The 72,089-nt window shown below is 40.5% G+C and overlaps 2 protein-coding genes across 2 annotated transcripts; both read left to right on the top strand.

The window, feature by feature from the left end:
- The first annotated feature begins 36,607 nt into the window (after window positions 1-36,607).
- LOC308631981 (zinc finger protein 37A-like) lies at window positions 36,608-68,321 on the top strand. The gene is made up of 5 exons (XM_081263570.1): window positions 36,608-36,694; window positions 38,636-38,692; window positions 42,662-42,788; window positions 43,072-43,167; window positions 68,263-68,321. The coding sequence occupies exons 2-5, from the start codon at window positions 38,678-38,680 to the stop codon at window positions 68,301-68,303; spliced, it is 279 nt and encodes a 92-aa protein (XP_081119696.1). The 5' UTR covers window positions 36,608-36,694; window positions 38,636-38,677; the 3' UTR covers window positions 68,304-68,321.
- On the top strand, window positions 49,506-53,481 carry LOC308631970 (uncharacterized protein). The gene has a single exon (XM_081263540.1). It carries the CDS (start codon window positions 49,517-49,519, stop codon window positions 51,200-51,202), a length of 1,686 nt encoding a protein of 561 aa, XP_081119666.1. The 5' UTR covers window positions 49,506-49,516; the 3' UTR covers window positions 51,203-53,481.
- Window positions 68,322-72,089: the final 3,768 nt, after the last annotated feature.

Below are 72,089 nucleotides of genomic sequence, written 5' to 3'. Positions count from 1 at the left end.
ACACTTCAAAGAAAGAAAACTACAGACCAATATCTCTAATGAACCTAGATGCAAAAATCCTCAATAAAATTCTGGCGAATCGGATTCAAAAACATATCAAAAAAATTGTGCACCATGATCAAGTAGGATTCATCCCTGGGATGCAAGGCTGGTTCAATATACGGAAATCAATAAATGTTATTCACCACATCAATAGACTTAAAGATAAGAACCATATGATCATCTCCATAGACGCAGAGAAAGCATTCGACAAAGTACAGCATCCCTTTATGTTCAAAACATTAGAAAAACTAGGGATAACAGGAACATACCTCAACATTGTAAAAGCAATCTATGCTAAGCCACAGGCTAGCATCATTCTGAATGGAGGAAAATTGAAGGCATTCCCTCTAAAATCTGGAACAAGACAGGGATGCCCTCTCTCACCACTTCTGTTCAACATACTTCTCGAAACACTGGCCAGAGCAATTAGAAAGACGAAAGAAATTAAAGGCATAAAAATAGGAAAAGAAGAACTTAAATTATCACTATTTTCAGATGACATGATTCTATACCTAGCAGACCCAAAAGGGTCTACAAAGAAACTATTAGAGCTAATAAATGAATTTAGCAAAGTGGCAGGATATAAAATCAACATGCATAAATCAAAGGCATTCCTGTATATCAGCGGCAAATCCTCTGAAATGGAAATGAGGAAAAACACTCCATTCACAATATCCTCAAAAAAAATAAAATACTTGGGAATCAACCTAACAAAAGAGGTGAAAGATTTATACAATGAAAACTACAGAACCCTAAAGAGAGAAATTGAAGAAGATCTTAGGAGATGGAAAAATATACCCTGTTCATGGATAGGCAGAACTAACATCATCAAAATGGCGATATTACCAAAAGTTCTCTATAGGTTTAATGCAATGCCAATCAAAATCCCAAGGCATTTCTTGTAGAAATAGATAAAGCAATCATGAAATTCATATGGAAAAATAAAAGACCCAGAATAGCAAAAGCAATGCTAAGCAGGAAGTGTGAATCAGGCGGTATAGCAATACCAGATTTCAAACTATATTACAGAGCAATAGTGACAAAAACAGCATGGTTTTTGTTACTGGTACCAAAACAGGTGGGTGGACCAATGGTACAGAATAGAGGACACAAAAACCAATCCACAAAACTACAACTATCTTATATTTCATAAAGGGGCTAAAAGCATGCAATGGAGGAAGGATAGCATCTTCAACAAATGGTGTTGGGAAAACTGGAAATCCATATGCATCAAAATGAAACTGAATCCCTTTCTCTCGCCATGCACAAAAGTTAACTCAAAATGGGTTAAGGAGCTTGATATCAAATCAGAGACTCAGCGTCTGATAGAAGAAAAAGTTGGCTACGATCTACATACTGTGGGGTCGGGCTCCAAATTCCTCAATAGGACACCCATAGCACAAGAGTTAATAACTAGAATCAACAAATGGGACCTACTCAAACTAAAAAGTTTTTTCTCAGCAAAAGAAACAATAAGAGAGGTAGATAGGGAGCCTACATCCTGGGAACAAATCTTTACTCCTCACACTTCAGATAGAGCCCTAATATCCAGAGTATACAAAGAACTCAAAAAATTAGACAATAAGATAACAAATAACCCAATCAACAAATGGGCCAAGGACCTGAACAGACACTTCTCAGAGGAGGACATACAATCAATCAACAAGTACATGAAAAAATGCTCTCCATCTCTAGCAGTCAGAGAAATGCAAATCAAAACCACCCTAAGATACCAACTCACTCCAGTAAGATTGGCAGCCATTAGGAAGTCAAACAACAACAAGTGCTGGCGAGGATGTGGGGAAAAGGGTACACTTGTTCATTGTTGGTGCAACCAATTTGGAAAGCAGTATGGAGATTTCTTGGAAAGCTGGGAATGGAACCACCATTTGACCCAGCTATTCCCCTTCTCGGTCTATTCCCTAAAGACCTAAAAAAGAGCATGCTACAGGGACACTGCTACCTCGATGTTCATAGCAGCACAATTCACAATAGCAAGACTGTGGAACCAACCTAGATGCCCTTCAATAGATGAATGGATAAAAAATGTGGCATTTATACACAATGGAGTATTACTCTGCATTAAAAAATGACAAAATCATAGAATTTGGAGGGAAATGGATGGCATTAGAGCAGATTATGCTAAGTGAAGCCAGCCAATCCCTAAAAAACAAATGCCAAATGTCTTCTTTGATATAAGGAGAGTAACTAAGAACAGAGTAGGGACGAAGAGCATGAGAAGAAGATTAACATTAAACAGGGATGAGAGGTGGGAGGGAGAGCGAGAGAGAAGGGAAATTGCATGGAAATGGAAGGAGACCCTCAGGGTTATACAAAATTACATACAAGAGGAAGTGAGGGGAAAAGGAAAAATAATACAAGGGGGAGAAATGAATTACAGTAGAGAGGGTAGAGAGAGAATAGGGGAGGGGAGGGGAGGGGGGATAGTAGAGGATAGGAAAGGCAGCAGAATACAACAGACACTAGTATGTCAATATGTAAATCAATGGAAGTATAACTGATGTGATTCTGCAATCTGTATACGGGGTAAAAATGGGAGTTCATAACCCACTTGAATCAAAGTGTGAAATATGATATGTCAAGAACTATGTAATGTTTTGAACAACCAACAATAAAAAAAAGATGCCATTCCTGACTTATTTCTACTTGCAGCTATTGCAATGTGATGCAAAGCATTTCAACATTCTCACTTTCCTTGTGGGACCATTCAGATAATAAAGCTTTCATTTTCTGCACTATACCACAGAAAGTGGAAGTTCAATCTGTAAGTCATTATGTATGTTAGTGTTTTCAGGAACGTGTGAATTGTAATCAAGTCACTTAACCTCGGAGATGCACTGCTCATGCATGAGTATAATACACTTCTAGTTGTTCGCCATTTGCTTGGCTTCCACAATTGGATCACGGATGAGATGTTTTCCTTTGTGATTTATTCTTCCATTTGACAAATGGTTTTTGCTCCGAGTTCTCTGTAGGTACCGGTGTGACAGAAGCAAAGAAAATTCAACCCTTGGGGACCCTGATGTCTGACAGGGAAAAATGCATCAGGGATCACAAGGGAGTGCGGGGTTCTTAGAATCAAGAGACCCAATTTAGGCTCTCAGCAAAGTCATTTTTCAAGAAGTGACATTTAAGCTGGGGGGTCTAAATGATGCCTGGCAGTTTGCCAAAGAAAGAAATTCAGAGAGAAAGAGGGGAAACCTTGAGTCAGGAGAGAACGTTTTACAAGAGAAAGGTCCAGGGATGACCTGGGCAGTGAAGATGGTCAGGCAGGGGACTAAGTCCCTGTGGGCTGGACACTGGGCAGAAGTGAATGTTGTCTTTGGAGAAATGAAAAACTGTTCAAAATTTTTAAGCAGGGATGAGATAGAGTCAGATTTGCATTCTTTTAAAGTTCACGTTAGCATCTTTTAAAAGGTCATTTATAGAAATCCACTTAGGACTGCCCTGCATAGGCCACATTGATGGGTGGCAAGCTCAGCACTGTGTGCTAGGATGGGCGTCATGCAAGATGGCACAAGTGCGGGTGTGTGTAGAAGGACACTGGTCTTGAGGATGAGATCTCCCAGGAGCTTCAGAAAGGAAGTGGAACCTTTACTGAGATCTGGAAAATGAAGAAGAGCTAGGTGTCTGTTCTTCACAGGCAGGCGGTGAAGAAAGGACAGGTGGGTTGAGAGAGGACGCAGCAGGGGTCTGGGGTGAGGTGTGCCGAGCAGCCCCTGGTACTAGAAAAAGGATGCATGGTCACAGAGCCGAAATGGACTCAGTGTGTCTGAGTAGCTGAATGTTCAACTCCTTGATCTGCTGCACAGGTGAAATACAAGCTGAGGATGAAGGAGGAAATGTAAGATGAGAATACAGCACAAAGAATTTGGAATTCAGTCCAAAGGCAATGAGTTCTTGCAATATCTTAAGGGTACCTTCAAGTAAAAAAGAGATCATTGTCTAGAGCCTCTGATGCTCATTTTAGGAAGATACCCCTGACTGCAGTGTGATGCCAGCTCTGAGGGATTAGGACTTGAGGCAGGTGGCTAGGGTAGGATACAGGAACGCATGCCAAGGTCTGTGGTACCCCAAGAAAGATGGCAGCCTTAGGATAAAGAAACCTAGAGGGTGCATTCAAAATATACTTTATTTAATTTATTTACTGGTACCAGGGATTGAATCCAGGGGTGCTTAACCACTGACTCACTTCCCAGTCCTTTTTAAAAACGAACCAGTGAAACTCCACATCACATACCATCACAAGAATGGGACGTTATATTCCATATAGGTATGAGATGTCAAAATATATCCTACTGTCATGTATAACTAAAAAGAACAATAAAAAGATAAAATAGATGTGCACTGTTGGAACCACCTTTGATTTATTTTATTGCTTGGAGAATGAGAACGTATAGGGTGTCAGAGCAGAGAGGCAGAGTCTTGGGAAGCCCTGCTACTCACTACACCAGGTGGGCTGTCAGTAAAGTCCCTTAACCTACGTTTACCTCAGTTTCTACATCTGTAAAACTACAGCAGCACCCAGACAGGCTGTGAGGAGTGGCACCCTGCACGTAGTAAGTGTGGGTGTTTTACTATCATTATCATTATTATTATTTGTAGATACATGAATGCATTGCTGTAACAATTTCAAAAAATATCTAAGTACATGTAGTAACGATGTAATTTCTTTCTTACCTACCTGCCCTCTCTTCTCTCCAGGATTAATTAGCTCATTGGATGTGCCTGGGATCCATGAATTTCATATTTGTACATATTTTATATTGATCCCAACATCTCTGTGTTGTCTGACTGCACTTTAGCTTAAATGGAATCCTGATTGACGCATCCTTCCCCCACTTCTCGCTTCCACCATCGATGTCTTGAGGATCCCTCCACGTTAGTGCACATGAAGGTCTCTCTCTTCTAACAGCTGCACCTCATATATACAAGGATTCGGAATGATTTACCTAGGCTTTATTGGTAAAGTTCAAGAGAGTTGTTATTATTCTCATCATCATTTCAAAGCATATTGCAGTAAACATTACACTATATATTGGGGGACAGTTTGTCCTTATATGAGTATTTCTGTAAGGAAAGTCCTGATGACAGAGTTCTTAACCCTCAGGGTTGCCCTGTGCCTCTCTCCTGCCTGTGGTGCTGAGCATCTGCTGAGGCAGTATTGGAGACTCTGGGCTGCAGAAGACCGTCAGGTTTATGTAATGATGAGTTCCGTTTCTGGAATCCAATGATTTTTACAATAATTAAAATATTTTCATCAGTTTTGGTATAACCCTAGACAGGGGATATATTTTCAAATTTCTGTGAAGTAGTGTGAATCACGATTATCGTTGGAGTTGCTGCTAATGTTTGTTGGGCACCTTCCAGGTATTTGTCCTGCACTCTGCATGGATGATGTCACGTCATTGCCATGATGATGGCCACTGTCACTTAAATCTGGGTTAAGTCAATGTGGTTGGGTGAAATGCAAGGTATTTTGTGGATGTTCCCCAACTTACAAACCAAACTGGCTCTCATTACTCCTCTACTGGATTATTTCACAGCCTTAGATCTACAGTCTAGAGTCGATTCTTTTTTTCACTACTGTCATGTATAAATAATCAGAACAAATTCTAAAATTAAAAGAAAAATTTAAAAAGAAAAAAAAAGCGTAAATTCTTGTTTTCCTATGGAAGGGTTGGTCTTCTCATTGTACAATAAAACTTGGTGATAGAAATTTCAGCAATGAAGATTGCATTTAATTATACTCTTTACAAATAAATCCCACACTAAAATGTAAATACCTTTTGCAGGGATTCTTATTGTTGGCTGCTGTTCCTCCATGGCTTCATTTCAACGTGTTCTTAGCCCCTAACAGTGTGTCAGGCTGGTACTGGGCTCTGGAAGTGAGAGAGGAGGGCAGCTGGCAGTAACCCTGTCTCTGGGGCACTTACATTTTAGCTTTTTTAAATATCTGATTGAGAACAGCTGCCATGGAGTTAGTTTTTTTAAATAAAGATCAGTAAGAAGGTGAGAAGGAAATGATAAAAATCGAATTTTGCCCACTTTGCTTTTTTTTTTTTTTTTGGCGTCTGGAACAGAATAATTATGCTGGAGAGAGGGGCCCATGGACTGAAGTACTGCTATGGTTTCATGATTTACTGACTTTTGTTGTTAAAAAGGGCATTCCAGGGGGAAACTTTGATCAAACACTTAAGGAAAGCAGTAAAAATTACCAGTGTGATAATATGGGTGCTTTGTCCATTTTTAATTACCCTCTTAACATCTCAGCTGTCACGCCTGATGGGCTGGGTTTGTCGGGAGTCAGCTACATTCAGGAATGTGTGTGATCTCTATTCTATTCCTGACTGGGACTATGTTTCTTAAAAATCAATGGCTCAACACTCATTTCTCAAAGATCCAGTTAAACAGCCAACATGCCCAGTAGCTTTGGCCCAGGGGTCCCCTTTTCTACCACCCACCTGCCTCCCGTCCTTGGGGTACACAGACCCTGGACAGCATGTTGTTTGTGGGTTCTGGCTTCAAATTCGGACCAACAAGGAGAGCCCAGGTGGCCGAATGACCTGCTCCACATGGGTCTTCTTGTCATCGCCCACGTGTCCTGGAACTTTCCAGGGCAGTGGAATTCTCTGCTCTTCTCTGTTCCACAGCCACTGCCTCTTGCTTCCTCCCCAGTGGCAGGGTGCCCTGGGATCCCTCCACTCACATGCCCAGCCCACACCGGGCTGCCACTTTGGAGGCAGGGAAGCGCAGCTCAGAATCTCTCTGCCTACACTTGACCAATCTTAGCCGAGGGAGACAGTGTGGCATTCCACAGAGGAAAAAAAAAATCAAGGTTTTGCAGATTCCAATCAATGTGGGTTTTAAGTTTCATTTCACTAAGCTGGATGAGCTACGGCAGGTCGCAGTGTCAGCTATTCAGCTGTGATGAACGCAGCTTAAATGCCAGTCTGCTCAAAGAGGATTATAGGCATCCCTAAGCCCTTGGCAACTCTAAAGATTTGCCTGTTTACAGATTTCATCACAGGGATAGCTCACGCTTAACTCTGCAGCCTCATAATGAATGTTTTGTGGTGAATAAAAATTAGTTTGCAAGAAGTAAGGAGTAGCGTGTGACTTTAGGTGTCGCCCTTTGAGGTTAGGTTCAGGCGATAATTCCTAGTTTAGAGCCAGGGACATCCTTCATCTCAGCTGCCACGTGCTCTGCTCACACTGATCTGCTCCTTTGAAGATTTCACCTGATAGGCAAATCCTTGTCCCCAGAGACAATCAGAGGGGTGGTGTGGGTGGGGTGGGTGGAGACTAGGAGGGGCAGCAGCTGATTTCTGTAGGTCAGAAATCAGGCCCAGGTCTTTTATTATTATTATTACTATTATTGATTCTTTTAGTCATACAGTAGAACCCATTTTTGATGTAATTATACAAGCATAAAATATATCTTATTCTAATTAGGACCCCAAATGCCTCTCCTTCTCCTTCCCTTTCCCCACCCTTGTTCCCTTCCCTCTATTGATCTTTCTGCCATTTATTCATAGTTATTTTTTTCTTTATTTTTAATTTTTTGGTGGTTGTACATGGACAGCATGACTTTATTTCATTTGTCTATTTTTATGTGGTGCTGAGTATCAAACCCAGTGCCTCACACATACAAGGCAAGTGCTCTGCCACTGAGCTGTGGCCCCAGCCCAGTTATTTTTATTTTTAAAATTAATTTCTTGTGGGTGTACATGATGGTGGGATTCACTGTGGTGCATTCATATACGTCCATGGGAAAGCTAGGGCAGAGTCGTTCACTGTCTTTTCTTTTGCTATCCCTCCTCCCTTTCCTTCACTCCCCATTTGTCTAATTCACTGAATTTCTGCCCCCCCATTCCCTTATTGTGATTTAGCTTCCACATATCAGAGGAAACATTTGACCTTTGGTTTTTTGGGACTGACTTATTTCACCCCGCATGGTAGTCTCCAGATGCATCCATTTACCAGCACCTGTCATAAAGTGGTTCTTCTTTATGGCTGAGTAGTACTCCATTGTGCACACATACCACATTTTCTTCAGACCTGGGTTTTATTGGGCTCAAGTCAATGTGTCAGCCAGATAAGAACCAGACCTTTGTTGTAGCCCATCATCATTTTCCCTCTCGAAACTCTGCCCCTCCACTGCTGAGTAAAGCACCACTGAGATCATGGGTGTCTCCCTCCCTCCCCCTTCCTTCCTTCCTTCCCTCCCTCCTTCTCTCTTTCATTTCCTTCCTTCCTTCCTTCCCTTCTTCCTTCCTTCCCTCCCTCCCTCCCTCCCTCCCTCCCTCCTTCCTTCCTTCCTTTCTTTCATTTGCTTTCAATGGCCAGTCTCCATTTTCAAAGCAATCACATCACTTTGACCTCTGCTTCTATCCTCATGTATCTATCTTTCTTTCTCTCCTCCTCCTCCTCCTCCTTCTCCTCTTCCCCTCCTCCTCTCCTCCCTTCCTCCACCTCCTCCTCCTCCTTTAGACAGGGTCTCATTGTTGCCTGGCTTGTTTCAAACTCTCAGACTCAAGTGATCTTCCTGCCTAGGCCTTCTAAAAGCCTGAATTTCACATGCCATCATGCGTGGCTTCTTTTCTACTTTTAAGAGCTCTTGTAATTACCGTGGGCCCACCAGAATAATTCTGGATAATCAGCCTCATGTAAAGTCAATTGATTAACCACATAAATTCTATCTGTACCCTTCATTTCCTTTTGCCATATGGGGTGACATATTCACAGTTTCTGGGGATTAGGACATGGACATCTTTGTGACAGGGGTGAGGGGCACTGTTCTGTCTACCATACCAGGCTCTGTGGCTTCTGACAGAGCATGCTGAGACTTGCTTTCTGTGAAGATGATCTGGATGGAGTATGGCTGGTGTTCTAGAATAGGCAAGGGTGCTAGCAGGAGGACAAGACAGGTTTTACTTTAAAAAAAAACAGCATAGGAACAAGTGTCCACAGGATCGCTCTGTTTTGTACCTTGTATATGAGATGAAGGTAGTTAATAAATAAAAACTGAATGGCTAAGAGAGTCCAATGCATTGAGAATCAGAGATTAATAATTCTCTCAAGATACTGAAGCTGCAAATTATTTTATCTCCTGGTACAAAACAAAGAGACCCCAAACCACACACACATACACACACACGCACACACACACACACACACACACACACTCCTTTTCTAAATAGCTATAATTAAATAAAAGCTGTGATAAATCTGTAGTAATAGTTTTCACATGTGTGAAGGGTTTAGATAACAAACGTTGATCTTATACAGACCAGATTCACCCAGGACTCACTGCAAACCAAACAAGAGAGTCCCAGAGAGCTAGACTCCATCTCTGAGCCCTCTCAGAACAGATTCCTCAAGACCTGATGCTTCCATTGCCCTGAGGTCAGAGTGTGTGGGGCTGTCCCTGGTTCCTCTGGAGCAAACTGTCCACTTGAGCAAGTCTCCTGCAGAGGATCTGGGCATAGGGGCCTGAGAGGCTGCCCTCACAACTCACTTCCAGTGGATGCTACAGAGAGCTTCTAAGGACCGTTGTGTTTATTTTATTTTGTTTTGTGGTGCTGGAGATTGAACCCAGTGCCTTGTGCATGGTAGGCAAGCGCTCTGCCATTGAGCTATGCCCCCACCCCTGATGGCTGGGTTTTGAATACCAAACCAAGCAGGGGTGATTCCTTTTGGGAAGGACATGAAGTGGCATCCAAAGCTCAGCATGAAGTATGTACTTGGGATCACTGGCAGTGTCTAGATGATCCTAAGGAAAGTCTTACAGGATGTACTTTGGATGACTGATGGAGAAACAGAAGAAAGGGAGACTCTGGGGCTGGGAAGCTGCAGAGCCAAGTGACAGAGTCACAGAGCAGAAATTATTCTATGATGAACCCTAATAAGGACATGAGCTTTCTAAGCTTCAATTCTTTTTTTTTTTTTTTTTTTTTTTTTTTGTGGCATGGGAGAAGTCTGCTTGGCGGTATTTACCAATATTGTGCAATGTTACACATGGTCTTTCTCCAAGCACCACCTACAGTAACACACCATTTACTGGTAGGAGAAAGCTGAGCTTTTATAGAACCATGGCCAATTATAAAAAAGCTAGTTAATGGACCACACTCCATCTCAAGGGCATCTCATGGTCATTTTGATAATTCTGCCTACTCCAGTTTCCACTAAGGCTCAGATTCATCCCATAAGATAAAAATTCCTGGAGGTTTCTTAATCATGATGCAGAAGGCAGACTTTCTGAATACTCATAAGGTATCCACTGTCTCTTCCAAACTAACACCCCATTTTTCTATCAAGTGATAGAAAACCAATTGGTTACCCATCTTATCCAGAAACGTGTCAGGTGGATTTTTAATTCTAATTCGTTTTCCTTGACTTTTGAGACCACACTAGTTAGAGAATTTTATTCATTGTCAAATCCCCACAGTGTGAGCCTCAAAAAGCCCATCATTACCCACAGCTTGCCCATGAATTTCTTTTAACTACACTTAAGCTACCAGAATCTTCTTCATATCATTAATCCAAATGGAGAATGGGAATCTAGAAAATTATGCATCTACCTAGTGGAAGCAGTCGATGAAGCTGAATCTGACAAGAGAAAGTTTCTTAGACTGACTACTGGGCTGAAGGAAAAAAAATAGTGGTTACATCTCAAGTCGCTTCTAATTAGACATTCTTGCAGTAGGGGTAGGAAATTTGTCTTCAATTGTACAAAGAAGCTGCAAATGAAAATGTTGATAATAAGGAAAATAAAAATGGAAAGAAAATTTTAATTTGCTTTGAATATGGCTGAAAACAAGGTAATCAGAAGCAGAAAATCAAACAAGTCCAAACCCTGAAGAAAAATTAAATGGGAACATAAATTTAAAAATTAATTGGCTCAGCAAATTATTTCAACTCCAGACATAGAATGAAAATAAGACAGAAGTATTCATGTTAATTTCAAGCCATTTTTGAATGGTAAACTGCTTTCTTCTCTTTCCTCTTTGAATCTTTAGATCTTGGTGTTTGTTAGGTTTGCAACTTGGATTGAGACTTCTTTCCACAGAATGAATGAATTTACCTTTAAGGTGGCCACTTGGCTTTCTCATGAAAGCCGTCCCCCCATTGTGAGGTGGCATCTGTCCCTCCACCCTAATTAATATGGATTTGCCTGCAGAATATGGTGGTGGTCCTTTGTGATTTCCAAGTCTGGGACATTAGGAGCCTTGAAGCTTTTTCTCATGAAATACAGGAATATCTTAGGAAATTTGGCTTCACACAAAAACCCTTGTCTAGCCTGAGACTGTCGTGCTATGAAAAGTCCCAAACTAGCCACGTGAAGAGGTTGTGTAGGGGGTCCAATCCATCCCATGCCAGGTGCCAGGCACAGACCTACAGGAGGGTTCCCACCTCTCCATCACCGGCTGCCGACGGAGGTCTGCAAGTGAGAACCGCTCCATGGAGCCAACCCCCATACCTCCCGCCACGCCACTGCGGCTTGTTAAGTCACTGAGTTATGAGGTCATTTTTGCATGCAGAGGTAGATGCCTGGAACAGAGATGCATATGGATTGGGTGATCTCACAGGTCACAAAACTGGGTTTCTGGGTTCATAAAAGGGAAACCTGATGCTCAAAGACGCTGCAAACTGCCCAAGGTCACCCAGCACATTAGGAGCACGAAAGCAAGAACCACATTTTCAACACAGAGGGTCCTTTCACTACATAAAAATGCCTCAGTTTCCTTAATTTAAGAAACATCAACTTCTGTCCACGAATCTGGGATACTAACTTTACAGGGAAACTGAACGCCTTGTCTGGCTTTCAAACTGGGGGAACAATGGCTGTACCACATCTACACTCCCACTCAGTAGACAGGCTCCCAGAAGCATAAAAATTCTGAAATTCATGTTTTCTGGAGGTAGCCAGAGTGAAGCTTTTGATAAGCATCCAGGAAGCAAGGGCATGGTCAGGGGCTGAGATTGTAACCACGTTTCTGCTGTGGTCCACTCAGAACCTCAGGGCCTGCAACTCCACCACTTCCCCACACCCCACACTTCTCATCTCTGCCATCTTTGGCACTTCCTTTAGTCCAAGAACATAGCTAGCTCCCCAGGCAACTCTGTCTTTCCCTCTGGCATGTATTTGAAGACAAACTTTCCCTGTGTTTATACTGATGCTCAGTGGATGCACCCAGCTCTGTATAATAGTCCTGCAGAATTGCAACTAGATTGTCTTCTTTGACCAAGAAGAAAATCATTGAGGAATGCTTTGCTTGAGCTGTGGTGGTATTCATGATTAGGTAGACACCAGGGACTTTCCATTTATTTATTTACTTTTTAATATTTATTTATTTTTAGTTGTATTTGGACGCAATACCTTTATTTTATTTTTTAAATTTTTATATGGTGCTGAGGATTGAACCCAGCACCTTGCACATGCTAGGTGAGTGCTCTACCACTGAACCACACCCACTAGCCCAGGTACCTTCCATTTAAACAATGCTGGCATCTCAGTACATCCTGGGCCATGCACAAGAACATCCCAATCAACGACCATGCTAACCTTCCAGGACTTGAGTTCTTCTCACTACAGCTCCAGGATCTCCCAGAGATAATAAAAAAAGGAGTAAAACAAACTTGCTAGATTGTTCTCTCATGGAGAATAATATACACACTACTCTGTACTTTGCCTTTTTATTACAAATTTGTATTAATAAAAGCTTGGCACAGTGGTGCCTGTAATCCCGGTGGTTTGGGAGGCTGAGGCAGGAGGATCGCAAGTTCAAAGCCAGTCTCAGCAATTTAGTAAGGCCCTAAGCAACTCAATGAGACCCTGTCTGTAAATAAAATATAAAAAAGGGCTGGGGATGTGGCTCAGTGGTTAAGCACCCAGGTTCAATCCCTGATACTAAAAAAGAAAAATCAGTAAATACTTCATTTTTATGTCTGGATATTATTATTTGTTTTTGCATAGAGGCTCTACTATTTGTTAAATCAGTCACCTATTGATAGAAGACTGTTAAGATATCAGTAGTTAATGTCCTCATTGGGTTGGATGTGAGTCTGGATACTCCTAGGAATCACCACTTAGAGAAAAGTGAATACAAAGCAGGACTTAGAGCCTCCCCCCAGCCTAACACTTGAAATTCATTTGTATGAGCATTGCCAATCATCCCTGCTATCATTTGGCTCTTGAACTTCCCCTAAGGCTCGTGTTTGGAGACTGTGGCATTTTTGGAAGGTGACAGACCCCTCAGTAGGTGGGACCTAGCAGGAGGTGGTTAGGTTATTGGTGGTGTACTCTTGAAGGGGCACTGGGATCCTGTCCCCTGCCTTCTCTCTTCTCACTCCCTGGCCTCCAAAAGGCAAATGGTTTCTTCTACTACAGGTCTCACTGCAGGGTACTGCCTGGCCCCAGGCCCAAAAGCAATGAGGCCAAGGGACCATGGATGGAAACCTCTGAAATAGTGAGACAAACTAAACCTTTCCTCTTTGCAAGCTGATGATCTCAGGTTGGTGATAGCAGCAGAGAGCTGACTAACACAATCTGTCTCTTGTTATTTTTTAAAATTCTCACCAGCAGTGTAAGTGACTTGTCGCCTCCTCCCTAGACCCTAAGGCAGCTATACCTGGTTTGGAACTGTCAGAATTCTACCTTCACAATGTCATCTGCAAACATGTAATGACACCTGTCTCCACACTGATGTAATTGTAAATGCAGCCTGGGTTTCAATCCCTGCTGCATCTTAATAGCAATGTGTTGTTGTGCATCTGTCAGCCTCTCAGTGACTCAGTTTCCTGATCGTAAACCAGGCACAATAACATGATCATATCATGTTAGAATCTCCAGAGGATTTTTCTGTAAACTAAATGAATATTTATGTGCAACATACGAAAACAAAATATGTATCAACAAAATGAAACACTGTTTAATTACATCTGTCAAACTTGCTTTAAGTAGTTTCTTCTTATTTTACTTCTAAAACATATTCCCACGATGTTTAGGAATCTGTTTCAGCAAAAATAAAATTCTTCCCCTAAAGAAACTGCATGATAGAAAAGAAAAAAAAATATCCTAAATTTTAACTTGTCAGTGAATTTGGCCATTTTCAACTTGAAATCCTAAGGCCACTAACCTTTGAATTTGAATTTGGATGAGTTTTCAAGTAACACATTCCCAACTATTATTACAGAAAGCAAAGATGGGGGAAATTATGGTCCTCAGAAACATAACTACATTTGGGGCTACATTGGGACTGGGGTTATGGCTCAGTGGTAGAGCACACACCTAGTACGTGTGAGGCCCTGGGTTCCATCCTCAGCACCACATAAAAATAAAAAAGTAAAATAAAGATATTGTGTCCAACAACAACTAAAAAAATATTTAAAAAACCATAACTACATCTAAACCTTAAGTGCCTGGAAATGATCGATTGGTAAAAGGAATCAAGAGAGAAACCTGGTGCTTTTTCCCACTGGGGTGATGGCTACCCAGGAGAAGCGCCTCCCTAGAGGAAAAGACCTCAGGAAGCAGCTGCCTGGACCAGCTCTTCAGGCCCATCCAACTGTGGAGAGGCTGTGGCTCAGGAGGGCACATGCACGTGGTGCAGCCGTTCTCAGCCAGGCTGGATGAGCATGCACAACCCCGGGAAACTGAACGGTGAATTAAAGGCCCAATGAAAAAACTCTATTCCATGGAAGGGACTTTCTTCTTGGTATCTGAGGGGTGTCCAAGAGGTACAAGGTTGAGAGAGAGTCACCATTTCCACTCTGCTTCTCCCCAAGTACCTAAGGTGCAGAGTTGTGATCATCTGCATTTCTTTGGTAGAAGGCAGGTGAGAAACTGAAGGAGAAGCCACCTGGCGGAGGGTGATATCGAGGCAAGCAAAGGGTCTGTTATTAGGGGTGGGAGAGAAGGCAGGAGACCTGCAGGCAGGCCTCTGGGGCCTTCTTAGATGGCCACTCTGCCCCATCCTGGACCACAGTGGGAGTTGCCTCCGGTTTACCAGACTCCAGGTACTGGTCACAGTACTGAACTGAGCTGAGCATCCCCTGTACTGAGTCCTGAAGGGGCTGCTTGTCCCAAATTAGACAAATCAGATGTTTTTCTTTTTTTTCCACCAGAAAAGAAAACAAGCAAACAAAAAGACTTTGGTAGTAGAATTATAATGTAAATAAACCTCAGGGGATGACAGTCAGCTTCACGCTGGACAAAGTTCCTCCCCTCTCATCCTCCTGGATGCTCCCAAGCAGGTCTCTGCCAACACTTCCCCTAGCCTCTCTCAGCAGCTCCCTCACATCAGCGCTGGTGGCCAGAAGGGCTCTGGGGACGAAGCCTCAGCTGATTGGACACCTCAGAGGACAAGGGAGTTTATGGGCCTGGCTCTCCTGGACCCAACGCTAACCCTGGCCATGTTCCTGAACAAGCAGATGTGGACAGCTAAACATTGATAGAGTGGTTGGCAGCTGAGGAGACTAAGTAGGGTCCACAGTGAGCGCTCAGTTTGCTCTGGAGTGTAACGAGGCACAGGTACACACCACCACATGGGTGTTGGAACACACCTAACAGCTTGTCTCGCAAAGACCGGGGACCTGGGCTAGGTAACCATCTCCCCAGCCTGGAGCAGAGGGCTCTGAAGCTGGAGGCGCTGGGCCCAGCTCTCACATTCCATTTTGAGTGTTAGAGTCGTAGGGATTTGGATCTGAAGTTTAGATTCTAGTAGGGCAGCCTCAAGAAAATCTTGCAACTATTCAGAAGTATAATATTTGCTTCTAAATTGTCAATTCTTTATTTTCATTGAAACAAGGAAAAAAAATAGATATCAGAAAGACTTTTTGTCAATCTCTCTCTCTCTCTCTCTCTCTCTCTCTCTCTCTTTCTTTTTAAGGTACTGGGGATTGAACCCAGAGGTACTTAACCACTGAACAACATCCCCAGCCCTTTTTTATTTTTTATTTTGAGACAGGGCCTCACTAAGTTGCTGAGGCTGGCCTTGAACTTCCTGCCTCAGCTCCACTGAGCCACTGGGATTACAGGCATGAGCCACTTTGTCATTTTTTAACAGGTGCAACCAGTATTCTTTCTCCTCTTTAGGCAAACAGAATGTCACTGCATAAACAACAGGACTCTGAGCTGCTGATACTCACCACCCCACTCACCTCTAACTCATCTCTCACCATGTGGACCTAACGCACAGGGTGGTTCAGAAAAATCACTGTTGCACAGAACTTATACTATCACCATGAATCCGCCTTGTTCTTTGCATTTTGAACAATGCTATCTTTTTCTAGCTGTTTCCAGTAAAGATAATTGCTATGTGTATCAAATAAAACTTGAATCCTGAAATATTGTTTCACTTGAAATACAGTATAAAAGAGCAAAATCTTTTCTGTCCTTCAGAAAACCATTCTATCACGAGGTCAAACTACCTTGTCTTTTTTTGAACAAAAATTTTATAACTTGTTTCTTATATAATTTTTTGTTTCTGAGCAAATCAAGGATAGCTCTCAAAAAAGTCACTCATTTAGAAAAAAAATCAATGAAACATATGGCTAAAACATGGATTTAATAATAACCAATTTAGATAGCCCAGTTTTGTTAAGTGATGTTAGTAGTAAATACAGTTATCATGGATTTTTAGATAACCCAATTTCAAGCAATATAAAAGTAATTTATAAAGTAGGGCAGGAGAAGGGCAGAGTACATGTATAAGAATAGAGAATGAATTTTTACAGTCACCCTTTTTTGATAGTAAAAGAAGGAGGCCTTCCTTAAAGAAAGACTATTTCTCCTGAGGGAGAGGTGGCTAAGGCTGTGGGATGAAAACTGGTGAAACTGTCAGTTTCAGTTTTCTTGTGAACGTAGGAGGCAGAATGAACCCACTTTTGTTATTGAAATGTGAACTATAATGTCACCTATAATGTCAACTATATATATACTAGTGAGCATCAACTACAGAGATGAGCTTCTGTCAAAGTCAAGTGATTTCTGTTGAGAAAATGTTGAACTACCTCGGTTGGAGAGAAGTAAGCTGATTTTCTGAGGTGTGTGTGTGTGTGTGTGTGCGCACTTCCTGCCATTTTATCATATGATTCTGAGATTTAAAAAAACCAACAGGGCTTCAGTCATGCTTCTGGTCATCTTTGCACACACCTACACACCTTGCTGTTGCATATCATATTCATTTATAAAATATATTCCATGGGAGGTTGCGGGTATAGCTCAGTTGGTAGAGTGCTTGCCTACCATGCACAAGGTCCAGGGTTCAATCTGGAAAAAATTCCATATTTCAGGTGCATTGGAAATGCATCTAAACCCTTCAATACTTTGATAATTGGTAATTTGAAAATAAGTGGGTTATAAATTTACATCAGTATTTTTGTATTGACATTAAATTTCAATAATATTGAAGATAAGAAAACAGATTTTTTTAAAAATCATATCTGATCTCCCTTTAAACTGTGTTCAAATGTCCCCAGGGACACCATATAATATTGTATGACAACTTTACATTATACCCATGGCAGTTGTTTCTTTACAGAGAAAAATGGAAGAATTCATTAAATTTGTGTGTATTACTCCTTTTTCCCTCATGAGCCCCAATTTGAAAGATACCTATAATAGAAAGGGATGATGTATATTGTAATCGGATCTGCATTGCTCATGTCTGTTCAATTCCAATTTTGCAAACGTAATTTTTGAAGTCTTACAACAGCCAAACTCAGTTTAATAACTCATATTAGATATAAATCATGAATTACCCTATAGGCCTCTGTATGATCAGTTATGCTTCAGGCCTGCATACAATCTGGACATGAAGTAAATATCTCATTGAAATTGAATGAGGAGGGCTGGGGGTGTAGCTCAGTGGTAGAGCACCTGACTGGCAAGCACAAGGCCCTGGGCTCAATCTCACAGTATCACAAAATAAATAAATAAATAAGAAGCAGAATAGGACATATGACTATTTTGACTTGTATATAGTATAAGGAGTAGAGTCATTCAGCATTGTGGGCCTGTCTACATTCGTGTGGGCATTACTATGTAGCTCTTATAGCCTTAAAGACAAATATATCCAATCACATAAAAATCTAATGAAAGAACTTTCTATGAAGCATTGGGAAAGGCATTACTATCAACTGAGGGGGCAAAAAAGAGGTCAAAAGCTATGTAATACCACCCCAAGGTGATCAGATGAGAATAAGTGCTTGTAACCAAGTACTAGAAACTGGGTAGCTTATAAACAACAGAAATTTGTTTCTCACAGTTATGGAGGCTAGGAGTCTGAGATGAGGGTGCCAGCCTAGTTTGGTTTTGGTGAGAGCCCTCTTCTGGTTGCAGACTACCTGCTTCCTGCTGTATCTTCATGTAGTGGGAAGAGAGCATGAGAGGTCGCTGGGTTCCTTTGATCAGGGCACTGATCTCATTCAAGAGGGTTCTACATTCACAACCTACTTACCTCCAACATCTCCTAATGACATCACCCTGGGAGTTAGGATTTCAACATAGGAATTTTAAGAGACACGAATGTTCCACTGCAGGTATTCTGTGGAAGAGACTTGAATAAGTGTTATGGAATCCACTGAAGAAAAGAAACATGTATTAATTTTTCATTGCATTAAACAGTATATATTGTAACAGAGGTGATAATCATATGTCATATAGGCACTGGAAAAATCTTACCGCATTGTTAAACATTTTTCTCATGGGCTGGGGATGTGGCTCAAGCGGTAGTGCGCTCGCCTGGCATGCGTGCAGCTCGGGTTCGATCCTCAGCACCACATACCAACAAAGATGTTGTGTCCGCCGAAAACTAGAAAATAAATATTAAAAAATTCTCTCTCTCTCTCTCTCTCTCTCTCTCTCTCTCTCTCTCTCTTTAAATAAATAAATAAATAAATAAATAAATAAATAAACCACCCAGTCTCTGGTGTTTTAAAAAAAAGAAAAAAAAAAAACATTTTTCTCATGTTTTTTTTTATTGGTGCATTATAGTTGTACACAATATAACAATACAATTTGGCCAATATCATTCCCTTTCTCTCTCCTCCTCCCTCCCCCTGGTCCCTTTCCTCTACTGTACTGACCTCAATGCCTTTCTTTTCCATTTTCCATTCTGGCTTTCACATATGGGAGAAGGTGTATGACCCTTCACCTTCTGAATTTGGCTTATTTTGCTTTTGATTTACTGCTTTCAAGTTCCATCCATTTTCCTACAAATGACATCATTTAATTCTTCTTTATGACTGAATAAACTCAATTGTGTACATATACACATTTTGTTTATCTATTGATCCATTAATGAATACTTAGGCTTCTTGATCCATTTATCCATTAATGAATACCTAAGCTGTTTCCATAGTTTGGGTATTATTAATTGTGCTACAGATATGGGTATAGTATGATAACTTTAATTTTTTTAGGATAAATACCAAAAAGTGGTATAGATGGGTCATATTGTGGTTCCATGCCTAGTCTTTTGAGGAAACTCCATGCTGATTTCCTTAGTGGTTGTACTAATTTCCAACCCACTAACAGTGTAAAAGTGTTCCTTTTTCTCAACATCCTCTCCAGTATTTGTTGTTTGTATTCTTGATGTCTGCCATTATGACTGGGGTGAGATGAAATCTCAACATAGTTTTGATTGTGTTTCCCTAATTGCTAATGATGTTGAACATTTTTTGTATTTTTTCCCCATTCAATTTCTCCTTTTGAGAAATGCCCATTTAGTTAATTTGCCCATTTATTAAGTGGGGGGGGGGGGTTGATGTTAAATTTTTTTTTTAGTTCTTTATATATTTCAGGTATTCATCTTCTGTCAGATGAGTAGTTAGCAAAGATATTTTCCCATTTTGTAGGCTCTTTCTTCACATTCGTGTTTCCTTTGCTATGCAGAGTTTTTTTTTTTAATTTGATGCCATCTGATTTATTAACGCTTGGCATTATTTTTTGAGCTTTGGGGTTAAATTGAGAAAGTCATTTCCTGTACCTATATTTTGGAGTGTTGACCATACATGTTCTTCTAGGAGTTGCATAGTTTCTGGACTAATTTTGAGGTCTTTGATGCATTTTGAGTTGATTTTGGGGCAGGGTGAGAGATAAAGGTCTAGTCTCATTCTTCTACCTACAGATGACCATTTTCCAGAACCATTTGTTAAAGAGGCTGTCTTTTCTTCCATGTATGTTTGTGGCACCTTTGTCAAGGATCACATGACTATAGATGTGTGGGTTTGCCTTCTATTCTGTACCATTGGTCTATGTGTCTGTTTTTATGCCAGTACCACGCAGTTTTTGGTACTATAACCTGCACTATAATTTAGAGAAAGGTATTGTGATGCCTCCAGCATTTCTTTTTTGGTTTTTTAGAATTGCTTTGGCTATTCTGGGTCTTTTCTCCTTCCAAATTAATTCTAGGACTGTTTTTTTTCCCCCAGATCTGTGAAGAGTACCATTGGTATTTTGACAGGGATTGGAGTGGATCTGCACATTGCTTTTGATAGGGTGACATTTTGACAATGTTAATTCTGCCTGTCCATAAATGTGGTAGTTCTTTACATCTTCTGAGGTCTTCAATTTCTTTTTTCAAGATTCTGAAGTTTTCATCATAGGGGTCTTTCACCTCCTTTGTTAGACTTATTCCTAGGTATTTTTTGAGGTTATTATGAATAGTATTATTTTCATGCTTTCTTTCTCAGCAGATCAATGATTGGTACATAGAAAAGTTATTGATTTTTGTGGTTTTTTTTTTTTGGTAACTTCCTATTTAGCTGAATTTGTTTACTACCTCTAACAGTCTTTTAGAAGAGTTTTTTGGATCTTCCAGTATAGGATCATATCATTTGCAAATGGTAATAATTAGAGTTCTTCCTTTCCTACTTTTTACACTTTTGTTTCTTTCTTTTGCCTAACTGCTCTGGCTAGAATTTCTAGTACTATATTGAATAGGAGTTATGAGAGTGGACAACCTTGTCTTGTTCCACATTTTAAAGAAAATGCTTTCAATTTTTCCCCGTTCACTATGATGTTGGCTTTGGTTTTATTTTTTTATGTAAGGCCTCCTTTATGATATTGATGTTGGTTCACTCTATTCCTAGTTCTGCCAAATAAACATTTTTAATGGTGCACATATATGATGAATGAAGAGTGGTATTAGACTTTCATAGTTAAGGCTGTTCCATTGTTTCTGCTACTTGTATTTTTAGGAAGAATTTCAGATGTTTTGAGTACAGTTGTAAAGATCAGTGTGAAAAGATCTCAGGAAACTCCCCAAAAGTTCATCTTCAAGTTAAATCATCAGATAGAAGCAGGTTTTCAAGCAGAAACTCTCTTCATTAACACTGACTTGAAGACCAAAGAGGAACCCACAGTTTACTGGACCCTTATGCTTTAACAAAGATAATCTACAATGTTAAGAAATAATTAAAAGCCATTGAAGAAATAGGTCATGGTGTATGCCCCAAAGACTCATAGTGTACTGTTGAGTTAATAACTTTTATGGTCTATTCATCTATTATTTATGACATAAATTTCTTTTAAAAAAATCATAGAAATCTAAATACAAACATTTTAGAACTTGGATTATACCTTGGAAAGGTGTTCATATACAAATTAGAAAGGCTCAAGGACAGAAGCAGCACACAAGTCATTTCACAGGGTGCCATGGGGGACCGTCCCCTAGAGAGTGAGAAAGAACCATCAAATGAGTGAAATCATGTTGTTAAATTAGTACTGCCTGTGACTCAATTGTGACAAATGTCTCACACACTCAATGTTGTACAGATTATGAACTCAGATTTGATGGGATAACACTTTGCAAATATTACATAAGTTTTTTTTTTAAATCCCTCTCCTTAGTAAATCATGTTCCCTAGCAATAACTTTACATCTATTGTCTTAAAGAAGCAGGGCATCACCAGGTTCGGTGGCACATGCCTGTAATCCCAGCAACTTAGGAGGCTGGGGCAGGAGGATCATGATTTCAAAGTCCCAGCAACTTAGCAGGGCCCTAAGCAACTTAGCAAAACCCTTATAAAACATAAAAATGGATGTGGCTGAGTGGCTAAATATCCCCTGGTTAAAATAAAATTAGAAGAATAAAAGAAGAAGGAAAGAAGAAGCAAGGCATTGCTAACACCAATTTAAAAATTAAAAAGAACAAGAGGCCTGGTAATTCCCCATCAGACTGGAAGAGGAAGCTCTTCTTGGTCATGGCAGATTATAAGAAAGAGCGTATGGAAGTAGAAAGGGTAGCTTCTCCATGAGAGCTGGAGTCCCAAAAGTCAAGGCATGTTAGATACACTACACAGAGGACAGGCCAAGAAGAGATGAGGACATCCATTTAGCCCCTACTTCAGTTTGTGCGGGAGATCCACACAATCGTTGTGTTTCTCCCTTCTCAGGTATGTGGTATGGATGTAATTCTTGTCCACTGGGGACAGAGTTATGTGATTTATTTTGCCTAATGTGTTGGGAGTAGAAGTGATTTAGTTACCAGTGGGAGCCCACCTAGAACTCACTCTTCTGTCTGGCACAGAATTTTTCCATATGCCTTACAAGAGAATTAGGGAAAGAATCAGTGAAAATATGTCAATATAATCTTCAAAACATTAAATACAAAGAAATAAAATAATTTTTAAAGAGGGAACAGGACACTCAAGAACTGTGGGGCAATTACAAACAATATAACATTCACATAATGGGAATACAAAAAAGAGAAGGAAAAAATTATATGAATTTTTCAAAATTAACAACAGGCACAAGCCTTCAGATCCACAAGACTAAAAAAACACCTATCAGGATAAATGACAGAGAATTTACACCTAAGCCTGTAGGGGGGAGAGAGAGAGAGAGAAAGAGAGAGAGAGAGAGAGAGAGAGAGAGAGAGAGAGAGAGAGAGAGAGAGAGAAGAATATGAATATGAATTTTGGAAAAAGCCAGTGGCACAGGGGTTACATACAGGAAACAGAATAAGAATTAGATCAAAATTGTTATTCAGAAATTGTGCAAAGAAGAAAAGAGTGGACTGTAAGATTTAAAATACTGGAAGAATAAAACACTATCCTAGAATTCTGCATCCAATGAACAAGTCTCTGCCCACAAATTTGATAACCTAGATGAAATAGCCCAATATATTGGAAGACACAATTTCTCAAAACTCACACTTATAAGAAATAGACTACCAGAGCAGTTAAAGAAATTGATTCAATAACTAATAACTTCCCTTTGAAAAGCTCTAAGTCCATAAAGTTTTGGTGGGAATTCTATCAAACATTTAAAATAGAAATATAGCACTTCACTATGATCTGTCCTATTAAACAGAGTGGAGAGGACAATTGATTTCTAAGTCATTCACAAGCCAGAAATTCACCAAGTCTAAAACTAGACACGGATATTATAGGGCAGAAAAACCATAGACCAATTCTTTTCATGACTGTGTGTTCAGAAACCTTCAACACAGTATTAGCAAGTAGAACCCAACAATATATGCATGGACTGAATTATACACTATCGTGCCGCAGTCTGGCTGGGCACAATTCAGGAGCCACTTGTCAAAAGAAACTAACTTTATTTTTAGAACTACAAAGGCCAAACAAAACAGCTCCTCAGGGAAAAACCCTCAGAGCCCAACTGCCACCACCGGCTTCCCACAAGCCTCTCACCCCCACACAAACCTCACCACCTCCCACAATCCTCCTGTTCTTGAGGCCGATTGGCTGGGTTGCGTGGGCGGAGCCAAAGAAGTCCCCCAATGAGCAGCTCCGTGGAGGAGCCAATCAGCTAGATGTTGCTGGGGCCGCTGTGAGCCAATCATCAGCCGGCAGTCTGAAGGGCAGGGAAACAGCCCAATGAACATCACCGCAGAGGAGCCAATCAGCTAGATGTTGCTGGGGCCGCTGTGAGCCAATCATCAGCTGGCAGCTGGTTGCTGGCAGCTGGAAGTTTGCTGGGGCCCCTTTGGCTGTGGCTCTCAACATCTCCCCCTCTCTGTTTAAACAACAAGCATGTGGCTTGGGGACCGTGCCTGCCTTAGGTTGTCCAATACTACATATGGTCCTTACCCGTCTTCGGATGAGCTGACCTCAGGGCGTCAGCCTCCTGTCTTAGGTTGGTACCATTGTAATTGGATCTTACCCGTCATTGACTACTGGTCCAGTATACAGCCACACCTGTGGAGAGGTCTTTGTCATGACAAGCAGAAGGGAGGAAGAAACACCAAGCCAATTGATGGCTCTTGTTGGAAAGATTGTACCACCGATGACATCATCAGTAAAAATACTCTAACATTACCACAAGTCGCTGCACCAACAGATAGTTCACAATGCATACAAGTGAGTTCACAATGCATACAAGTGACACATAGTTTAGGCAAGTTCTGCAAGCAGTTCAGTGATGGCTATTGCAGAAACTGTAGATTAGTTTTATCTTTGTCTTCACCGGCACTGGGATGAAGATAGGAATTCTGGCAATAATGGCTAAAGAAAAAATTATGTAACATTCCAGAAGGCACTAAAAGAAAACAATTTTCTTAACAATTTACATTATCTTCAAGAGAAAAGAAAACGATTTTCTTAACAATTTACATTATCTTGAAGAGAATTATTAAATATAATGAAAAGGAAAGGTGAAAGTAAACAAACAGATCTGTTGACCTTCTTTTTTGTTTACATATTAAAACAATTCTTAATAGTTATTTACCCAATTTAAATTAAACCATTTAAATCACGTGAATAAAAAAAAAAATATTTGGATCCATTTTTTCATGAGCGCTCATCATATATGATATATGGACATATGTACATTCAAACATATAACACAAAACACAAGTGTGCACACATAATATAATACATACAACACATAACATAATAGTAAAGGCCTTATAACTTTTTACAGGTGAAATCTCCATCGCAATGTTTAAAAACTCTATAGTCAAAAAAAAAAATAGAACTGATCAGCAAAACATTAATTTAGGTCTGTATGAGCTCAAAAACCAAAATAGAACTTCATGATATGGGAAAAGGCAATAATAAAATAGATATTGAAAAAAGCATCCTGGTTCTGTCGCAGATGTAAGGATAGCTAAATTGGAGTTTTGGATATCAGCTGTTATGGATTTGAGCCAAATCATCTTCTTTTTGGTCTGTAGAAATCGCTTTAGTTAATCTCTCTGGAATCCAAATCGGCTGCTGTTTTCCCTGTGGAAATACACAAATAGGCCCCCGACTCCAGACAATCACTGGGTCAGGACTTTAGTTAATCTCTCCGGAATCCAAATCGGCTGCTGTTCTTCCTGTGGAAACACACAAACAGACCCCCGACTCCAGACAATTACTGGGTCAGGACCTTTCCATTGTCCTGTTAGAATATCTTTCCAAAGTACCTTGGGCTTATGTACATTTTTTGGACACATATGCCTTTCTGCAGCACTAAGTCCTGATGAATCCAAATTTAAAAAGTTTAGAGTAAAAAGGGTTATTTTAAGTTTATCTTTGGGGAATATATACCCCTTCCCAATTCCGTCTTTTTGCTTTAATAAGTACATTTTAATAGTTTGATGAGCTCTTTCAACTATGCCTTGTCCCTGTGGATTGTATGGGATTCCTGTTATATGAGTAATGCCAAATGATGAGCAAAATTGTTTAAAAGAGGTAGAAGTATAACCAGGGGCATTATCTGTTTTTAACTGTTTTGGAATGCCCACAGTGGCAAAATTTTGTAAGCAATGAGCTATAACATCTTTAGTTTTTTCTCTGGCATGAAGGGAGCCCATCAAAAATCCAGAAGAAGTATCAACTGTAACATGCAAATATTTTAATTTTCCAAATTCTGGCAAATGTGTGACGTCCATCTGCCAAATATGGTTAGGTATCAATCCTCTAGGATTGACTCCAAGATTAACTTGTGGTAAAAAGGTTACACAATTTTGACATTGTTTTATTATTTGTCTAGCTTGTTCCTTAGTTATTTTAAAATGCTTTTGTGAAGTATTAGCATTGACATGGAACCTTTTATGAAAATTTATAGCTTCTTCTAGTGTAGAGAAAATATGTATGTCATGTGTAGTTTTATCTGCTAAATCATTGCCCAAACTAAGGGCTCCAGGCAATCCTGTATGTGCCCTGATATGTCCTATAAAGAATGGATCTTTTCTGTCCCAGATTAAACTTTGTATAGTGGAAAACAAAGAGAAAACAGTAGAAGAAGGGGAAATCCTACCAGCATCTTCAAGGGATATTATAGCATTAACTATATACTGACTATCAGAAAATAAATTAAATACAGAATTTTTAAACATCACAAAAGCTTGTAATACTGCATTAAGCTCTACCTTTTGAGCTGATTGTTTGGGTACTAAAAATGTAAAAGTTTGATCAGGTGTAACTATTGCTGCTGTACCATTATTTGACCCATCAGTGAATATATTTGGAGCATTCATGATAGGTGTTTTTCTTGTCGTTTTTGGAAAAATTACAGGATGCAATGACCAAAAAGATAATAAAGGATTAGATGGTAAGTGGTTATCAAATGAAACATTAGATTTGCACATGATTATTGCCCAAGTATTTAACTCATTAGCTAATTCATCAATTTGATTCATAGTATATGGAGTAATAATTTTATTGGGAGAAATTCCAAATACTCCCTTTGTTGTTTTTATTCCTTTGAGTATTAATTGTCCTACAGCCTCAGGATACCTAGTAAGAATAGTGTTAGGAGAATAAGATAAATGTATCCATAATAATGGACCTTCTTGCCAAAATACTCCTGTAGGAATATTTTTTGTTGGTAGTACAATAAATAATAAAGGCAAACTTATATCAATTCTATCCAAATGCATATTTTCCATATATGTCTCAATGATTTTTAATGCCTTTCTTGCTTCAGGCGTTAACATTCGGGGTGAATTTGGATCTGATGGACCTTTTAGGATATCAAATAAAGGTCCCAACTCTCCTGTTGGAATACCTAGATAAGGCCTTATCCAATTTATGTCTCCTAATAACTTTTGAAAGTCATTAAGTGATTTGAGTTGATCTACTCGTATTTGAATTTTTGGTGGACGGACCATGGTTGAGGATAATAGAACTCCTAAATAATTAATTGGAAAATTTAATTGTACTTTATCTATTGCTATCTCTAGATTATAATTTTTCAATAAATTTATAAGTGTGGCATAACATTCTAGCAATGTGTTTTTAGCTTTGTGTGCTAATAATACATCATCCATATAGTGAAATATTTGTAGTTCAGGATTTTGATTTCTAAGTGGCTGGATTACTTTGTTAACATAAATTTGACACATAGTTGGGCTGTTAGCCATCCCTTGAGGGAGTACTTTCCATTCATATCTCTGATCAGGACCTTCATGATTTAGTGCAGGGATAGTAAATGCAAAACGTGGACTATCTTCAGGATGAATTGGAATTGAAAAAAAACAATCTTTAATATCTATAACTAAAACATACCAAGTTTTTGGCAAAGCAGACAATTGAGGAATCCCCGATTGAGCAGGTCCCATAATGACCATTTCATTATTAATGGCTTTTAAGTCTTGCAATAATCTCCATTTACCAGATTTCTTTTTGATGACAAAAATGGGAGTATTATGGGGAGATACAGAAGGTTGTATATGTCCTTCTGCTAATTGTTGTTTGACCAGATCATGGGCTACTTGTATCTTTTCTTTAGTCAAGGGCCACTGAGGAACCCATACTGGTCTTTCTGATTTCCATGTAATTTTTATTGTCTCAGTGGCCCTTTGTGAAAATCCAACCCATGTCTGTCTGTTCCTTGATCTATTTGTATTGGTGCTGCTATACCTTGTTCTTGTTTTTCTAATCTTTTTCCTTTCCTAAAACCTTGTCTAGCCATAATAGTGGGTGCATTTTGATTGATGTTATTTGTTAATGTCAAACCTAATTGATCTAAGACATCTCGTCCCCATAAATTTACGGGAAGATGATCCAATACATATGGTTGTATAGTTCCTTCACATCCTTCAGGATCCTTCCAATCTAATACCATTGCGCTTCCATCAGGATTAGTCGCCACTCCTAGGCCTCGAAGCGTTTGAGTGGCTTGTTGTAATGGCCAATGTTTTGGCCATTCTTGACGAGAGATGATGCTAAGGTCTGCACCTGTATCCTGTAGCCCATTAAATTCATGTCCTTGAATATTTAGTTTTAGCATGGGGCGAGAATCTAAATTTAAAGAAAGCATAGCCCAATCTACACCTGTGGAGCCTAATCCCTTGGAACCTCTTTCTACAGCATGACTGGAAAATTTATCATGTAGGCTTGGTATTATTAGTAACTGTGCTATTCTATCTCCTGGTGAAATTACTGATATACCCTTTGGAGAACTGGCTATAATTTTTATTTCACCTTCATAATCGGGATCAATTACCCCAGGACTTATCAAAAGTCCTTTTAGAGTAGAAGAGCTGTGTCCCAATAATAAGCCTACTGTTCCTTTGGGAAGAGGTCCTTTTACCCCTGTGGGAATGATTTGAACTCCCATCTCTGGAGTTAGTACTGATCTGGCGGAGGCGCAGATGTCCAACCCTGCGCTCCCTCTGGTTTGTCTGATGAGGGATCTGATGGACAATGTGTCCTGGTCACTACCCTGATGGGGTTGCTGGGTTCCTCCAGTGCTCCGTATATTTGTGGTTTGGGGCCCCGGAGCATTGGGGCCCCCTGTCCATTTTTTGGCAACGGAGCCCGATGCCTTTGTCCACGATATTGTGGATAAACACCTTGTCCTTGTTCGTTTTTTAATGGAGTACCCTCTATGGTGGTTTGAGAACGGTATTCATTAGCCCAATGTAATGGAGTACCCTCTATGGTGGTTTGAGAACGGCATTCATTAGCCCAATGTCTCCCTCTACGGCATCATGGGCAAATACCCGGTATTCTACTCCTTTGATACCTAGTTTTGTTAAACCCTCCTCCTATGGGGCAATTCCTTTTAAAATGTCCTGTTTGTTGACAATTGTAACATGTTCTTGGCCTGGTATATAAAGCCTGTTTTACTGCAGCTGCCACAATTTGCCCTTGTTCATTAATGTCTCTGGCATCTAAAGCCTGTTTTACTGCAGCTGCCATGACTTGCTCTTGTTCATTAATGTCTCTACATAATTTAATATATGTGTTTAAATCTTCCTGTTTCCATGGTCTAATGATATCTCTGCACCAACAATTCGCTTGGTCATAAGCCAGTTGTTTTATTGGTGGCATTGCTTGTTCTGTATTCCCAAAAATTCTGGTAGCTGTTTGAATAAGCCTATCTACAAATTCAGCGTAAGGTTCATTAGCTCCTTGTATTATCTTAGATAATTGACCTTGTAAACCTCCATGTCCTTGTAAAGTCTTCCATGCCTTAACTGCATCTACAGCAATTTGTGAGTATACGCCAGGATCATATGCAATTTGTTGCTGCGGATCCTCATAAGGTCCCTTTCCTAACAACATATCTAGATTTCTCTGAGAATAACCAGCTGCTGCATTTCGCCTAGCCGTCTCCTTGCAAAATTCCTCATTGGCAACCTTCCATAACAGGTATTGTCCTCCATTTAGCACAGCTTTACACATATTAGCCCAATCTGCTGGCGTCATGTTCAAGTTGTTAATGGATTCGACCAAGCTTACAGTGAAGGGTGCTTGAGGACCATAGGTTGTTACAGCCTCTTTTAGCTCCTTCACTGTTTTGAAATTTAAACCCTGGTAAATTCGCTGCCCTCCTACCTCAAATACAGGGCATACTTGAGATCCTGTCTCAGGATCCCAACTATCAACTGCGGGGGTTGGGAGTCTCCTAGCATATGGAGGTGGTGCTGTTGATTGGACACTTATGTCCTCTGGTGATAGAATGCTGTTAGTAGCAGTCTCCTGTAGAGGTGGTGCTGATGGTTGGACACTTACACTCTCTGATAGAAAGGTGTTATTAGCAGTCTCCTGTTGTAACTTTTCCCCTGATGGCTTTTTCTGCTCTAAACTTCCTTCCTCTGTCTCACTAGCTCGAAAGACCTTCTCTTTTACTTGAATCTTTTCCTCTTTCTGACTAACTTGAGAGACCTTCTCTTTTACTTGAATCAATATGTCTTCTCCTTCCTCTACCTTTGTCTGAATTGAAGGCTTTGGACTAAGCAAACCAGATACCAACGCCCACAATGTCAATGTGCCAACTGGCAGAGTCCCTGGGTTGTTCTTTTCTATTCTTTTTAAATCTTCACCATGATGGTTCCATTGTGATATATCTAACAACTCCTCCTTAAAAAGCCATGGGCTACATTGTTGTATTGTATCAACGTATGCCCTGACTGTTCTTGATTTTACTGAGATGCCTCCTTCCTCTAACAATTTACTTAAAAGTCTTTTGGTTTGTTTTTTACTAATTTCTGATCCCGTATTTCTACTATAATACAACCCAACAAGATGATGCCAAACAAAACTGAGACAGAATGCAATAAAAATGGAACCACACAAAATCATTATATCAGCCTTTCTATCTTCCTGACATGTGCATCCGTCCTTTCTCCCTGTCTGTTCCTCAGACGCAAATAGTTTTTTCTCAGATGTGAGCGGTTTTTCTTCCGTCTCACTCATCTCCAGGGACAGGCAACTTAAAACAAAAATGAAGCAAAACAAAAAAGGAAACTTAGAATGGCTACCCATCCTCTCGCCCTGCCCTCAGGGGCGAGCAGTTACTTACCCTCAGTCGCTCCCCGTACGGGCCACCAAATGCCGCAGTCTGGCTGGGCACAATTCAGGAGCCACTTGTCAAAAGAAACTAACTTTATTTTTAGAACTACAAAGGCCAAACAAAACAGCTCCTCAGGAAAAAACCCTCAGAGCCCAACTGCCACCACCGGCTTCCCACAAGCCTCTCACCCCCACACAAACCTCACCACCTCCCACAATCCTCCTGTTCTTGAGGCCGATTGGCTGGGTTGCGTGGGCGGAGCCAAAGAAGTCCCCCAATGAGCAGCTCCGTGGAGGAGCCAATCAGCTAGATGTTGCTGGGGCCGCTGTGAGCCAATCATCAGCCGGCAGTCTGAAGGGCAGGGAAACAGCCCAATGAACATCACCGCAGAGGAGCCAATCAGCTAGATGTTGCTGGGGCTGCTGTGAGCCAATCATCAGCCGGCAGTCTGAAGGGCAGGGAAACAGCCCAATGAACATCACCGCAGAGGAGCCAATCAGCTAGATGTTGCTGGGGCCGCTGTGAGCCGATCATCAGCTGGCAGCTGGTTGCTGGCAGCTGGAAGTTTGCTGGGGCCCCTTTGGCTGTGGCTCTCAACACTATCGCCCAGTGGGTTTTGCAAATTGAGCATCCAAGACTATTTAAACATTGAAAATCAATCAGTATAATGTATTACATCTACTGGTCAAAGGAGAAAAATCAATGATCATATCAATAGATGCAGAAAATGAATTTGAAAAAATCCAAAATTCATTTAAAAACTTCTCAGCAAAAGGAATAAAGGGGGCTTCTTCAACTTGAGAAAGAGCATCTATAGAAAACTAATAACTAACATTATACTTGAATGCCGAAAAACAATATGTTTGTTCTAAGATAGAAAAACATCAAAGAGTATCCCCTCCCAACACTACTATTCAACATCATACTGAAAACCATAGCTAATGGAACAAATTAAGAAAATAAAATTAAAAAGTACAGATTAGGAGGGAAGAAATAAAACTACTTCTATTTGCAGATGACATGATTGTGTATGTGGAAAACTCCAAAGAATCTGTAACAGAGCTGGGGCCTTCCTGGAAACTGAGGCAACCTGAAGACCCCCTCTTCAAACCCTAATTCTTGCAATCAAATCAGAAAAATTTGTCACAGCAACAGGAATGAGTTTATTGAAAGGATAGGAAAAGGGAAGGGGGACACTCTCAAGGGAGAGAGAGAGTCCTCTCAAGAGGATAGGGACAATGTGACTCTCCTGCACTCCAGTTTCATTGGGGATCCCAGAGAAATTTCCAGATAGTCCCACCCAGGTCCACTTCCTGATTTTTGACTGACAGCAAGATGACATCATACTTTTTAAGTACCCATCGCCAAAGCAACTCTAGGTCTGCTTTGCCCATACTGACCAGTTCTAATTAACTTCTTTTTTAAAAATATTTTTTAGATGTTGATGGACTTTTATTTTATTCATTTATTTATATGTGGTGCTGAGAATCGAACCCAGGGCCTCACAAATGCGAGGCAAGTGCTCCACCACTGAGCCACAACTCCAGCCCTCTAATTAACTTCGTCACCACAAGTTCTTATAGATTTTATGGTTAGGAAAATTATTCTTATCTCTCTGAGTTTTGGAATCAGGTCACAAAAGTTTCCTTGGTTCCCCAGGAGAACATTGTCTTGGGTTTGTATTTCTCCTGCAGTTAACACATGGTTTATTGAGGGATGTGACATATCCTGTCCACCTAGGCCAGGCAGGGCTGCAAGTAAATTTCTTCTTGGAAAGAAAGCATGTGAGGATCAGCAAAGAGGACCCATTTCATAGAATTATTCTGATAACCTCATGTTACCACCATTCACATCTGTCTGTTCCCTAACAAATTGACAAAAACAAATAAAAAACACCCATAACTAATAAGTGACTGTAAGCCAAGTTGCAGGATGCAAAGTTATCTTGAAAAAGTCAATCACATTTCTACAAATCATCAATAAGTAATTGGAGGCTGAAATGAAACACACATACCATTTACAGTAGCACCCAAACCATGAAATACATAGGTATGGATCTAACAAAATACATACAAGATGTACTTGAGGAAAACTGAAAAACTCAGAAGGAATAATATTATCTAAACAAAGGAGACATATTTCATGTTAATGGATGGAAAGATTCAATATTGTGAAGATGTTAATTCCTACCAACTCCATTAATTGCAAACAAAATCTCATGAAGTTATTTTGCATGTACTGGCAACCTAATTCTAAAGTTTATGAGGAAATGCGTGTGTCCCAGAATAGCCATCTCAATATCAATGAAGAACAAGTCAGAAGATTGACACTACCTGGTTTTAAGAACTGCTGTAAAGCTACAGCGATGAAGACAACTGGTGTTAGTGAATGACCAATGGGGGAGAGCAGAGAGCCCCCAAAAGACCCATAGACCCATATAAATATCATTGACTGATTTTTGGCAAAGGAGCAATGTGAACATAAAGCTATAAAACATCTAGGTGATAAATGGGAGAAAACTTAGATGCCCCTAAGTCTAGTAATTAGTTTTTAGATAATACTACAAGCATGATCCAGAAAATAACAGGTTGATCAGTTGACTCCACTGCTGTGACAGCTGAACCAGAGGTACCAGTGAAGAGTGATGGGGGATTAAGAAAAACATACACATAGATATGAAGATTAAAGGCTGGGATAAGGTGGGACACTGCTGTCTGATGAAGAAATAGTGAAGAGTTGGCCCAGCAAGTTTATTTATATAGGGTCTCAGAATCAAGAAGTAAAGGACTACAGAGGCATTCTTCTTAGTGCACTAGAAAGTTACAGAGCTAGAAACATTTTTCTAGCTATTTTACTGTTGCAATGCTTGGAGCTTCCTGTAGCACTCAGGAAGCCCACTGTCTAAAGTTACTGTTAAGTGGGCAGGCTCAGAAGTAGCAGCACTGGTGAAACATTGTAGTTGTCTTGTTATGCTCAGAATTTCTCTCTCCCAGGGAGCTATGTGCCTGAGATCAAGGTGGAGATTGATAAGATTCTTGCCACAGAACCTCTTCTGGCAGGGTGCACCAGAGCAACTGGTCATTCTGTGCCCTTGCACAGAAACATTCCATGGCAGCAGGTGTGCCACAGCCATGAAGCAATGAACTGAAGCCATGAAGCAAGGAACTGCAGTCTCAGTCATTGCACTCCAAACCCCATGAAAATTTTAAAAATCTCTATGAAAGACTGTCAGGAGAATGAAAAGACAAGCTGCAGATCAAAAACACTTGCAAACCATACATATGACAAAATGATTTTATTTCTAATACAAAAATAACTCTTAAAATTCAATCATAGGACTATAAAAAGTGAGTGAAAAAGTTGAACAGACACCTTGCCCAAGAAGACATGCTTATGGCAAATAAGCATATTAAAAGAAGCCTGGAATCATGTTATGAGAGAATTGCAAACTATGAGTCTTACAGGAACACATCACTACATACCTATTAAAATGTCCAAAATCTGAAACACTGACAACATTAAATGCTGGTAAGGATGTAGAGCAATTGCTGGAGAGAATATAAAATGAAAGATACTTTTGAAGACAGCCTGGCAGATTTTTAAAAAATGAACTTAAATGTAGTTTCACTACGCAGTCTAGTAATTGTGTTCCTTAATAATTACCTAGAAGGTTTGAAAAACTAGGTCCACACAAAAGCCTGCTTACAAAAGTTTATAGCAGTTTTATTCATAACTGCAAACACTTGGAAGCATCAAAGATGTCTTTATATAGATAAGTGGATAAACTGTGGTATATCCATACTCTGGAATGTATTATTCAGAGATTTTTTTTAAAATGAGATATCAAGCTGTGGAAAGATATGGAAAATGATTATTCACATGTCTGTTTTAAGGAAGCCAGTATGAAAAGGCAACATACTGAGTGATTCCAACTGTCCAACTAAATAACATTCAGCCAAAGGAAAATATATGGGAGGGTGAATTGGTAGAGCATAGAGGATTTTTAGGGATGTGAAATAATTTTGGATGATTACTATAATGTCCCGAAGGCCCCATTGATTCTGAGACCCTATATAAATAACATTAATGAATGTTACATTATTGTATTGGTGGAAGTCATGCTCCACCCCATTTTGCATTTGAAAAAACCCAAAGAACTATACAAAATGAAGAGTGAAAGGTAACATAAGCTATGAACTTCACTAATCATACAAAACATCCTATTCTATACAAGATGTTAATAGTAGGGGAACCTGAGTGTAGGCTGATGAGAGTGAGTATGTGGGGACTTTGTGCTTTCTGCTTGATTTTTCTGTATATGGAAAGCTGCTCTAAAAAAAGCTTATTAATTAAAAAAACTATTATTGTATTACATGTCCCTAAGGTTTTTTTTTTTTAATGTCATAATGCACACGTTAAGTTTCAAGGAAGATTTCCTCATGGAAATGCAAGGTTGAGAAAATGATCATTTTCTTATTTTGGGTTGCATGTGCTTTCATGCATGACTGGGTAAGTTTGATCAGCTAGCTTCCCTCCGCCCACCTCCCAGATAAACACTGCTAGTAGGTGTACTATCTCATAGTTCTCTTTACAAGATATATTTGTATGTACCTTTATTTCTCTTGGCAGTTTTGAGTTTAAAGCCATACTTCCATACGGATAGGACGGTCTTCTCACTTCCCTACCCCCAATTTCCCCCTCTCCAGGTTTTTTTTTCTATGAACGTCATAAAGAGTCAAATACCAAGAACAGTAGAAAATGGTAAAAAAGAGAGACCAACTGTGTGTTAGTCAGCTTTCTGTTACTGTAGCAAATACTTGAGATAATGCACTTAGAAAGAGAAAAGGTTTATTTTGCTCATAGTGTTAGAGGTGTCAGTCCTGACTGATTCCTTGGTGCTGCTGCTTTGAGTCTGTGATGGCATCTTGTGATGGGAGCATGAGGTAAAAACCAGTGAACATAGACAAATTATCTTAAAGATATATATATATATATATATATATATATATATATATATATATATATATATATATATATAGTTTCTGGACATACGTAGAAGAAAAATAATGTTATGACACTGGAAACGAATCAGACTGTGGTTGGAAAGAGTTTTTATTTTTCATTTTACATCTTCCTACAAGGTATTTATTACCAAGCATGCATAATATTCTAACAACAAAACAAAAAGTACCCCCCAAAATCAAGAGTTTTCTAGAAAGTGGGATTATGTGCCATTTTTAATTTTTCTTAATCTCTTGCATTCAAAATCTAATAAATAATAAAAAATGTTCAACATTTAAAAAAAAAGAAAATGGTAAAAAAGCATTGCACATACAGATTTAACAATTCTGAATCTTTAACAATTTAACAATTAACATACAGCATTTAACAATTCTGCCGTAATTGCTTTCTGTTTCGCTGCATCATTTTAAAGTAGTACCTTAATCCTCAAACACACAACTGTACAATTTCTCAATATCATCACACCAAGTAACGGTACTTTTTCTTAGTACTTTTAATGTCCAGCCATATTCATGCCCCCGGCTGTTAACATCTGTTTGCAGCTGTTTTTTTCCTCCCAAAGAGCATCCAATCGGGAACCACGCATCGCAGCTGGTTAGGCCCATATTCTCTGGGGCGTCGGGAAACAGCCGGGCTGCAAACCTCAGGCCAAACTCTCCCTCCGTCTAAGGCAGCAGAGTGAAATCGCGCCCGGGGCGCAGAGACTCACGGGAAGTGTAGTTTCTGACGGCACGCTTCCCGCGCTGCACTCTGGGAACGGCGGTCGGAGCCCCGTCTGCGCACGCGCAGGCCCCGCCCTGCACGGGATGCTGCCTCCGCCGCTGGGCTGCTGTGCGAGAGCAGACGCTGTGCCCCCCGGTGAGAGCGCCGGCGACGGCTCCGCGCGGCGTGGGGCCCTCGGGACAGGTGGGCGTGTGCGGGGGACCGAGCTCGCAGGTCCTCGCGCGGCCCGGGGTCTGCGGTGCGGAGAGGGGGAGGCGCGGTGGTAGCCTTGGTGACCGGAGGGAGGCTGTGACCGCCAGCTCCACCCCCCTTAGCTGCCTGTAGGACGTTTTGTCAAATGCAGGTCACAAGCACCGAGCAAGTGTAGTCCTGAGTAGGAGACGCTTGTTTTCTTGGTTTGGCATTTATTGCACCTTCGGGACGTGTTTATGAAACATGCCATTTTAAAACATGGACGGTATTCATGGGGGTGGGTGCCCCAGGACACATCAAGTAGGTGAGAGAGGACCCACCCATCCCTCCAACACAGTTTGACCCCCGGTCACTGGCTCTTCTTTACATCCTACCTGCCTGAAACCTTCAGAGGACTTAGGTGGAGCGGCTGTTCCCAAGTCTCCAAGGATGATGACTGTGACAGATGGTGGACAGAATCTCACCATGTGCGAAACAGATCCTGGGATTTGTGGGATCTCCACAGAGCGCTTAGGTCAGAAGGATCTCAGCTCCTGAACCTCTCTGTACGTTTCAGGCTATCTCTGCCCCCAAAGGCACAGATCCATGTTGCCGTGCAGTGCTGTCCAGTAGAAAGATAATGCAAAACATGCATGTGATTTGGAAGTTTTCAGTGACTACAGGGGGAAAAAAAAAAGTCATCAGACAAAGCCAATTTCACTTAACTCAGTACATCCGATATATTATTTTGGCTTGGGACATGAGCCAAATTTAAGGTGTTCAGTAGTTGCATGTGGTTAAGGCTACAGTAAAGGATAGCATACTTCTAGTGAATTCCAGAAGAATCAGGTTTAGGGTGTTAGGTGAGGGTTCAAATTTGCTCCTCAGGGTCTGGTCCTGGAACCATGGAGCAAAGCAGCTTTTATAAGCAGGGAAGAGGGAGTCCCAGTGACTACTGCCACTAGCAAACACAGAAGATTCTAGAAAGAAGAAGGTACTGCTTTGCTCTGTTAGAGGCGGTTCTTGATTCCATTACACAGCATGAGTCAGACTTGGTGAAGCCACCACTTCCAGTGGCATCACAGGCTTTGTGATCATGGATGCTGTGAACTAATTTTCAACTTGGTGTTGAAAGGAATGGATGGCCACCAGGCTGCAAAGCAAAAGGCACTTCCTGGAGGGCTGGTGAGGGCTTGATATCTGGGGAGGACAACCAACTGTCAAAATCTTCAACATCCCATTTCCTTCATTCTCCCCTCAGCCTTTCCAGATCCTGAGCTGTCTCATACCATGCCTGTCATCTCATGTGGCATGTAGAGTTATGTGATGCTCCCTCTTTCCTGAACATAGAGAATAACAAAATGATAGTAGAGGAAGTTTTCTATATTGGAAGCTCAAAAATACTGAGTCTTAAAGTTATCCAGGGCAGAACCAGGAGCCAAGCAGAGTGCTGTTCACTTACACAGATGAGTGCCATAGCAACTTATCAAAAGGTCTTTCTTTAAAAAAAAATCAACAACCAATTTAGAATCGAAAGTTTAAAAATATGTTGCATAAAACATCCCGTCTTTATTTTGGAGTTTTCTGTGTGTATTCTAACTTTGGAAAGACAGTAAGAATTTAATAAGCCAGCCCGTACAGTTTTTGTGACACTAGTTTTAATGAAGGTAGAGTTTCATTTCTTATGTGGTTGAGCTTTGTTAGCCAATCCTGTTCTTTTATTTCAACTTTTTTTGATACATCAACAAAAAACGATTTTTACCTTGGTGACATGTAATCATATCAAGATGCACCTGTTCTGTTCTTGCTGCCTTTATTTAGTCTTTCTTGTCCCTTTTAAGAGTCAAAGGGGTATTCCTCTTCAGGAACCTTTTTATACAGCTGATATGATGAGATTTTTACAGTTTTAAGGCAAACTAGGTCTCTGATGACCCCCGTTTCTCTTATCCCCAGCTGAATCTTCAGTTTCCTCTACTCTTCCAGGAACTGCAGAAAATGAACACATATCCGGTGAGTTTGGTTTGTAATAACTAGTTTGTTTTACAGTTGATTTTATAAAGGTTTCTGTGTCTGTACATTAACGTGGAAAAAGTAGAAATACTTTCATAGAAGGTACGGAAATATTGATCAACAGTAGAGTCAAAAGTAGATACAGGTCCTTAAATATCGTAAATTTACCAAGCCAAGTTACAGTTTATTTCTGAGGTGTTTTTTTTTTTTTTTTTGGTGGGGGGCCTTCCGGCAATAGCCAGAAAACCTGCTAGACAAATTCTAAAAGAGCTGCAATACTTCTCTGAGGTTTCTGATAGTCATGGCAGAGTGTTAGACAGATAATACTTAAAGATTTACATTGATGAGAAATCTAAAGCAGACTGCTTCCTCGTGGAAGGTTCAAGTTGGTGATTTAGTTAACAACTTGCTAAAAACATAGAAGATTGCCTGTGATCTCAGGGCCCTGTGGGTTGTAATCACACCCAGTGGCCGTCCTCCTTTCCTTAACTTTTCTGCAGCACTTGCCTCTACTTCTCACTCTGTCCTGGAAAGTTTCTCTCCACTGTCCTGTCCTTTCCCTGCCGGTGCTTCAGGGAGTCATCATCTTTTGTCCTTTCACGTGGCTCATCTCTGTACTCCATCCCTGACCCTTTGGTCTTCTTTGTGGTCTCTGATGACTTCATCCTCTCTTATTTTTCAGCTTTGTTGAGATTTAGTTCATGTATTATACTGCTCACCCAATTAAATGCAGAATTCAGGAATTTTTCACTGTGTTCTCAGGTTCAGTTTTAGAACATTTTTATTGCCTTCAGACCCCTAACTCTCACTGTGTTCTTTCCAAGTCCCAAGCAACCTTAATCTACTTTCTGTCTGGACCACACCCTTTTTATTTCTCATAGGGCAGTTTTGCCTATGATGAATTCTCTTAGTTTTTGTTTCTCTGGGGAGGTTTTGGTTGCCTGTCAATGATTCTTGGTTGACAGTTTTTTTTTTTTTTTTTTTGAGTACTTTGAATATGTCATCCCATTTAACTTCTGTCTTCATGGTTTCTCATTAGAAATCAGCTTTAATATGACTAGTCATTTCTCTCTTTCTGACTTTAGAATTATCTCTTTGTTACTGCCTATAGTGACCTAGGCAGGTAATCCCAGCTACTCAGGAGGCTGAGGCAGGTTCAGTGCCAACCTGGGCAACTTAGTGAGAATTTATTTCAAAATAAAAATAAACAGGGTTGGGGATGGGCATGCTCAGTGGTAGAATGTCCCTGGTTCAGTCCCCAGTACCAAAAAAAAAAAAAAAAAAAAAAAGATTGTCTGTCTTTGGCTTTTTAACACTTTGATTATCAAGGGTCCAGCTGTGGCCTCTTACTCCAAGTTTATCCTATTTGAAGTTTTTTGAGCTGCTTCAGGGTATAGACTAATCATTTTCATGAATTTTGGGACTTCATTGCTATTGTTTTTTTTAATTTCTTTTCAGGCCCACTCTTCTCTCTGTCTGGCACTCTCATCCTGCCTGAGAACAAGCTTGATGCTGTCCCACAGCTCATTTTCTGGCATTATTTGTTTCCCTCATTGCATACTCTTAAGAGACATGTATGTCGTCCTTTGCTCCCCCCCCACACTTGCTCACATCTACTGTTGAACAAATTTTTATATGAATTTTTTTTCAGTTATTGTACTTTTCAACTCTAGAGTTTCTATTTGATTCCTTTTTATAACGTTTATCACTGTGTTCGTGTACTTTATTGGGTGAAATGTGATTTTCATGTTTTATTTTGGTCCTTAGACGTCATTTTTCACTGGGTCTTTGACCAGATTTAAAATAGCTGATTTGAAGTCATTGTCTGGTTAATCCAGTATCTGTTTCCTCAGGAGTTATTCCTATTTATTGCACTTTTCCCCTTCCACATGGATCTTACTTTCTTTTTAATTTTTATCTTTTGTAATTTTTTTGTTGAAAACTGGATATTTTAAATAAAACACTGTGGCAACTGTAGAAATCAAGAATTTCTCCCCTCCACAGGAGTGAGGGTTGAAATTTATTTATTCAGTGACTTTAACAACTAGTTCTGAAGAGCCTGTGTTTTTGTTGTGAGTGGCAGGCAGCTGAAGTCTCTGCAGAAATTTCTTTAATTCCTGAAATCAGTATGTCTTCCAGGTTTTGCCAAAGGGTTCTGCTTCTTTAGGAGCATCAGGCCATTTCCACCTCTGCACCAGCCTTCATGCTCTGCTTACTGTAGACTTCCAGGTCATGCAGAGGCGGTAGCCTCAGGCCTTCTCCTGTCTGTCCTAGCGTGCTCACAACCCTGACCCGCTGCTCAGCTCTATGTTGGCAGCCTTCTAGAGTCTCAGGAATATAAGGGAACTTTTTAAGACTTTTGTGCACATGTCATTCTTCTTTTTTTCTTTTTTAGTTTTTTGAAAACTGAAACTGACGTTCCCACTGTTTCTCACCATTCCAGGGCACTGCTAAGTTAAACAATTGCCTTTACATGCTTTTGACTAAGGCCTTTGAGGATAAGGCTTTTTTTTACTAGCTGAGCTTTGCAAGTGTGTTCTGCTGGGAACTATCAGACAGGTCAAATGATGAGTGAGTGTCTGGGAGTGAGGCTTTGAACGTGAACCCAGATCTGCCTCCTCCTAGTTGCCAGACTGCTATTTTTCACTGTATTTCAGACCATTGGTTCTCAGTTGAAGCTACTACAGAATTGAGGGGAAAGAGATGGAGATAGACAAGTTAAAATGTCCCAAGATCATAGTTCTTAATATGATGCTGCTGTTTTTCTTTTATAACAGCTCTTCAGATTGCTGTGAATCTTGGATTAGCTTACAGAGGTCTGAAAAAGTTGATTCTTCACTTTTTACTAGATTTTTATTGCTTTTGTGAAGAAAGAATATTCTTGGATCTTTACTATTTCACTCTTAACACTTGTTAGCTTGAATTTGAAGGTTTTTTTTTTTTGTGGGGAATTTCCCTTTTCTTGGCTTCTAAGATACCGTCTCCTAATTCTGTTATTAGTTTGCAGAAACTCTTCTGGCTTTGTGACCTGTACATTTTCTACCAGCCTTTTTAATAACCCTGGTTCTTCAGCTGTTATTTTTGTATTTTTTCTTCCTTAATCCCTATGTGCTCTGGGAGCTGATGATAGCACTTAAATTGTTAATAACTCCAAAAATACCATCTTCAAGTTAGCTATCTGTTCTCTGCCCTAAAATCAAGTGCATACTTATTTAAGAGACCTTTCTGTCTTTATGTTCTATGGACCCTTAGTAGCTGCATGTTTCACTACAACTTCTAATGCATTTTTTACTTTTGTTTCTCTAATACCAAGTTTTTTGCACCACTGTATCAATTTTTGGCACTATTTTTTAAAAAATAAAATAAAATAAAAAATTTTAAAAGCTGGGTAAGCATCTGGACTGGGTAGCTACATGAGAAGGTTGTTAACCACATGGTGATTTTTTTCCTCCTGTGTGATCTATCCCTATTATTACATTTGTTGCTGTTATTTTAGTATAGGTAGTGTTCCAACTCTGGTTCCAACTCCTTTGTAAACTGTTCTTTGCTCTTCGGGTGCTCTAGATTTGTACACCTTTCTACATGAGTTCTGTCAGGTGAAAGATCTACAGAGCATATATGGATCTCTTTGTTGGCTTCCATTAGTTATATGATGCTGTCCAAGTAGAATGTGAGCATCCTAGAGAATACCTAGGGTGACCCATTGGGATGTGAATGAATAATTGTATAATGTCTATCTACATTGGCTTTTTTTTTTCGTCATTTACGTATATAAATGACTTACAGTACACTAAAAGCTGATCTAACTAATTGAGCAACACCAAAGTTTAAAACAAAATTAGGTCCAGGGTAGGCCTTTTGTAAAACCATTCAGTTTTGAGCTTTAGAACAGATAGAAAAAGTAGTTCTCAAAGACATTTTTTTTTCTGTTATCTAATTCTGAGCCCTTGAACAAAATGTTTGACACAGGGATCAGTGTCATTCGAGGATGTGACTGTGGAACTCTCCCCGGAGGAGTGGCGGCACATGGGCCCTGCACAGAGGACTCTGTACAGAGAGGTGATGCTGGAGAACTACAGCCACCTGGTCTCCATGGGTGAGCAGACTTGACCATGTGACTCCCTCTAGAATATATTTCCTTTTTGTTTTCTAATTATCAAAACACGTGGACTCTTTATCGAGATGAACATTGTTAATCAAGCTTTGGATTAAGAGGTCTAAAGTAATTGAAACCTGTAGCAAAACAGAAATAGTACACTTCAGTCGAGCACATTTACTTGAGCACCTTTACTTGCCTGTTTTTTTTTTTTAACCCATTTTTGCAAACTCAAAAGACTGAGGATCTGGTACATAAGCACCCTCAATCATTCTATTTATAGGATATTGCGTTACCAAGCCCAAGGTGATATTCAAATTGGAGCAAGGAGAAGAACCGTGGTCTTTAGAGGACAGATTCCTAAGCCAAAAGTACCCAGGTGAGTGAGCACTATCAGAGAACTGGGGTCCTTAAACCTGGAGTGGGATACTAATCCAGCTGTCTGTCACTGTAAAAAATGTCTCAGAAAAATAACTTATAAAGAGACGACTGTAAACAAATAACATAAAGGTTGGCCTAATTTAGATGGAGCGTAAAAGAATGGTTGTTAAGTCAATCAGGATAAAATAATGTAGGTTTCATCTCCTGTTGTTATTCAGATTTGGCTTTAGCAAGTTAAAGTACATTGAATTAAAAGAAGCCCCTTGGGGTGAGGTATTTAGCTCAGTGGCAGACCCTTGCCTAGCACTTGCAAGGCTGTGAGTTTGGTCATGGGCCTTGAAAAAGAAAGGAAGCCCCTCTTGCTTAAAACATGGGTTAAAAAAAGTTTTAAGCATCTGAATGATTATACCAAATAAAATAATATCAGTATTCAAAAAAATCACCAAATAGTGGAGTCCTAAGAAACTAAAACTCATTAGAATTAGGACATCATAATATATGTCATCTGATTAAACAGTAGTACTACTGTAGGAGATATAAATAGCATTGTACTCAAGTGAACCATAAATTTATGGATGCTGAATGCAAAGATTATTCCCATGAAATAATCATAAGAAAATTAAAATGTAATATTATTCTAACTAATTAGAATCACCACAAATATTCTCTGAATATAGTGTGATAAATCTAGAAATTAATAAAATGAATAAACAAAAGTGCTACACAAAAGCTAAAAAAAATTATCTTTATTAATCAATGTATATAAAAGGAAATCCAAAGTTGCATACTTTTGAATAAATGTAGTTGTATATTAGGAACCTTCAACTATAGCTAAATTAGTTAACAGGAGTAAGTTTGTAGTGTCATTAATAAATTAAGCAAAAAGAGTAACAAAAATACACTAATGAAAGTAGAAGAATTTAAAAGTAAAATCATAAATTAATAAACTATAAAACCAGGGAATGGACAATTTCTTAGAATAAAAAACAACAGAATGGGTCAAACTTTAGGTAACCCTAATAAAGATAAAGAGAAGAAATACCTATCTGATAAACTCAAGTGGGGATTATATATGTATAAATTTAATGCCATACCAGACAAGATCCCATCCATAAAGAAGAATGATACAGGAGGGTTTGGTCTACCAGATATCGAGACTTAGGCAAAGCTCTGAGTAGTGGAGTACTTGGGTCAGGAGTTAGATGGTCTAATAAATTCGAGAAACAGGGTGGAAAGCTCAAGCAAACACATGCTTTAAGACAGTTGGTCTCAGGTGGCACTCTAGGACATTGGGGATAGGATCTTGAAATAACTTAAAAGTAACACAGAAAAATGGATCCAAATGACTTAAATAGCTGGTTATCAAAGTAAATTAGAAATATCCTACAAGACTATATACAATAGGTTCATGACTCTTCTTAGGAAAGGATTGAGGAAAAGTAGAGTAAGCATTTTCCTTCCTACTGTACTCCGAGTTCAGATGTATGTATTTATGTGAACACACTTACACACACACACACAAACACACACACACAGAAGTCCTGCAAAGTGGAGAGAAGGATGATGAACTAGGGGCCTTGGCACCTGATGAAATGGAAGACAGTGTCAGCAGATGCCTGTGGGGTGCCTGATCTCCCACCTCTGCCTGGTGTTAATGTGGAGGCTGTCTCCTAACCCAGGGTGCCAGTGGAGATCGGCCAGGAATCTGGATGTCTGTTCCCACTTGGCAGGTAATGATGTTGCCACCTGTTTCTCCTATTGGTATGGTTTCTAAAGTGGCTGGCTAAAACTGAGCATTAATCTTGATAAGGTCCAATTATTAATTTATCTTATGGATCATGGTTTGTTTTTTCTGTCTATAACCTTCAGAACTTAAAAGTAACACAGATTTATTCTTGTTCTCTTTTAGAAATTTTAAAGTTTAACTTTCTACACTTAGATTATGATCCATTGTATATTAACTTTCATAGAAAATATGAGTTGTATGTCACATTTTAAACTTTTAAAATAGGGAGTCCAGTTATTCTAGTTCTACTTATTGAAAAGGCTGTTTTTCCATCAAATTGTGTCTTTGCATTACTTAGAAATAAAAGTGGGCTGGGGATGTAGCTCAGTTGGTAGAGTGCTTGCCTTGCATGCACAAGGCCCTGGTTCAATCCCCACACCATAAGAAAACAACAGAAATATTAGTGAATGCATACTTCTGAGTGTGTTTCTGGAGTCTTTTTTTCTATTTTATTCATCTACATGTCTGTCCTATGCCAGCATTGTATTATCTTGATTACGTATAGAAGACCAGAGAAGCATTCAGTGGTAGAGTGTTTGCCTACCCTGGCTTAGACCCCAAGCACCACACACACACGAAGAAGTTTTTGAAGTCAGGTAGTTTTCTAACTTTCATCTTCTCTATGAATTTAAAATGATCTCCTTTCCTTATTAAAAGAAAAAGAGAGAAAGGAAGACAAGCATGCTGGCATTTCAACTGGAATTGTGTTGAATCTCTATATTTACTTGAAAAGAATTACCAATGTCTCTCCTCATTTATTTAGGATTTCCTTCGTCAGTGTTTTGTAGCTTTCACGTTATCAATATCAAGATTTTAAAAAATATTTTTGATGACATGGTAAATAATATTGTGCTGTAATTTCAAATTCCAACCCATTAATTATTGTTTGTTTATAGGCATAAGCTTGTATACAGGCCTTGTATTTTGGTTTCGCCAAAATGCTTATTAGTTCAAAGAACTTGTTTGTAGATTATTTTGTTTGTGTGGATTTTTTTAAATAGAACTACTCCACATTTTTTTGTTTTTATTCTTGTCATATTTCACTAGCTGATAATTCTAGTACAGTCTTGAGTAAAAGTGGTGAGTATGGATGCCACTCTTATTTTTCCCAATTTTAGAAATCATTCAATCTCTTACTCTCATCCTAATGTTATAGACTTTTTGTTTATTTCCTTTATTTATGTATCATGCTACATATATGTATTATGTAGTTTATTACATATGTGTATATATAGTATGATATTTAAACTGCATATTTTATATATATATATATATATATATATATATATATATATATATATATATTCTGCATTTGTGTGTGTTTAATTATTTAGGTTAGGTTATCTTTCTTCTTAAGTGAATTTAGAAGTTTGTTTTTTTCTAAGGAATTTGCCTATTATTTATGTGAATTGTCTGTGGGCATAGAGTTTGCAGTGGACTGAATATTTGTTCCCTTTCCTCCAATCATATGTTGAAACTCTGATCTGATGTGCTCCATTTAGAGGTGCAACTTTTGGAAGGTAGTTAAGTCATGCAGGTGGAGCTTCCATGAAGAGTTTAGAGTGCTCTTACAGGAAAAGTCCAGGCAACTAGTACCTCTTTGCACCGTGTGAATAAATAACAGGAAGTCAGCAGTCTGGTGCACGAGAGTACTGATAGAACACGACCAGGCTAGCACTCTTTTTGGACTTCCAGCTTCCAGCACTGTGATAAATATTTGTTGTTTAAGTCAGAGAGTTTATGGTGATTCGTAATGTCAACCTGAACTAATATAAGACTTTTTGCTAACCTTCCTTTATGATATCTTCAGTGTCTGTTGTGTCAGTAAGCACACCCCCCTCTTGTTTTTCTGATGTTGATAATTTGTATCTTTTGATTTTCCTATTAATTTTAATCAAAACTTTAAAATCTTTTCAAAGAACTAAGTTTGGTTTGATTAACCTTCTGTGTTGTTTTCTGTTTTCAATTGCAATATCTTCTCTAATCTTTGCTATTTTCTTCCTTCTTTGTTCTTTGGATTTAATTTCCTCTTTTTATTTAGTTTCTTAGAGGAGATGCTTAGGTAACTGACTGTAGATCTTTCTTTTCTAATGTGAAACATTTTAAGCCATGAGTTTACTCCTGAGCACTGCTTTAGCTGCAGCCCACAAATTCCTATGTTTTGTTTGTGTTTCTATTCACTTCAGAATATGTTTTCTGTAAGATTCCACTTTCACTCCTGAGTTATTCAAAAGTACCTAGTTTACAAATATTTTTATTTCTCTGTATACCTTTGTTTACTGATTCCTAGTATAATTTCTCTGGAGGTTGAAATCATCCTTGGTATAATTTCTGTTCTTTTATATTTGTGAAGGTTTGTCTTTTATCCTAGGATGTTTCATGTCATTTGAGAACAATGTGAATCCAGCTGTTATTGAACGTATTGTGTCATCAGGTCTTGAAGGTGTGGTTATCTAAGTGCAACCTCATCTTCCTACCTGTGGGGTCACGCCTACCATGTACTTCTTCCTATTGTTTCTGTGCTTTAAGTTTTCTTTGTTCTTTCTTTCCTCTATCTTTTGTGAATTGCCACTGGTGCCCTAAAACAAAATATTTGTTGTTCTTGAGATTCTTTGTTTTATAAATTAGTAAGAATATGGCTGCAGGTGGGGTTTGTCAGTGGCTGCTATCACCATCTCCCAGCATATTCCCAAAATGGAACTTTCTTTGTATCCTTCATCATCTTTCCTGTGAACTCGTCATGTGGCTCATGAAGGGAAATACAAAACTGCCTGTCTTCTGTATCTCTGGCCCTGGAAGATTCGCTTCCTGCTCAGCCTCTGTGGAACGGTAGGAGTGTTTCAGTTTTGTTTGGCTTGAGTAGGTGGAGTTTGTCAAAAAAAGTTTCTATTTCATTAGACCTTTTGAGACCATTGACTAGAATGAATAGACTTTTCTTAGAGCATATTTTTGTCTGTATCTTTGTTATCTTCATATCATTGGCTTCTTCAGTGTACAGTATAGTACATCTAGGAAGTAGGAAAAAAAGCCTTGGAATTCTCCATTTTGTCATTTTCTTAAGTTCTGAGGTCCACTTTCTTTACATTTTTTGAAGCATTTTCACATGTTGTTACTTTTCTTTTGCTGGATTTTCAGTGTCAGAAGGAAGAACCTTGGAGGAATGGTGCTATTCTGTTTTGGCTCTCACTGAAAGTAATTCGTGCTTTAAAAAAAACCCAACATCCATGGATGAGGGAGGAGAATGGCTGTCTCTGTGTGTGTGAATTGATCTTGGATACATGACCAGAAACAACAGAATAAAATATGTAACAAAAAATGGCTAAAGTTCCTTTACATAAGAAATGTAAGATTTATGTTTCCAATTTTTCTCATTTTAGGTTATTACAAAGTAGACGTCCACATCAAGGGAAATCAAGACAAACAAGGGAAGCCTCTGTGGCAAGTAATATTCATTGGTGATAAAACACTGAGTAAAGAAGGACAGAAAGTTCTAGAAAAACCATTTAATTTGGGCATAGCTTCAGGTTTTTCAGGAAAAATAACCTATAAACATGATTCAAGTCAAATGAATTTTCCAGTTATTTCTGAGTTAATTATTAGTGAAGGAGACTATTCAAGAGAAAAGGCTGATTACATGACTGTATGTGAAAAGTTGCAGCTTGCTATTAAACACAGGGACACTTATACTGGAGAGAAATCTCATGAATATAATAAAAATGTGAAAACTGTTAGTGTTAAGAAAGATCAGCATCGGAGATTTCAAACATTGGAGCAATTGTTTGAATGCAGTGAGTTTGGGAAAATTTTGTATGAAAAAACTATCTGCCTTACAGTTGAGAGTTCTCCAACAGAAGAGCAGTGCTGTCAGGATGATGAGCTTGGGGAAAACTGTGATAGGACAACTCTGTTTAGCCACACGAGAGCTGACCCAAGGGAGAAGTGCTCTGATGTTAGCGACTGTGGGGAATTCTGCTGCGAATCCACCATCGAGGAGTACAGTAAAGTTCACCTGGCTGTAACACACCAGGAATGTGATAAAAATGGTATTAATTTCTGTGGGAAGTTACCCCTAATTCAAGCTCAGAGACAAAGTGCTCTTGAAAGCAATCCATGTGAAGAAAACTTGAGCCAGAGTCCAGCCCACAGAGTACATCAGGAGAAGCCGATTGGAGATAACTTCTGTGAATGTCCTGGATGTACTAATACCTTCTTCCGGAAATTAGGCCTTATCACACATCAGCAAACTCAAGAGAAACCCTGCCAGTCAGGTCTGTACGGGAAACGCAGGGAATCCTTTTACCAGAAAGCACACCCCATTCAGCATCAGAGGACCCTCTCAGGGGAGAACCCTTACAAAGGTGAGGAATGTGGGAAATTCTTTTGTTCACATTCACACTCTAGTCAGCATCCTGGAACTCATATGGCATCCAAACTCTGTGAATGCAATAAATGTGGGAACACTTTCTGTGACAAGTCAAACCTCAGTGAACACCTGAGGCTTCACACAAAGGAGAAACCTTGTGGTAACAACGACTGCAGGAAATGTCACACACCACCCCCCATGGGACAGCAGAGAACAGACACAGAGATGAAGATCTGCCACAGCCGTGAGTATGCGAAAACCTCCATGATGGGACATCTCCAGGAATATCAGAAAGTTCACCCGGGTGGGAAACCCTATGAATGTGCTGACTGTGGGAAAACGTTCTCCAAAACGTCACATCTGACAGCACATCAGAGAACTCACAGGGGCGAAAGACCCTATGAATGCGTAGAATGCGGGAAGACTTTCTCTCACAAGACACATCTCAGTGCACATCAGAGAACTCACACTGGGGAAAAACCCTATGAATGCAGCCAGTGTGGGAAAGCTTTTGCTGACACTTCAACCCTCAGGGCACATCAGAGAATTCACACAGGCGAGAAGCCCTATGCGTGTCATGAGTGTGGGAGATCTTTTGCCCATGTTTCTGTTCTCAGAGCCCATGAGAGAATTCACACAGGGGAGAAGCCCTACGGGTGTAATGAATGTGGCAGATCCTTTACCTATAACTCAGCCTTTAGAGCCCACCAGAGAATTCACACGGGGGAGAAGCCCTATGAGTGTAATGACTGTGAGAAAACCTTTGCCCATAATTCAGCCCTCAGAGTGCATCAGAGGACTCACACAGGGGAGAAACCCTACGAATGCAGTGACTGTGAGAAAACTTTTGCCCACAATTCAGCCCTCAGAGCACATCAGAAAATCCACACAGGGGAGAAACTCTATGAATGTAATGAGTGTGGGAAAACCTTTTCCCAGAAAACACACCTCAGCACACATCAAAGAATTCACACGGGGGAGAAACCCTATGAGTGTAGTGAATGTGGAAAAACTTTCTCCCAGAAATCGTACCTCAGTGGACACGAGAGGACCCACACGGGGGAAAAGCCCTATGGGTGTAACATATGTGGGAAACGTTTTGTCTACAAAGCAGCCCTCATCGTGCACCAGAGGATTCACAGAGGGGAGAAGCCCTATGAGTGCAGTGAATGTGGGAAAACCTTCTCTCAAAGGACACACCTCTGCGCCCACCAGAGAACGCATACGGGGGAGAAGCCCTACGGGTGCAGTCAGTGTGGGAAAACGTTTGCTGATAGTTCAGCCCTCCGAGCGCATCACAGGACTCACACAGGGGAGAAGCCCTACGAGTGTACTGAGTGTGGGAAGGCTTTCTCCAAGACGTCACACCTCAGAGCGCACCTGAGGACGCGCACGGGGGAGAAGCCATATGAGTGTCACCAGTGTGGGAAAAGCTTTTCCGAGAAGTCGTACATTAATGCCCACCAGAGGGTGCACACGGGGGAGAAGCCCTACGAGTGCAGTGAATGTGGGAAGGCTTTTGCCCAGAACTCAACTCTCAGGGTGCACCAGAGGGTTCACACAGGTGTGAGACCCTATGAGTGTGACGAGTGTGGGAAAGCCTTCTCCCAGAAATCGCACCTTGGTGCCCACCAGAGAATTCACACAGGGGAGAAGCCCTACGAGTGCAATGAATGTGGGAAGGCTTTTGCCCAGAATTCAACTCTCAGGGTGCACCAGAGGATTCACACAGGGGACAAACCCTATGAATGTGATGAATGTGGAAAAACTTTTGTCCGTAAGGCAGCTCTTAGGGTCCATCACACCAGGATGCACACCAGAGCAAAAGCCCCAGTGTGGAGTGAGCTTGGAAAGCCCTCAGGGAACTCCTGTCTTACTGCATGATGCACAGTAAGGTATAGCTTGATGAGGTTTCCCTGCTGGTCCAGGTGGGGCTGGCCAGGGAATGTGACACCCAATATCACATTTAAGCCCAGTCCTTAAAAATCACCTTGCATTCTCCCTGGTCCATGGTGAGTGGGGTGGAGACGACTGCCACAGCAAACCTGAGTGCCGCGCTGGGACGTGGCAGACGGGGAAAGGACACGAGAGTGCCTGGGACAGCTCTCCACTTCCAGGTCTTCAGTACTTGACTTTTCTTTCTTTTTTTTTTTTTTTTTAGCAAAGATAAGTGTGTTATGTTGGGCTCTTACAGGTTTGGTCTGTTGTTAAATGCACATCGGTGGGCCTACTCCCTTGTTAGTGTGGAGTGAAACCCTATGAACACATTAAATATCAGAAGACCTATACAAATTCAACTTACTGCATATCAGAGCCATCTCAGGACAGTACTGTCATCAACATTCTAATAACCAGAAGCCTTTATTAAGAGTCAGAGAAATCTCAGGGGGGGAAAAAGCCTTTACCACAAAGAGAACTGCATTAAACATCAAATAACTTGTTAAAATTTTATATTTTGAGTAAATAGCATTTTTCAACAAATATTGAAAGTTTGTCTTCAGATAATTTATTCTGAGGAAATACATGAGTTTCAGAACTGAGGTTAACATCCTTACCTAGAACTGAGACATCAAAACCTGCGTTTTTTTGTGTAATATTAAAAATTTTATAGAAAATATATAAGATAGTATTTACCTTTAGACTAAGTCACTGTAGACTGTCGAGTTTTGAAAGTGTAAGGATAACTTGAATTCTGTGGACAGTACCAATAAATGTTTGAATTGTCTCTGAGCTATGGGAACACCCGTGAGTCGACGTGCAAACTGACGATTCATCAGTGCTGGTGAGTTCTGGTAGGAGCCAGCCACACTTGCTCTGCGCATGGCCACTTCCATTGTCAGAGTGACTGTCTGTTCTTCTCTTGGTTTCCTTAAACTTGGTGCTTTTGGTTTTTGGCCTTCCTGCCAATCTGGCCCTGCATTGCTAAGGCCCTTGACATTCTTGGGCATTTTTCTATGTATTTGTCTATCTCACATTGTGTATGTGTAGGTGGTGGCAGTACTTGTGTTGTTGTTACTCTTTTGAGTGATTTTAAGACAAATATCCTTAGCCCTCTTGTGCACATATAACCTGAGTATCCTCTTAATTTAATTTTTAATCATAATGGCTGCTCACACTGTACACTTCTGTAAATCAGAGCTATTTTGGACCAGCTAGGACAGCACGTTTTGGAATTGCAATGGAAAGGACTACTTCATGCCAGAAGCACAGCACTGGTACTGAGCAGCAGACTCATTTGGGGAAAAATATGTAATGTAATGTAGTCTTGGCCAATAAAAACATTTGGTTAATCTGTGATATTTCGGGCTTATGGTTTGTTTAGCATGAAGAAGAAAGTGGAATCATTTTGAAAACCTGGAAAAATAAAAAAATTCTCTTAACCCTGGGCAAGTTTCTTTTTGTAAGTTTGATCAGGTAGATTGAGCATGAGGACAGTAAGTCAGTTTCTCTTGGAAAAATTTCTCTGGTCCTTATTGCTTGTTTATGTTGGGTAAAGGGATAGTGTGAGGGAAAATGATGGTATATCTTTAACCTTGATTGGAAATAGGTATTTCTTTGATACTGGCTTGTTTTCAGTTAATTTAGTGGCATCACTGCCAAAGACAAGAGGCAGGAATAAAAGCCCACCATTGGATGAGACTTGTGTCATGGTACCATCATTGATGGCATACAACATTAACCCTGGCAGGAGGTGTCAGCAGCTGAGGGAATAGTTTTGTTCTTCCTTAGTCTCTGACACCTGGATGCAACTTGTGCTTATTGAGCAGTGCCAAGAAGGAAATGAGAGCCAAAAAGCATCTCTTTCTACATGTTTGATTTTTCAGAAAAGTACAGACGAAAAGAAAATTGTCCCAGAGCCCTTTTTAAAATACATTTTGGAATAGCTTAGATATACAGAATATCTAGTTATAGCCCAGATATGCTCCTCATCCAGTTTCCCCTGTTAACATCACATATTACTGTGGTATGTTTGTATAATAAAGTCACACTGATACATTTATATTAAGTAAACTTTTTTTCCGCTTTTCACTACTTTTTCCCTAATACCTTTTCTATCCCCTGATCCCTTCCACGATGCCATCCTGTATTTAACTGTTGTGTCTCTAATCTCTACTGCTCTGGGACAATTTCTCTGACCTCTCATATATTTTTGATTACCTTGGCAATTTTTAGGGAGTACTTGCCAGGTATTTTGTAGAATATCCCTCAATTTGGGTCTGAGATTTTCTTGTCATGGTTACACTGGTATCAGCAGGCTTTTGGTAAGAAGCCCACAGAGGTAAATGTCATTCTCAGCAAGACCATATGCTGTCAACATGAAGGGTCACGGTGCTAACCAACCTTGACCACCTGTTTGAGGTAGCGTGTGCCCAGTTTTTCTGTGTAAAGTTAACTTTTCCTTGCACTTAAAAGGCGTTGCTCACACAACAAGCTACTGTGTCTGCAAATGGGAGGTTGTATATATAAGCAGCTGTATCCACTTTACAAATGGATTGTGTGATATGACACTCATTCACTATTTAGAATTCTCTGATGGCCGTGGAAGTGGTGTTGCACAAAGAGCCTAACCTCATAGAAGCCTATTTTTGCCCATTTTGTTCCTTATTATCAGTACATAGCACTGATAAGCTGGCATCTAACCTTTCTCTTCACGGAGAAATGCAGCACTGGGTTAGGACTTCTGGAATCTGAGCATGTAACACCGGAATGTGAAGGATCCCTAGCAGGTCCATCCCCACAGGATAGTGGCCTCTTGGGCTTAGGACTCCACTAGTTGAAAACCTCTGGCAAAGCCTGTTTAGTACAATAAGGGACAGCTAGAAACCATATTAAGAGCTAGAGATGATATGGGTGCCTAAAGAAGGTAAGGATCACCAGGGCTACTTCTCAGTCCCAGACAGTACCCTCATCACTTCCTTAATGCCCCCCACAGGAGCTCCCCAGAGAAGCACATCAACTTCTCTTTCTGCTGCTGCTCTTGGCTCTATCTTTTGACTTGAGTTTACTAACCACAAAAATTCCCCTGCTTTAGCTCTCAGAAAGGATTTGTTGGCAAGCACGGTACTTGCTGCTTGGTATGAATACTTATAAATTGTTAGTCTAATAAATTTTCTGTAAAATAAGACGATATCCCTCTTACAAGTGTCTGATTTCAATTTTGGCAACAATATTAATGCAGATAGCTTAAAAAAATGTAGCACCCAAAATTTAGATAATTGCCTCAAGCTGACCCATTTTATTATCTATAGTTTTGCTTTTTTGGTGTTTATTGGAATATGAACGAATCCTCGCCTTTGTCTTTGCTCCCTGGGATTTATTTTATCTAGATAATTTTACTTAGTATTTTTGCTTTGTGAGAGGAAGACCCTCTTCTTCTATACCTCTTAATCCTTGTGCTCTTTGAGCAATGAAAGAAAGTTTGCATTTGCTGAGCCAATCAACTGAGAGGATTACATAACTCAAATAATAAAGGAGATGTATGTAATATGATCAACTATGATAATTAAAAATCTGTGACCATGGTAGAAGTACGTCAGACATGAAAGAAAGATGGGTATCAGAAACCAAATGCCTGTATAGGGATTTTCAAAATCCAATGAGTTTTATGTACTAATAAAAGCATTTAAAAGAAATATAATAGCACTAGACAGAATGTTAAATTTAGACTATATAGGCATAGGCAAATGATAGTCATGAAATACAAGGACAGAAGAGAAAATGGCCACCCCCCAAAAAAAAAAGTTTGATGACTATGGAAGAATTTAGAGATGTGAAAGAGATACTAGTAAAGCAAGAACACATGGATGCACATTACTGCACACACAGAATGCACATCATTGTTAGACAAAAATGTAGACCAAAGTTTAATATAAACTCTTAGAAAAGCAACATCTCCATGGGAGAGAACTATTCTGATGGGAGTACATGTGAGAAATTGTTGATTTAGCATATGCTCTCAAAACAGGAGGCACATAGATACTATAGAAGATAATAAATCATCAGTATGGGTAGAATATAATTACACCTTTATTAAAATTAACTGGAACAAGGCTTTACTGCTAGGCTACTCTGAAAACCAGAGGTCACTGGGAACCAAAGTGCAGGTGGACCCAAGAGAAATAGAAACCAAGAAGCACACAGAAGGCTATTAACTGAGAAAATAAGGGAAGGAGAAAAGACAACTGAATATGAAAAGTAACAAAATAATATGTGCCTTATGGACAGATAACTCAGGAGAAAGAAATAGGCTGCACATTGAGAAACGGCCACAGGCCCAAAGGTACAGAATGCCATGTTACAAAAGAAGGTGGTGCACTGTCTCACCCCAGTTAATCCAGGGTCAGTTGCTAAAGAAGACTCACAGGACCCAAAATGACGTGCTTACAAATCTACAATCTATTAGGGGAGGAAGGTACAGTACAGCAACACCATTAAAGTATTTGCATCACAGCCAAAAGCTGCCTCAAAGCAAGAGGTCTGAATAGAGTGTAAGCTCCAATTTTCCTTCTGTAAGACATAATTCCACTCTTAGATGAGGAATCAGTGTGAATAGAACACTTCAGAAACCCCACAGATGGATTTTCTGTTGGAGTTTCCTATGCCTTTTTGGATACAAAGGCACATTCTTGCAATATAACCAGCCTTAACCACAGAGGACTTTGAAGGTTTCAATGAGATAAAGATGTAAGTAATCAATCTAACTGTTATCAGTAAACACTAATGATAAGTTGTTAAAATCTTTCCCCAAACCTCTTGGAATCATACTTACAAAGCAGCAGCCCCCCCCCCCAACTCCCCCTACACACACATATTACTCTTTGTAATCCCAGTAACCTGCACTTAATGGTGTGGTATCTTTCTCTACAGAGGTTCTATTCTGTCCTTTGGATTGCAAAATTCCTGTCCATTTATCTTTTCTGATTCTTCTACCTGTTCAAATCTACTGTTGACTCTCAAGTGAATTTTTCATTCTGTATTTTTTCCGCTCCAGAATTTCCAGTTGTTTCTTTTTCTGATTTCTCTGTGTTGATATTCTCATGCAATACTGTCATTTTCCCCTCTATCTCTTTAAGCATGATTACCTCAAGTTTCCTAAGCACGTTTACAATAGCTGCTTTGAAGTCTTTGTCTGCTAAGCCCCCATCTTGGGTATGGGTAGCACTTCATTTTTTTTGTATGTCTTTCTTTTTGTCGTTATTGTTGGAAACTGGATGTTTTTGTCAGTTTAATTTTTTATTTGTTCTTTTTAGGTATACATGACAGTAGAGTGTATTTTGACATATTATACATACATGGAATATAACTTATTCTAATTAGTATCCCATTCTTGTGGTTATATATGATGTGGACTTACATGGTTGTATAATCATACATGAACACAGGAAAGTTATGTCCCATTCATTCCACTGTCTTTCCTATTTCTCTCCCTGCTCCCTTCCCTTCATTGGAAACTGGATATTTTAATGATATAATTTAGCAACTCTGCATACTGACTCCTCCACCCACGGGGGGGGGGGGGGCGGCTAGTTTTTTGTTCCCCTGATCTTAGAGATTATGTTGGTTAAGTCTATTAGCCCCACATTTGTCTCTGATGTCACTCCTTGGAGAGCATAGCTTTCGGCATATGCGAGTCACCCTGGGAAGGCAGTAATTGTAGCCTTAGGCTGTGTCTCTCCCTGATCTCTGTTATGCTTTCTACCTCTGTGGGTTATACCCAGCTACTAGCTTCCGCTGATTTCCTGCTGATTGCTCAACTGTGTTTGACATTGGCTCTGAGCATTAATTGCTCCATTCTGTAATCCTATTAAGTTTGGTGCATTTTTCTTGAGGCCAGTCTATCAAGTTTGTTCTGACTTTAGGAGAGCTCTTCCTAGTTGGCTCTGCTCTTGGTCTTCTTCAATAGACCTGATGGCCTATACTTTAGTGTTTTGCTTTCAGGAACCTACAAGGCTTTTCATAATTGCCTACCAACAAAAATCTCATTTTTTGTAGCAGAAATAGAACCCAAGAATGCTTAGACACTAAGCCACATCTCCAGCACTTTTTATATTTTACCTAGAGACGGGGTTTTGCTAAGTTGCTTAGGGCCTTGCTAAGTTGCTGACACTGGCTTTGAACTTGAAATTCTCCTTCCTCCACCTCCAAGCAGCTGGGATTATAGGTGAGTGCCACCATACCCAGCTGCATTTTTTTAAGAGTCTCTTGGGCTTGAATTTTCCTAAACTCTATTCAAAATAATGTCAAAATTCTTGGAGAAAACATCAGAACTCTCACTTTCTGTGGCCTCTGCTCTGGAGCTGGGGGGTGGAGGCAGTGGCTCACTTTTCTCAAACTGACCTTTCTGCTTTATGTGGAAGGTGTTGGGTAAAAGTCATAGCTTCTGGTCTTCTCCGCTTTGTACTGCCTATGAGCAAACTGGAGCAAGGTCCTAGGATCCTAAGCCTACCAGGTTTGGGGAGAGGCTTTGTCCTTTGAGTTGTGGATAGAGCAGAAGGAAGCCCCTGACCTCTTGGTTACACCTACCTGGACCTTCACTACTTCCATACCAAGGATATAGGATCGAATGCTCTGCTGGTGGTCTGGCCCTCCAAAGGAGATGCCATAGCTCTTAAGTGAAAGCTGAAGGTGACACTCCAAGTGTCAGAAACTTTCCCTGATCTTATTAACATTAGTAGATCGTGAAGAAATCCAAGAAATCTGTTTTCTTTATACACTTAAGACAATTTCTGGAGACTTTATAAAAAAGGTTTTATAAATAGGGTATGGCAATGCACACCTATACTCCCAGCTACTCAGGAGACTGAGGCAGGATGATCTCAAGTTCAAGGCTAACCTGGGCAACTTGGTGAGATTCTGTCTCAAAATAAAAAATAAAAAGGGCTGGGGATGTGGCTCAGTGATAGAGTACCCCTGAGTTCAATCCTCAGTAACAAAAATAAATTAATAAAAAGGGTTTTATAAAGCTATTTTAAACCAGTTACGACTGTTTCATTGAAGAATACTTAAAAATATCTAGATACCAAAATTCAAAATGTCTGATATCCAGTGAAAAATTACCAGGAATCCCAAGAAAGATAAAAATGTGATTCAGGAAGATAAGAGTCAATCACTATTGAAGGCTTATAAATAACACAGATGATAGTATACCAGGGCATTTAAAAATATTATAGGACTTTTTATTTTAGCTCCAGTATGTAAAGACTTTAGGAGTTGTCACTTCTGTCTTTCAATAAGAAAAGCTAGAATATTGAAAATTGAAGTTTAAAAAAATTTTTCCAAAGAACCGAGGTCACAGGCATACTGTCACTTCAAAACCTAGAGGGGTCAGGCACTTACAAAATACACTGCTGAGATCTGCTTGCCTGGAGCAGGGGCTACAAGAGCCATGAGCTGGTAGAGACACTGACTGGTAATCCTGGTGAATCACTGGAGGCTGAGTGTGGCTACTTAGAGCAGGAGAAACTTCTGACTTTCAAGGGCCCCAGTTTGGGGTGACCTTCATACTTTTATATGTTTCACTTCCAGGAACTCCAACAGGTTCCTATGGTGGATATTGAGAAGGATCCCTTAAGAATCTAGTAGGATAGGGGAAGAGGAACCATTATAGAAAAATCAGGTCAGAACTTTAACAAAATACATTGGGAATTCTATAGCCTGGAGGGGTGGAGACTAGGAAAAACTGTGTCCTTGGAGAAGGGTCAGAAATACTTGTAATACTCATGGTGTTGGGAAGTAGGCTCATTACAAGACTGAATTTCACTGGAAGATTGTAGAGCACCCACCTGTCCTAGATAATACTAGTACCCCAACAGGTTCCCATCTAATAATGAAATGAGAAAAGAGTAATAAGGAACAAACTCTGTGGAGGAGTAATTAAGAGAGCCAAAGTCAAGGGGAGACATAAATATGGACACCAGAGGAATTTGCAGGCTTTGGTACTTATAAAGCAAATATTAAACCCAGCTTCACTCCTAGCTGCAAATTCCCACATTACAAGCCTTTTAACCTTAGTTTCTACTACCCAAGACTTATCTGTCTTTCAACAAAATTATAAGGCATACCATATGTGTTAGTCCCCTTCCGATTGGGATAAATATTTAGAAAGACCAACTTAAAAGGAGGAAAGGTTTATCTTGACTCATGGATGTAGAGATTTCAGTCCATGGATAGTTGGCTCCCCCCTCAGACCTGCAGTGAGGCAGAACATCATGATAAGGAGTGCAAGGTGCTGTACAGTGGCTCACCTGGTAGCCAGGAAGCAGAGAGAGGAGGGGGCCGGAGCCCCATGTCCCCTTCAAGGACATGCCCCCACTAACCCAGCTCCCTTCCACGAGGCCCCACTCCCAAAGATTCCTCTTCCCTACAGTGCTGTAGGATGGGAACCAAGCCTTTAACACATGGACCTTTGGGAGCATTACCAGATCCCAACTACAGCTGCAAAAGAAAAGAAGAAAAAAAAAGTCTCAAGAGACTAAGGGATCATCAAAAGCTGACTTAGGTAAGACCAAGATATTGGAATGTCCAGACAGAAAATAACTGATAAGCATTCATACCAAGATACATAAAAATTCATACAATTCAACAACAAAACAACACAAATTATAAAATAGGCAAAGGATTTAAATAGACATACCAATAACCCATAAGAACATTTAGAAAGATATTCCACATCACCAATCATTAGTGAAATGCAAATCAAACTCACTGTGAGATACCACTTCAAACCCTCTAAGACAGCTATGATGAACAGGAAAGAATGTTAAGATCAGCAGAGCAGCTGCTGTGGATGATAGCATGTGGTTTCCCAAAAATTATACATAGAATACCATAATCCTGCAATTCTACCTTTAGGTAAATACCCCAAGAATTACAACTGGAGGCTCTGATGGGTATACACCAATACTCAAAGCAGCATTATTCACAGTATCCAATAATAGGAACAAGTACATGTCCATTAGTGGATGAATGAGTAAACAAAATGTGATGCGCGCGCACGCGCACACACACACACACACACACACACAGGAATATCATTCAACTATAAAAAATTATTTTCATGCTAGGGCTGTCATATTGACATACCAAAGACCAATTGGCTACAATAGAAATTTGTAAATAGACTGAGGCTAGAAGTTCAAACTCGTAAGTATTATCAGGGTTTATCAATGTCTGTCTTCTCCCTCTATCTTACATTGTCTTTCTTCTGTGTCTATGTCCTCATTTACTCTGATAAATACAATGCCTGTCTTTGGTATACAGCCCACTTTATAACTTTATTTTATCTTTTTACCTCTTTAAAGTCTCTTTCTCCAATATATGGTCACATTCTGAGGTGCAGAAGTCAGGACGTAAACTTAAGAATTTGAGGAAACATTCGTGTCCCTAACAATCTAACAAATGCCCCTCCCCAACTCTGAATCCTTAGTTCCTAGATGATTGGTGGCTGTCTTTTCCCTGTCCTCACTTGGTCCTTTTCTGTGTAAGTCTATGTCCTGATATCCTCTTCTTATAGGAACACCTGTCCTGTTGGCTTCAGGCCAGCCCATATGACCTTATTTTACTTTGATCATCTCTTTAATAGCTTTATCTCAAAATAAAGTTGCATTCTGAGGTAGGGGGGAGCAGGACTATATAACACATGAATTTAAAGAGTGTCCAATTCAGCCCACATTATGAATTTAAGTATGTTAAGTGTTGCCTTATGAAATAGGTCAGACATAAGAGGACACATGGTGTAGGATTCCACTTACATGAGCCACACCGAGACAGGAAGTTGGAAAGTGCAAAACACCGAAATCAAGATTTTTCATATCAGAGACTGGACTTTTATCTCTTATTAGCTTGATTTAGTGAGATTCTGTCTCAAAATAGAAAATAAAAAGGGCTCGGGATGTAGCTCAGTGGTAGAACACCCTGGGTTCAACTCTCAGTAGTGAAAAAACAAATTAATACCAATTCTTCAAAACACTTTCAGAAAAATAGAAGAAAACACTTCCCAATTCATTCCATAGGCTAGGATCATCGTCATATGAAAACTATACAAAAGCATCAAAAGGAAACCAGAACAAAATCCCCCTGGAATGTAGACAAAGAAATCTTCAACATCAAACCAGCAAATGGAATACAACAACATGTGAGTAGGGTCACACACCATGACAGATTGGGATTGTGCCACAAAACATGGCGAGACATCTCAAAACCCATTAAGTATCCACCATGTCCATACTTCCACATTTCACTCTGTGTGTTTCTGTGTGTTTTATGGTAAGAACACTTAATGGGGATATGCTTATTACTTTGTTGTGGTGTGGTACCATGGGTCTGTGCCCAAATTTATTAAACCAAAGATATTAAACATACAGTTTTCTGCCTGTCAATCATATCTCAAAAAGCAGTAAATTAGTATGTCATGCCATATGGAAAAAGTCAAGATGTGATAATTATATCAATACAGACAATAGCATTTGATGAAATCCATACTATGATAAAAACTCTAAGTGAACTAAAAATTGAGGAGGAGAATTCCCACAACTTGAGAGAGGACATCTACAGAAACCCTACTATAAACATCATGGTGGGGCAAGAATGTTTTCCCCTAAAGTTTAGGATCCACACAAAATATTCACTTTTACCACTTCAATTCCACATTGTACCAAAGTATTTTGCTAACAAAACCATGCAGAGAAAAATGAAGAAAAGACTTCAGATTGCAGAGGAAGGAAACAGCAAAATTGTCTTGTAATGCCCAACACGTAATCCTGTGTAATAAAGAAAATCTTGAGGAATCCACTAAATACCTACTCAAAGTAATAATAGACCTCAGTTAAATCACAGGATATAAAATTAAGATAAAAATATGAGTCTTATTTATGTTAGCATTCTAAAAACATATTTAAGAAAACAATACCATTCTAAAAAGCATCAAAGAGAAAAAATAAAGAAATTTAGAAAATAAGCTGTTCTAAATTTACACTGGAAATTACAAAATATAATAATAAAGAAGACAACACAGCTTAAAATGTGTTAATGATTTTAACTGACATTTTGTCATTGCCAAAACATGTACAAATTGCCAATTTGTAAAAATGTGTTTAATCTTAGTCCCAAGAAAAATGCGAGTCAAAACATTGAGATACCACTTCCCAATCAGGAGAGTGACTCTCCTTCAACAGATAAGAACAAATAATTGCTGGTGGGACAAATATGGAAATGTGATACACAGCTAGTACATGGGAGGATAAAATAGTGTGGCCACTCTGAAAATCAATTTGGCTGTTTCTCAAAATGCTTTAAATAGAATTACCATGTGAGCCCAGCAATTCCACTCCCAGTGATGTTCTCAAAAGTTATGAAAACCTGTGTCCACAGGTGGGGTCACTGCTGCACTAGTCATGATCAACAAATGTGAAAACAACCCATGTTAATATGAAAAAGGACGAACAACAGGTAGCATTTCATTTCTTACTGGAATATTATTCAGCAATCAAAATGAGTTAGGTGATTGGACATCATGCAACATCAGGAACGAAACTCAAAAACGCTAGAGAAAGTGACCAGAAGAAGAGACCCCATACTTGATTCCAAAAGCAAATGTGCAGGGACGGTGTAGATCAATGGTAGACGAGGGCTGGAAGGACTGCAAATACCATGAAGTATTTTGTGATTAAGAGAAATGTCCTTAAATTAGCCGATGATGATGATCACATAACACTGCAAATATACTACGAAGTATGGAGTGTACACTTAGAATGTGCTTGAAGAGGCTCAGCAGCTTGGGTCCCGAGCTGGAAATGTCAGAGAGGAGCCTAAAGTCCAACAAATCCAACCCTGGCATCCAGGGCACACCAGCAGCACACCACCACCCCAGGGTACAGCTGCCCAGCTCCATGCTCCCTGCTCCCCCTGCTGGTCCCACAGGGCTGGGTCTGCTGCCTGCTCTGCCCCCTTTCTTCTTCTCCTTTGGCTTGGGCAGAGGGCAGGCATGGCCTGGATCTCCCGAGCTGTGGAATCACTGAGCAGCAGTGGGTAAGGGCCTGGCTAACTTCTGCCAGCTTCTATCTAGGACAGGATCTGGCACAGAGTCTGGGCCTTGGGGTTCAGCAGGACACACTGTGTGGCTTGATGCCCTGGGGGCTGCCAGGTGCACTCTCTCCACTGAAAACCTACATGCCCCAAATTGGAATTAACCCCTTATTTGACACCTTACATAAACAAACAAACAAAAAACTCAAAATGGGTTAAAAACGTGTACATAAGAACTGCAACCACAAAACTCCTAAAAAATACATAAGGGAGAATCCCATGGCATGGGTTTCAACAATGATTTTTTTGAATGTGGCCCCAAAAGCACAGGAAACAAAAACAAACTCATACCCCAATAAACGAACACGTTTCTGCACAGCAAAGGGGAAAAAAAATCAATGAAATGAAAAGGCAAAGCTGGGAACGAGAAAAGTTTTTGCAAACTGTTAGCTGGTAAGGGAGTATTATCCAAAATATTTAAGGAGCACATACTGTTCAATAGAAAAAAAGCAAATTACCTGATTTAAAAATGGGCAAAAGGGCTGGAGACATAGTTTAGTGGTGGAGCAATTACCTAGCAGCTTATGGCTCTGGGTTCCATCCCTAGAACATTAAAAAAAAAAAAAAGGCAAGGACCCATGCAGATATTATTACCAGTGGCCAAGCTGTAGAGGAAAAGATGCTGAATATTTTTAATTATTAAGGAAATGCAAATCAAGGCCATGATGATCTGCCACCTCATACATGTTGGGATGTCTGTTATCACAGGTCCCTAGTGAAGTCTGGTGGGAAATGTTGTTTGGAGCCTGGAAGTGTGCTCACAGGTTGAAGGGCACCTAAAGCCTATTGAAATTCTTAAGCCCGGCCCATCCCTGCAAGCAGCCAATAAGACTAGTTCCTCTCTTTGTTCCAGCCAGCCAGATTGACACTTTCTTGTGGGAACTGTGTCTCCCTTCCCGAGTGGAGAGTCCAGTAAAGGCTTTGACTGTACATTTGTGCTCATGTGCCTCAGTTTTGTTTCAGTCTTCATCCAGAGTGTCCAATGCCTGGCATCAACCCCACGCACAGAAGCAGGACACCTTCCTGCTCTTTCACTCATAGGCCAACAGAAGTCAAAAGGCTCCTGACCAGGTGGGCTCATCATCACCTGATTCTTTGAAAACACAAAGTGGCTCCCTATGTCCAGAGGGGATACATCTGGAACCTTTGGGACAGTTAATGGCTAGTGGAGCCATGCTTTCTCCCTGCCAGGCCTGAGACTCTTGTCCCCACCTATAGAGGCCAAGGTGGCCAGGAAGTTACTATAAGAGGACACCTGAAAAACCAGCTCCCCTTTCCAGGAAAGCATACTTCATCCTGACTCTTGTCTTCTAGTAGGGGAGAGTGCAGACCTATAGTCACCGACTCCCAGTGATATATATACTCACAGAGGTTGAGGGCAAGACTCAGCAGGGATGGGATGTTGAAGGATGATGGGGAAGCAGGGAACAGGGAAAGGAAAACCAGGAAAGGAACAGGATGAGGAAAACCAGCTTCAGCCCCTCAGACACAGGCTGAGCTGCCCTTCCTGCCCTGTTACCCTGTGCTCCTTTTTACTTCTTTGTTCTGGGATTCTGGTGGGTGCTCTGGATGCTGCTATTTGGGAGAGCAGACCCCAGTCTGCAAGAAGAAAGGAACAGGGCCTGGGAAGACAAAACGGCAGGCGTGGGCCTGAGCAGCCCATTCACAGGCTCTATGCAAATTAGGTCTTCTGGAAAGCTTGTTCTGATTGGATGAGAAGGAAACTTGTAGGCTGGCCCTGATTGTAAAGTTTCCTAGGCACCAACCAACCAACCAGAAACAAAAGGCAAAGCGCACTTCTACCAAAAGTGCCTTTAATAGATTTCTACTGGAAGCACATACATCCTTATAAGTAAATTCTGGTGGATTTTCAATTTTTTTCCTAAACCATGATTCAGCACAATGCATATAAATGCAAGAAGGCTGAAAAATACCCAATATTGAAGCCCAGTCAGGCTTAGGAGATGCTATGAACTCAAAAGATTACTCTAAGTCATTTTGTTTTATGGTGGCCTATTTTCTCCTATCCATCAGTATCTCCCCCCCCCTTCCATTCTCCGTGTCTCCCCACTCCCTCTCCTCTCTCTCCCTTCTTTCTTTGGTACACTAAGACGTGCTTCATGGCCACAGATTGAACAGAACATGGGGTGCTGGTGGGATCAATCAGCACCTCCCCCTGTCTATGGGTTCTGTGGGTAGAGAAGACACCCCTCCCCCAGGACAGCATTGTTCGGAGCAACAAACACACTGCAAATACTTAAACTTGGTTTTATTCACGTTCTGTAACCAAAGATATAGTCACCTATTGACATTCTGGGGCTCCAGGTTAAATATTAGACTTAAAATATGGGGGTATTTCAAGAAAAGTCTTTGAAAGTTGTTGGATCCTAAAGTTTTTGCACATAGAAAAATCTGGAAACGGGCTAGGATTGCGGCTCATTGGTAGAGTGCCTGCCTTGCATGTGTGAGGCCCTGGGATGGATTATCAGCACCACATAAAAATAAATAAATAAATAAAATAAAGGTATTGTGTCCATCTACAACTAAAATCTGGAAAGTTTTTCTACGATGTGCAAAATTTATGTGTACTTTATTATTTTATTTATTTTAAACATGGTATATTTATTATTTTTCTCTTCCTCAGTTAGAGGCACTACAATTCCCATAAACTTAATGGTGTGCTATCTTATATTTACTTTGAAGTGCCACCAGAATAATCAGAGTTCACATTTGAGAATGAGCTGCAAAATATTGGGAATTGCAGGCGGCTTGTGGTGATAGCATGTGATGGAATTTATTTAATTATTCCTGCGTCATTAATATTTTATATTTTCATAACATTTAAATTAAGAATTTAAAGAGTTTTATGGAAACCTTTACGCCTGATATTAGTCACGTTGTGCAATGAACGAAAGGCAAACCTCACACGTGATAGTAGTGAATCCAGGATCATGGGGCGTGGCTCCTGCTTGGGAACGAGTGAGGACAGAGCAGCTGTGGAGTTGGTGACAGACCAGCACCTGTGAGAATTTAAACTGGTGATAGAGAAGCATCTGCCAGCACAGACATCGATACCCTCAGCAACAGAGGCAATTCTGTTTCATCCTGAGTGGTGTCTGTCAGGGACATCGTAACCCCAGGAGGGCACCACTGCATGCTCCCCGCAGCCTGTGGGTCAGAGTTTCATAAGGTCACTTGGTCACTTACTCTACTCTGTGGCCTGGGGACCAGGCAGGAGATTCCTGTCCACAAATGCCCTGTACAAACTTCTGTTTTGTTTTGCAAATGGGACCAGACTTTCAAGATGCATCTGTGTCCTGGCCTCTTTCCCCGCCTTTATCATTCACTGAAAGAGACAAGTGATAGGTTTTGTTTTGCAGAGTCTGTGACTTGGGTTTCTGAAAGCCAGAAATAATGCTACTCCTCATTTGCCACATTTATTTTTGGTCTTTATTTTTTATAATTTACAAAACATAATTATACCATGTTGTAATTCCAAGATTTTTTTTCGAGTATTTGCAGAGCTATGTAATCATGATCACAATCTATCTTTAAGATATTTCCATCCCTCAACCCATTGGAATTCTTCCCCTATCCCAGCTCTAGACATTCATTAATCATAATTTTCTGCCTTTACAGACAGTTTCTAAAAATTTCTTAGGAGCAGAATCATAAGTTCCATGTTCTCAGGGCTCTGGTTTCTTTAGTGTTTAGCTCATACATTGTATGTTAAGTTGACCTTATATTTTCAATGGGTCACTGTTTCTCAAATAATAGCTTTTCCAGTTTAAATGGGGAAAGGGCAAGGGTGATGAGGGGCGACATAGTGTGAGGAGGGGGATGAAGGAGGGTGCTGGAGTGACCTGATGGGGGGAGGTGACCTTGTGGGGTCAGGCTGGCCATCACCAGGAGGCCATGCAGGGAGGTAAGCCCATGGGAGTCAGGCCAGCTGGGGGCTGTGGCAGCAGGGGCCTCTGTGTGCCCACAGAGAGCACCCCTCTGCCCTGCTCAGACCAGCTCCCTGGAGTTCTTGGCAGAACCAGCTTGGAGGAACCAGCTTGGCACATACAAAACTAATGCCACAAACACCCTCTCAAGCCTGTCAGCAGAGTGTCTCTTGAGAACACTCCTCCCAGTGAATCCAGGGAGGGCCATCAGATCCCAGCTCACCTGTGGTCCCATGTCACCACCTGTGCCCAGCAGTCCTGGCAAGAGGCCTGTTGGGGACTAGCTTTTCTGATGGACAGACTTGAGACCCCTCCAGGCCCCCACCCCATTAAATAGACCAAGCCACCCCCACTCAGACCTCCTGCCCTCCTCTTCTGGGGCTGAGTCCCCACCTCCAGCAACCACACTCCCAACTGTCCCTTTTCACCTCTGCTTGTGCCAGGGGCCTGTCCTCATGGGTGACAACGGATGTTCCCATGGGCTGAGCTTGCTCCCCTAGGAATGTTCCTCCCATGACCTGTTCCCAGGGGCAGCTCAGCCCATCTCCAGGCCCTTGGGGAGCCAGAGAGGATGACTCGCTCCTGGGTTCTGTGCCTGATGTCAGCCAGCCAGGGTGACAGCAAGGACCTGATGCCAGCCCCCGCGGTGGCTCCCAAACTGAGCTCACTTGTTCTCAGGGGTACTCAGAGCTGGGTCTTCAGAGGGAGGAGGGAAGCTCTGGCCTCCAGAAGGTTGCAGGGAGCAGTGACAAGGACCCCTTGACTCTCCGGTTACCTTCTCACTGCTCCTGTGTGTATTCAAGTTGTCAAGCAGTTCACCCACTTGTCTGTGCAGCTGAGCGCCTGACATTTTTTGCTGGAAAATGAGAAACGATGGAGTTAGTCAAGCTGCCCACTTGATAACGGTTCTTCCAGGTCACGATGAGTCTAACAGGAAGAAGGCCGAGATCCTCTGAGTGAGTGCTGGTGGCCTGTTTTTTGATCACAGGAGACACTGTCCTCAGGCCACAGAACCAATCTGGCTTCAGCATCAAGGTAGGGTCCTGGCATGAAGAGCCCAGTGACCCCCCCAGACACGTGAGCAGTTGTAGGAATGGTAAGTTGGTAAAACAACTCCTGGGACAAAGTTCTGGGTTAGGTCCCACAGAAACCATAGCTCCTCCTGGTGACCACTTGTGGCTCCCAATGACCACTGACTGATCCCATAGCTGGGCCCTGTCTGCCTCACAGACCACACCCCCCGCTGCCCCTCCACACACTGGCCTCCTGGGAAGTGGAGTCAGGCTATTTCCTTTCCTCCAGAGCCCTGATGTGGGGCACTCCTCCCCAGGAAGGCAGTGAGGACAGAGCTTGTGCAAGGCTGGGAGCTCTCGCCCTCTCCAAGCAGCCTGGCCAATCCGCATCTGCTTTCGTCAGCTTTTGCATCACTGTGACCAAAACACCCAACAAGAGCCACTTAGAGAAATTTACTTGGGATCAGGGTTTCAGAGGTCTCAGTCTGCAGCCAGCTGGCTCCACGGCTCTGGGCCTAAGGTGAGGCAGAACATAATGGTGGAGGGGCCGGTGGACCGAGGTTGCTCAGCCTGGGAGACCACTAGGGCTCTCATCAGAAACGCCGAGCAGGCAAACACCTGCCTTGTCCCTATTACACTGGGCAGCTGAGCCCTGCTGGAGAGACGCCATCAGGCAGTGAGTGGTGACGACAGCTCCTCCTGTCCCCAGGACACACCTGTGGCTATAGTTCTAGCATGTGGAGATGAACACTTCCCACTACAGTGGCCATAACACATGACATTTGGCTCTCCACCTCAGTGTCCAGCCTCTGACTCGGCCTCTCTCGTCTGCTCTCTGCCCACAGTGTCGATCCCAGGAAGGATCAGAACCTCTGCAGGACTCTGAAAGACTCATGAGGACTGGCTGAGGACCCTCAAGTGTTCAAAGTGAATTATTGCTTCAGGCCCCACCCCACCTGGCCTGTCCTCCCCCAGGGTCTTCTGTCCTATCCCTGGTCTATTTCATCCATATGCATCTTAGGGTCACCTGCAGTGCCCTCTCTCCCAGTCTATCCCCCCTCTTTATCTTGTGACTCCTGTGGGGACAGACTCCAGATGGGATTCTCCCTGCCTGGCCCCAAATCCGCCCCAGAACAGGTGAGGGTCCAGCCCACCTTCATCTTCAAACTCTGCTGCTCCAGGGCATATCCTTGAGGTTCCCAGGCTGGAACCCTACCAGTCTTTTCACCCTCTCACCACAGCTCTCCCTGACTCTTCCAACATGTCCCCTCCTGTCCTGTTTTTATTCAATAAACTGAGTAGAATTAGTGCTATTTCTTTAGATTTTTCAGTACAATTTGCCATTGAAAACATCTGGGACCAGAGATTCCTTTTTTGGTTGGATGTAACCACAGATCCCATTTCTGTAATGGTTATAGATTCCTATTCCAATTTTCTGTTTCATCTTGAGTTTTTCAAGTTTGCAGGTCTAGGGTCCCTCTGTCCCCCTTCCTTTTCCTTTGTCTTGATTGGAAAACACCCAGTGTCTAGACCACACTGTGACCCAGCCAGCTGCAAGTTTCCTGTGCAAGCCGGGACCCAAGCAGGAGCCTTGAACAGGCAGACACTGATGAAGTTGGTTAGAGGTTGCCCCAAACACCGCCAGGTCATCAGCGGGGACTAGCCCCCAGCCAAGGGCAACCCTCATAGGGCTCCTCCTCATTCAGGTTGTACACTGCAGAACGGCTCCCTTCTTGATGTCTTCCCCCCAACATGCTGCAATTCTCTGTGCATAAGATCCCCTAATAATCCAAGAAACACCCTGTTGGCCCTTTGGGGAGACTTTCACTGAAGGTTCAGTTGAACACAACAGTGGATTTTAAGGAATCGGTCCATTTCACCTAAGCTGTCAAATTTATGTGCGTGGGTTTATTTGTAATGTTCTCTCCCGATCCTTTTAGGATCCTCACTTCTTCTTTCCTGATATTCATGAATCATATCTCTTTTTATTATTATTCTTGTGTTGCTAGAGATTTTTCAATTCTTTGATACTTTCAAAGGATTGAATATTTCATTGATTTTTCTGATGTTTTCAATTTATTTACATCTGTTCTTATACTTATTGATTCCTTTTTTCTGTTTCCCATCCCCAGATTTGTTCTTTGATCTTCATGATCTGTTTTCTAGCTAATTGATTTGGAAGCTATATTTTGTTGGAATCTTGGCACTTAATGCTGTAAATTTCCCTCTAAATACTGCTTTGTGTCCCATAAATTTTCAATTTTGTTTCATGCACCACATTTTTCATTTCCTGTTAGAATTCCCTCTTTGAACTATTTTAAGAAAAACTGCTAAAATAAGTTCTAAACATTTAGGGAAATTCATGTTGTCTTTCCATTATTGATTTTTAACTTAATACCATTGTGTCATATAACATATTTGATATGATTTATATTCTTTTAACATTTTTTTTAGTTGTAGGTTGACACAATACCATTGTGTCATATAACATATTAATATGATTTATATTCTCTTAACATTTTTTTTAGTTGTAGGCTGACACAATACCTTTATTTTATTTATATGTGGTGCTGAGAATCGAACCCAGTGCCTCGCACATGCTAGGCAAGTGCTCTACCTCTGAGCCCGAACCCCAGCCCTGATTTTATACCCTTTTAAATCTACTGAGATTTGATTTATGACTTAAGATGTGGCCTGTCCTGGTGAACGTTTCATGTACACATCAAAAGCCTGTGTGTCTTACTGCATTGGGTGGGGGTCTATAAATGCCAGTTGGATGCAGCTGGCTGATGGTATTCTGTTCTTTATCCTTGATGACTTTCTCACCACTACTTCTAGGCCTACTCCACCCTCTATCCCCCACCGAAATGCAGGAAACTGAAACCCCATTTTAAACCATTATTAATAGAGCAGGGTTGAAATCTCCAACTATCATGGTGTATTTTTCAAATTTTCTTTTAAATTCTGCCAGTTTTTTTTTCCCAGAATTTTCAAGATCTCAGGTTAGGCACGACCACTTTTAGGATTGTTGTGTCTAATTCAATGGTTAATCCTTTTATCCTCGTGGCATGTTTCTCTTTATCCTTGATCGTTTTCTTTGTACTAAAGTTGAATTTGTCTGAAATTAATATACAAATTTCAGCTTTCTTTTCATTCCTGTTTGCATGGTATATGCTCCTCTGTCCTTTTACATTGAGACTTCTTGTATCATTGCGTTTGAAGAGTTTCTTGTAGACTGTATAAAACTTTAAAAAGTAATTCTGACATTGTCTACATAGAGAAATTATCTATTTTTAGATAAGTAATTACTGTAACTATTTTAAAACAACACTGTATATAGTTCTTAAAAGCATTTTGACATTCTGTCTTGACCTTTGTGCTTAGAGCATTTGGATGTTAAGTAATTATTGACATATTTGTATTTTAGTACATATTTTGATATTTGTTTTTTATTCATGCCATTTTTTTCTAGTCTCTCTCTCTCTCTCTCTCTCTCTCTCTCTCTCTCTCTCTCTCTCATTTATTTGGGTTATAGGAACTATTTTTGGTGTTCTGTTTTAATTGAGTTTTTGGATAACAGCTCTTTTTGCAAGTAATTTTGTGGTGACTCCAGGGATTACAGCCATATTTCTCAGTTCCAGCTATACCTACAAATCTCAAATCTAGTGGGTTAAAATGTTAACTGCCAGGCTGGGGACATAGCCCATAGTAGAATGCTTGCCTAACCTG

This window comes from Spermophilus citellus (assembly GCF_964194105.1).
Source record: "Spermophilus citellus genome assembly, chromosome: 12".
Classification (NCBI taxonomy): domain Eukaryota; kingdom Metazoa; phylum Chordata; class Mammalia; order Rodentia; family Sciuridae; genus Spermophilus; species Spermophilus citellus.
This window is presented reverse-complemented; position numbering and strand designations above follow the sequence as displayed.

Coding starts and splice junctions, on each gene's coding strand:
- LOC308631970 (XM_081263540.1), top strand. CDS start 49,517: ATGGGACAGCAGAGAACAGACACAGAGATGAAGATCTGCCACAGCCGT.
- LOC308631981 (XM_081263570.1), top strand. Junction 42,789..43,071: donor CAGCCACCTGGTCTCCATGG/GTGAGCAGACTT, acceptor TTCTATTTATAG/GATATTGCGTTACCAAGCCC. Junction 43,168..68,262: donor CCTAAGCCAAAAGTACCCAG/GTGAGTGAGCAC, acceptor CGGTTCTTCCAG/GTCACGATGAGTCTAACAGG.